Source organism: Muscardinus avellanarius, assembly GCF_963383645.1.
Source record: "Muscardinus avellanarius genome assembly, chromosome: 3".
NCBI classification, from domain to species: domain Eukaryota; kingdom Metazoa; phylum Chordata; class Mammalia; order Rodentia; family Gliridae; genus Muscardinus; species Muscardinus avellanarius.
Window position 1 is genome coordinate 19,185,528 of NC_137788.1, and position 60,948 is coordinate 19,246,475.

Consider the following 60,948-nt stretch of genomic DNA (forward strand, 5'->3'; position numbering starts at 1 on the left):
CAGACACCCCAGGGCTCGAGCATGCTCTGGGAGGGCGCCCTGTGATGCAGCTCTCCGGGTCCTGCTGCTGATTGAGACAAGCCCCTCCCCCACAAGTCTCCTTCCCCTTCCTGACCCCGAGAGCCCAGAGCCCCAGAGCATGAGAGGCCATCAGTGCCCCCAGGGCCGGTGGCAGGAGGGGCTGTAATTACAGGTTTCATCACAGTTATGGAAATTGGGGCGATTGTGCAGATCCTCTCCAGGACCTGCCACCTGGTGCCCCCAGAAGCCCTCCTTCCCGGCCCACAGCAGCCACCTGCGGAGACCTACTGCGTGTGCTAAGCACTCTGCGTGAAGTAGCTCATCGAATTCTCACAAATCTGTCATTTCCCCCATTTTACAGTTGAGGAGGCAGAAGCTCAGAGAGAGGCCAAATGAGCACCCTAAAACGAGGGGCCCTGACGGTGCCCGATCTGCGCAGCTCCGGAGCCCAGGACCGCAACCTCCCTCCCAATTCGCATCCCGAACAGTACCCAAATCTGGCTGTCTTCATACAGCTAGGAAACTGGGACCTGGAAGCCAGCCCTGAGCTTGGCCCTGGCCCTGACACTGTGTGATCCCAGCGGGCAGTGACCTCTCTGAGCAGGGGCTTCTTCCTGGATTTATTGTGAGAACTAGGTGAGAAAATATGTGTATGTGTCGGGCACAGTGATGGATGCTTACAATCCCAGTACTTGAGAGATTGAGACAAGAGAATCGCAGGTTCAAAGCCAGCCTGTGACTTAGACCCTCAGCAACTTAGCAAGACCCTGTTTCAAGATAAAAAATAGAAAAGGCTTATAGTTTGGAGGTAGAATGCCTTTGGGTTCAATCCCCAGAACAAAGAGGAAGAAAGAAGAAAGAAAGAAAGAAGAAAGAAAGAAAGAAAGAAAGAATGGAAGGAAGGAAAAAAGAAAGAAAAGGAGAGGAGAGAAAAGAAAGAAAGAGGGAGGAAGGAAAGAGGAAGGGAGGTAAGAGAGTTTTCAAGTGCCTGGGCCAGACCAGGGCTCAGTCCAAGTGAGACACCTTCTCTGATGAAGAACCGGAGATGGCTGCTCACGGCTCAGATATCGGGGCACTGGGAAGCAGCTTGGTATTGGACCTGCCACATGTAACACTTGATCATACATTTCGCAATTTCATCCAGATCCTGAATCAAGAAATTGTCAGCTGAGTCGGGGGTTTCCATTTAGCTTCTACTAAGCCAACATGCTGTTAGACCTATAGCAAGCAGCGGGTCTTTAATGGAAAGCAAATCGGACCTCCCATCTGCTATGTGAGCAAAGGCAGCTGGTGGACCTCTGTGGCCCTTACTCGCTCTCTGGCTGAATTGCCAGTCACTTGCCAGGGGGCTTGTAGGGACCTCCTGGCAGGCTGGAGCTCCCAAAGGGACAGCCGTTCTTGAAGCCCCACATTGCCCTGTCCTTGTTCCTTCTCTTACTAATAAAGTTCTGCTGGGCGTGGTGCCGCATGCCTGTAATCCCGATATCTGTGAGACTCAGACAGGATCACAGGTTCCCAGGCAGCCTCAGCAACTTGGTGAAACCCTCAGTAATTTAGCAAGACCATATTTCAAAGAATAAAGTAAAGGAGTGCTGGGGGTTTAGCTTGGAGGTAGAACGTTCCTGTGTTCTATCCCCAGTGCCAAAATATAAATAGTAAATACTGTTTTCTGGGAGGGGGAGATGTGCAGTCGGAGAGGTAGAGGGAGGACAGGGATGTTTACTGATCGGGAAGCACATCCCCAGGACAAAGCGCAGAGTTCTGCTATTTCCCCGTGACCCACTTCCCTCTGGCCCAGAGCAAGTATCGCTGATTTGTGGGTGACTATGCACTGGTCGCCTCCCTCAAACTTCCCTCTCCCAGAAAGGCAGGAAGGAACCACCACACCTGCCTTGGGCAATCCTGGGGCCCAGTCAGGGCTCCATTAACCCCAGCAGTAAACCCCGGGTTCCTGCTGTCGCCCCACCCCGGCCACGCTGGGGCTTCGCTGGGTCATTTATAAGCTTTTCCACTTTGGCTGTTATTATGCGCCTCTCATTAACGAGCAGGATGAGAACATGCAGGCTTTCCTTAATTGCGCTTCCTCCTTCCTGAGCATCCTTTCTGAGGACTTTATGGGTGCTTTATTACCTTGCAAAGTCTGACGTTAGACCAGGCAAGTGGGTTTCTTCACTGGAAAGGAGAAGAGAAGGGGTGAGGAGTGGAAGCGGTGCGCTCTTACTCTCCAGGGCCCGCGGCCCGTCCCCAGGGGCACCACGGCCAGCCTGGACTGAAGGGACTACACCCACATTTCCTTTGAGAATAAGACACCAAAAATTGGTCTCCAAAGACATCAATGTCTGTTTGGGTTTGCTTTGCCTCTTGCGGTGCCGGGGACGAAGCCCAGGGCCTGGCACACGCGGCCCCCACGCCACGGTCCTGTCTACGGCCTTCTGGGCCCTTCCTGGCTAGCTGCTTCCACACAAAGCCCTTTTCCCTCTGCCTCAAGCTGAGCTGGGTGGAGGGAGGGCTGGAGGGAAGGGATGCAGTCCTAGTCAACAAAAACTCCTTTCTTTTCATTCTGAGGCGTTTGACACACCGGCAAGCTTCATAAAACAGGTGGCAGGCACGGATCCCAGGTGCTGATTCAGCCCAGCCTCTTCCCTTTCATCTCGGGCCTTGACTGCTTAACAGCCACGTTTAACAGGAAAAGATGGAGGAGTTTATCTCCTTAATAGGCCGCCCTGCAGGGGCTGTGCTCAATCTTAATAACTTACCTGATTTGCCTAAGAGCTATTGATATGGTCATTAAAAGCAACAACAAAAAATGACTGCTAGTCTTTTTTTAAAAGCAAGTTAATAAAATACAGTATCTTGTTTGGGGTTCCATTTCTTGGGGGGAAAATCTATTTATGGACAGAAAAAATCATTTGGAATATTTTTAAATATTAGCATCGAATGGTACGGGGATGAGGTTTAAAGTGTTCATTATGCACCCCCTTGGGTCCTTTGAAAGAAATGTCTCCAGCAAACCCATATTATGTTTTTAAAATAAAACAAATAATACATTGATAACAGTAACTCCCAGGAGACAGCTGGCAAACCAGCTCAAGCTTGGTTTCTCAACTCTCAGGTTCAGACACAAAACTTGTATGTCAGTGGCTAATTCTTGCTTTTATACCTGCCTTTTCAGTTCAGACCCACCTCTCCACTCCACTCCCTAAGCCCCAGGACAGAGAGTTGAGGCTATAGAGATATCATCTAGCCGGGTCTGGTGGCACGCGCCTGTAATCCCAGCACTTGGGAGGCCAAGACAGGAGGATCACGGGTTCAAGGTAAGCCTCAGCAACTTAATGAGATTTTCAGCAACCTAGTGAGATCCTATTTTAAAATAAAAAAATTAAAAGGGGGGCTGGCTATAGCTCAGAGGTAGAAGGCCCCTGGGTGCAATTCCCAGTTCACCAAAAAAAAAAAAAAAAGAACTCATCATCATCGCTGGTGTTCGACTCCAGCACTTTGCAGCTCTTCTTCCAGGCCCGGCTCTCTTCCGTAACGAGAACTGTCACAGAAACACACAAGAGGAGTGGCTGTCCTTCCATAGCCAGAAAATGTTTGGTTTCCCCTGCCTCCTCTTTAGAGCTACCGTGCAATTCTCAGAGGAGGTTCATTATAAAAATTTGCCATTTAAACCTGGAGTGAGGGGGGGGGGGCTTCTGCTGCTAAATCTCTCCAGCTTCACCAGAACTGCAGATCGCCACCCGCCTCCCTACTGGCCTCCCTACTGGGGCGCCAGGAGGCCAGGCCTGGGAAGTCTTAGTCTGGCCTCCCCTCCAGGAGGGGAGGGAGTTGTGACAAGGTCAGGAGGTGGCTGCCTGTTTCTGGGAGTAAAACACGGGCATTGATCTTGGAGCCCCAGACAGCAGAGTCTCCAGGCTGGGGAGGAGCAGCCCTGGCCCGGGGCGGGTGGGCGGGAGCGCTCTGATGCTGGCCAGGGCTCCCAGCAGGTTCCAGGGCCTTCGACCTGCCTCCGACCACTCGTGCCCCTGTGCCTGCTGCCACTGTGGTGAGAGGCCTGAGCTCCAGAGGGAGGCGAAGTCCACCCCAAGAAGGCCTGCATGCTGGGTGACAGAGGGACCCGTCCTCAGCTCGCTGCTGACAGAGGGATTTAGGAGTCTCTCGGGTCTCTTTGTTAAAGCTGTCAGGCCTGGATCTCCAAGAGGGAAAGTCAGACCAGGGCAGGGCCGTGTGCAGGCTGCTGAGAGCTGCTCAAGAGGCTCCCAGAGCCAGGGCACAGGCCGCAGTGTCCAGAAAGGCAGGGGCGGCTGCTGGCCTATCGGCAAGGGTCACAGTGGTGCCGAGATGGAGGTGCCCAGCCAGTATTCAGATGGATGCCAGGGCCACGCGGGCTTCTATTAAAGGACTAGATTTTGTTCAGAGCATGCACCGAGAAGTCAGGCATCCGGGTCTCAGCTCTGCCACCAAGACCTGGGAGGGGACGGGATGCCCACTCTCTAGGGTGGCAAAGGCGCCGGGGAGAAGGCTGTTTGCAGTGCAAAGCAAGAGCTTGCTAGACAGAGGGCGGTCAAGAAACAAAAGCTGAAGACAGTAACTGGAGCTGTATCTGGTAGTGCGGTGCACACCTGTGATCCCAGTACTTGGGAGTTTAAGAAAGGAGGATTGCAGGTTTGAGGCCAGCCTCAGCAACTTAGTGAGATGTTTAAAAACATCAACAATAGTAGTGGTAGTAGCAGCAGCAGCAGCAGCAGCAGTAATAATAATATTTAATGTCCCTGGGTTCAAACCCAACTACCAGGAAAATAAAACAAAACCCAGTAGCCAGCAGTCCAGGGCTGCTTTGGGGTGATGGAATTGTTTTGCATCTGCAGTCTAGGTCAAAACACACAGAACTGTACACCGCAAGAATGGATTGTGCTTCACGTACATTATTTAAAAAAAAAAATAAAGTTCATCTCCTGGCGATGTATGGTGCACGTTTGCAATGCCAGTAACTTGGGAGGCTAAGACAGGAGGATTGCAGGTTGGAGGCCAGTCTCAGCGACTTAGCAAAACTCTGTCTCCAAATTAACATAAAATAGAATAGAATAAGGCCAGGGGTATTGCTCAGAGTTAGAAAGCCTCTGGATATTCAATTCCCAGTGAAACGTTCACACACACACACACACACGTACGGGGGTTATCTCAAAACTTCTTCCTGGTCTGGCCACTGCCTGACTTCCCGCACCTCTGCGGTGGGCTCACTGGAAACTCATGATGTAGCTGACACGGTTGTGCCTCAAGGCGGGCTAAGGAGGGAGGGGTCTGTATCACAGCGTAGGGTCCTAGTGCCAACCTGCTTCCTGTGACTTCAGGTTTACCCAGGGAGTGCCAAGATGACCGCACAGGACCTTGTGTGGTTACAGGGCAGCCAGCCCCAGAGCTGCTGCCAGCCACAGGCGGCTCTGAGACTTGAAATGTGCTGTTGCAACTGAGGAACTGAATTTTAATTTTTTAATTTTAATGAACTTACATTTAAATTTAGAAACCAAGTCAGTGTGAAATTTTTTTTATTAAAAAGTTTTATCGAGCCGGGTGTGGTGGCGCATGCTTGTAATCCCAGCATTCGGGAGGCTGAGACCGGAGGATCGCGGTTCGTGGACGGCCTCAGCTACTTAGTGAGGCCCTCTGCAACTCAGTGAGACCCGGTTTCAAAATAAAGAATAAAAAAATAGGGCAGGAGGTGTAGCTTGGAGGTCGAATGCTTCTGGGTTCCATCCACAGACCCGCAAAAAAAAAAAAAAAAAAAAAAAAAAAAAAAAAAAGTTTTACTGATTTGGTGGTACTATAGTTTACTTTCATTTTATTGTTAACATTTTCCTTGAGATATAAGTTAAAATACCATAAAATTCCCCATTTTTTAAATTTATTTTGGTATTGGGAATTGAATCCAGATACAATCTACTTCTGAGTTACACCCTCAGCCTTTTTCATTTTTTTATATTTTTGATCAGGATCCAAGTTGCTGAGGGGCTCACTAAGGTACTGTGTGCTGGCCTAGAACCCGCGATCTTCCTGTCTCAGCTTCCCAAGTGCTGGGATTACAGGCATGTGCTATCACACCCAGCTAAAATTTACCATTTTAAAGTGTACAAGTCAGTGGTTTTAGTACATTCGCAAGGCTGTGAAACCTCCACTACTACTAATTCCAAAACATACAAGGAAGAAATCTCCTACTGCTAACAGTCATCATGCATTCCCTCCTACTCCAAGCCCCTGGCAATCACTGGTCTACTTGCAAATCTATGGATCTGCCCATTTTGCATTATTTTGTGAAAATGGATTAATTTAATATGTGGTCTTTTATGCCTGGCTCCTCTCATAAGGTTTTTTTTTTGTGTGTGTATGGTGGTACTGGGGTTCCTGGAGATCCTTCTACCTCTGGGCTACACTCCCAGACCTATTTTATATTTGTATTTGGAAATAGGGTCTCTTAAGTCAGCGCGGCTGGCTTCGAACCTGCGCGATCCTCCTGTCTCCGCCTCCCAAGCGCGGGGATTACAAGCCTGCGCCATCATCACACCCGGCCCTCTCATTAGTTTTTAAGGTTGCACTTTACTCCCTTTTATGGCTGAATACTATTCCATGGCACAGATTTATCACCCTTTGTTTACCTACTCATCAGCTGATGGACACGTGGGTTGTTCCCACGTTTTGCCTTCTATCCTTTAAAAATGTAGCATGCCAATGAGCTATGTTGTTTTGTGTAAAATACATAGCAGATTTCAGACTTGTACAAAAAAGATTATAAATACCTCATTAATTATTTATAATCATTACACCTTGTAATATATTATATATTGAATTAGATGAAATACATCTTTTTTATGGAGACTTTTTTTCTTTATTGAGAAACACATCTTTTTTTTTAAGAGCCTAAAAACAATGCAGGAGAGGCGTGGCTGTGGAGGAGGGAGGGCAGGGAGGCCTCCCCTAGGCCCTCTTTGTCCAGCCTGCCCTGCCCAGTGGCGGAGCCGCAGCGAGGGGCAGGGTGGGGTCTGGGAGGCGCAGTCAATTTTAGAGTCGGCCTGCCTTGGCACCTAGGGGAGCTTTAGGAAGTACACAAGTCCAGGCAAGCGCTGGTGGATGGCTGGGAGGGGACCCGGGACTGGAATTATTGGACAAAAGGAGTTACTGGAGCGGCCAGTGCCACTGATGCCTTCCCCTGGCACCTGGCCTGGGCCACCCATTGCTCCAGTACCCACAAGCTCCCGGGCTCCGCTCCCAGCTGAGCACCAGGGCTACTCCCGGAGCTGGCGGCAGGCTGGAGCCCACCGGTGGGGAGGGGGGCAGCGATTGCATCTCTACACCATCACCAAGCATGCAGGGACTTGGGCAGCTCACTCTGCTGGTGAGAACGTCAGTGCTCTGCCGCTAGCTTCTTGCCGTGCGTCCTTGGGCAAGTTGCTTCTGTTCTCTGGGCCTTGATTTCCATATTTGTTGGGTGAAGGAACTGGATGAGATAATCTATGTTTTCAGCTTCAGCATTTCATCCCTAGTAGCTGCAAAACTTCTGTGCACCTTGTCTCCCTAGCTTTCAAGCTGAGTAATAAGTAGCTCCCTTGCAAGGTCACATAAGGTTCAAATAAGATGAGTGCTGAGGCTTGGTGCTGCCTGTGTACCGAGCGCTGTCCTGTGTGCTCTGCACAGATGAGCATATTAACCCTCCCAACAAACCCTGGGCACTACTGAACTGGGGCACTACTGCCCAAGTTCATGTCCTGAGGATGGAGGACAGAGTCTGAGCCCAGGTAGGTGGTCCAGCTCCTCAGCCGCCACGCGAACCTATCCCCAGCATGGAGAGGAGACAGGACGAGCTACCAGGAGTGGAAGAAGAGAAAAAGATGCCTGCCATCGTCTCCACGCCTCTGGTGGAGACACCACGCTCTCCATTAAACAGGTGGGGAAGCCGAGCCAGGAGCAGGAAGTGGCCAGGTCAGGCCACCGCCTAAATGGTGACAGCGTGGAACCCAGGAAGCCTGGCTGGCTCACAGCTCCCCTGAGCGCTTGGGCCAGCGGGGATCTGGACTTGCACATGCAAATCTGCTCGCAGATAAGCAGCCCTAACCCAGCTGATCTCAGAGTATACCATGGCAGATTAAAATCTATCAAGAGGGTACTTCTAAAATGCCTTTGCTGCAGTCCCTCAACTTCATCTGAGTATATTTCTCAGTTGTTAGCATTTGTGTTTAACAGAATTGGTTGTACAAGGTATTTTAAAACTCACTCATGGCTGGGCGTGGTGGCGCACACTTGTAATCCCCGCGTTTGGGAGGCAGAGACGGGAGGATCGCGCAGGTTTGAAGCCAGCCGCGCTGACTTACGAGACCCTGTTTCCAAATAAAATATAAAACAGGTCTGGGAGTGCAGCCTGGAGGTAGAAGGGTTTCCGGAAACCCCAGTACCACCAAAACAAAATAAAACAAAACAGAAACAAAAACCACTCATGGCTTCTGAGACCCAGTTCACGTGTCTCCTCAAGGTGAGCTATGAGCAGAGCGTGCAGTGGGCACGAGAGACATGCAGAGATGAAGGAACTACCCCTTTGCTGTCTTTGGGGATTCTCTACTTCTCAGCAGCAAATTCCCTTGCTCAGGAATAATTGCTTGGCCAAATCTGGCGGCACACGCCTGTAATTCCAGTGATTCGGAGGCCTGAGGCAGGAGGATACCAAGTTTGAGGCCATCTAAGCAACTCTGTGAACCCTAGTTTTGAAATGAATGTTAAAAGGACTGAAGATGTAGCTCAGTGGTAGAGTACTTGCCTAGCATGCATGAGGCCCTGAATTCAATCCCCAGTAATACACACACACCTCAAAAATAATAATTGCCTAAATATGGACAAAAATCATAAAACCCACTGATTGTGATGGTGCAGAAAATAGTCATTTTCACTCCCTGCTGGGGGGAAAGGAACTTGGTACAATCTTTCCAGAAAGAAGGCCTTTGGCAATGCTATCAAAAGTATACAGCACCAGCGAGACCGGGATCAGAGCCTGCCATGAGGAAGGCCGGTTCTGGGGCCTCCGAGGCCAGGATCGGAGCCAGCTGAGGGGTTAGGTTGGTGCGGGGGCCAGTGAGGCCAGGATCAGGGCCTCCCATGAGGCAAGGCCAGTGCTGGAGCCAGGGAGGTCGGGATCAGAGTCCTCCGGGTGGCCAGGCCACTACTGGGGCCGTCAAGAGTGGGATCAGAACTTGCAATGCGGCATGCACAGAGAAATATCACAGAAAATAAAAACCAGATGCTTCCTCTAATTAGCAAGAACTAGGAGGAAAGGGGTAACAGGAGGAGGTCGAGTTGTAGAAAGGGCTCTATAGAGAAGCAATTAAGGTGACCAATCAGAGGAGATGGGAATGGGGAGGATGGAATCTCTTTAAAACTCATGAGAAGCCAGGTGTGGTGGTGCACGCTTGTAATCCCTGCGCTTGGGAGGCAGAGACAGGAGGATCGCTCAGGTTCGAAGCCAGCCACGCGCGCTGGCTTAGGAGACCCTGTTTCCAAATAAAAATGTAAAAATAGGTCTGGGAGTGTAGCCCAGAGGTAGAAGGGCTTCCAGGAACCCCAGTACCACAAAAAAGAAAACAAAACAAAACAAAAAACTCATGAGGTACGTAAACAAATGTATCAAAGATAACCACCAATCATGCATGGGATCCAGGGAGGGGGAGGGAATGGGATGGGGGCTGGATGAGGGCTAATTGGATGATGTGTGCTTGTATATCCTCTCAAGTCTTGTATTCCAATGTGATGTATGATTATAATGCACCAATAAAAATATAAAATAATAAAATAAATAAATAAATAAAATTAAAATTTAAAAAAGTATACAGCAAATCCGACCCTTAAAGCCCTGCAATTCTACTTCTTCAAGCAGACCCAAGGAAATAATTATGGCTGGCCATAACGTTTAGTCATAATAATATTCATGTAGCATTATTTATAATAAAGAAATACTATATATGCATGGTCTACCAATGGGGGATTGGTAAATTGAGGCATAGGTCTTCCATACAAAGGTCACTATAGAATAGTTAATGCTGGAAAGAGGATATTGTTGCCTATTGGAGGGAAAAGGTGGGTTACAAACACTAAATAGTATTCGTAGTGTTTTGAAGGAAAGACTATATTTGGACATCACATCCAGCAAAATAACTTAAAAGGGCTTGTTCTGGGTGTGGTGGCACATGCTTGTAATCACAGTACTTGGGAGGCTGAAACAGGAGGATTACAGGTTCGCAGCCAGTCTCAGCTACTTAGTGAGGCCCTCCACAACTTAGTGAGAGCCTGTTTCAAAAATAAAAATAATAAAAGTATTTTGAAACGAGGTCTCACTGAGTTGCTGAGGTTGGCCTTGAACCTGTGATCCACTTGTCTCAGCCTCTCAAGTACTAAGTTTGCAGGTGTGCACCACTATGCCTGGCTTACCTGCTTTCCTACAAACAGATAAACAAGGAAGAACCATGGTCAATGTCTTTGGATGGAAAATTATGACTATTTAATTTTTTCATTCGGTTTATCTACATTTTCATTTAATTTTCCTCTTAATCAACATGCAATTAGAAGAAAAAGTTATTTTATTTAAAATGCTACAAATTTGAATTTTACAAATCACAAAACAAAACCCTAATGTTGGGTCTTCATAGGCATAATGGAGAGAATCTCAACCTCAGCCAGCCCCTCAGGCCACCGCCCAAAGGGCAGGCTCCAGCTGGCAGGGCCCCGTCTCACCATCAGCTACTGAGTGCCAAGGCCTGGACCTCACCACAGCTCAAGGGAGGCACCCAGGTCCCAAGGGCCCCACTCATCACCCCAGCCTCTGTTTCAGAATGAACTCAGCAAGGAGAAGCAGGTGGTAAAGATTCCTGATGTTGTTGTTGTTGTGGGTTTGTTTGTTTTGTGATGCTAGGGACTGAACCCAGGGACATTCTACCTCTGAGTTACACTCCCAGCCCTATTTAAAATTTTTTTTTTGGAACAGTATCTCAGAAAGTTGCTGAAAGCTTTGCTAAAGTTGCTGAGGCTGGCCTTGAATCTGAGATCCTCCTGTCTCAGCTTCCCAAGTACTGGGATTACAAACATGTGCCACCATACCTGGCTGGAGAAGATTCTTTAAAAAACAAAAGAAAGGTTCCCCTAACCCCAAAGCAGCTAGGGCTCCCCAAATCACTGCACACCAGGGAGTGCACATGGTATTTTGCTATTCTGCTCTGTTGATTTACAGGGCTGACTGGTTGCTATGATAATGGTTGGTGATGAAACTGTCCACTGCAGCTACTATTCAGTCAACTATGTCCTGACGGAAGGGGAAGTGGGGCCAGGAGCAGACCAAAGACCTGTTGGAATGTGAAGATGAGGAAGAAAATTAGGAGGAGTTAAAATAATAAAAGTCACAAAATAATAAACTGCAATCATGAGCAAAGTGAGAACTTTCACATACCGAGAGGTGTCTGTGCCTGAGCTCACTCAATCCTCCCTAAAGCCCCCAGAAGCCGGCACTGTTAGGCCAGTTTCACAGGCGGAGAACGCCCAGGCTGACCGAGGGCCAATGACTTGCCCAAGGCTGGGCAGCTGACAAACGGACAAACGGTGCGGCTAGGATTAGAAACCAAGAGCCCTCTTGCTAAGCACCCTCTTCCTGAAGCCATGGAGCGACCCAGACAGCCTTTACACTCCTCAGAAAACACACACACACACACACACACACACACACACCTTTTCAATTTCAGGGAAATTGCTGTTTACAAGTCTCTTGACCAGAAAGATGTCCTATTTCTTCTGGATTTATATGAAGCCTCTTTTGAGGCAGCCAGGCATAACAACTCTGAGATCAGGCAGTCCTGGGTTTGCATTCTATTTCCAACAATGTATGTTTCTGTGATCTTGGGTCTCAGTGCAGTTGACATGGGGTTTCTTGAGAAGAAACACAGCGTTTCCTTACTGAATTCTTGTCTGCGGCAAGTGAAGAATGACACCCGCAGACGGCAGGAAGGGGAGCAAATTTATTGGAAGCAGCAGGGAATAGGGAAAAGTGGCAGAACACCCCTAAGGGCTGTCAGGTCTCCGGTGCCCAGCAGCTGCCTTCAGGACAATACTTGAGGGTATCCCAAGCCAAATGCCTTCAGTTGCAAGCTGCTTTCTCCCAAAGTCCATGCGATCTGCCAGAAAAGAAGTGCAGGTCACCCCTAGGGGCCCTGGTCGGCCTTGATGTCCAGTGGAGGCCTTCAGGTCACTACCTGAGTGTATCCCGGGCCAAGTGCCTTCAATTGCACCCCACCTTCTCTCAAAGCCAAAGCCAACGCAACGAGACAGATAGAGAGACAGAGAGACAGAGAGACAGAGAGACAGAGAGAGAGAGAGAGAGAGAGAGAGAAAGAAGCTGGGGGGGGGGGGTTGTTCCCAGAGTGGGTAACCCTCCTGGTGACTGCTCTAGGGGTTTATATATATCTGCATGTCCTCTGTTACTTGGAGTCTGGGAGGCAGTTCTTAAGATTTGCATAGGATATTTGCATGTCCTTTGAGGGTCTCCTTTCAGTAGAGGTGTCAGACGTGCTTCAGGGATGTCTCCTGGGTTTGTTGATTAGTAAACAGATGGTTTTTGTGAAGCTTTGGTCATTCTTATCTCTGAACCTTGGAAGGGCTAGTCTCTTTTTAGGAGCCTTGGAAGTTAATTAGTATTCCTTGCCCCTCAGGAAATTAAGTTTTTCTACCGAGGCCTCTTCCCTACCTGCCTACTTCTTTTCTACCTCCTCACAGTCACCTTGGTATCCTCAAGGGATTGGTTCCAGATTTCCCCCCCAGCAAGTAACAAAATCTGCAGATGCAGATTTAAATCTCTAGGTTACTTAAAATATCTAGTACAATGCAAATGCTATGTGAGTAGCTATTACACTATATTGCTTCAGAAATAAAAGAAGAAAAGTCTGTATGTGTTCAGTAAAGACAAAATAGCTCACCAAATATTTTCCATGAACATTTTTGAGCCATTTGGTTGAACCTGCAGATGAAGCTCTCACAGATGCGAGGGGACAACTATCTTCTCAACGTGAGGTGGAGATTGATACTGATGCGCCATGCGTGTCCTCAATCGCATGGTAAAGTTCAGAAAACAGACACTATTACTCTGCTTCATTAGAGTGTACGGCAGCTAAACCACTCACATCTGTTATGCATATTTGTTTTCAGTTCTTATACATATAAAATATGTGTGTAAAGAACTTAGCATAGAGTTTGACTCACAGAAGGTACTTAACACACAACTGATGTTTTTCCTTGCTATTTTTATGAATCTGGCTTTAACTCAATCTTACGAATGCTTAAAGAACGCTCACCGTGTGGTGGCCGGAAGCCACGGCGTAGTAGGAAAGCAGAGACATCTCCGTGAACAGAGCGCTCTTCACAGAAGGCAAGCTACGTTCAGGGAAGGCTGCCAGCGTGGGAAAAGCGCTCTGAGCGAGTAACAGACAAAGGAGTGGATTCTGGCCAAGGATATCTGGGTGGGAAGAGTTTAATTCTTAGGTTAAATCCATCCCACAGAGAAATGCACAGATCTTAAAAGTACAATTGAGTTTTGGAAATATACTCACCCATGTCAGCACCTCCAGAATCAAGGTCCAGAACATTTCCATCCCGGCTGAGCCCCCGCACCCTTCCAGTCGACCCCGCTGCCCAAAGGAAGCCACTGCTGTGATTTTCCCCGTAGGCTAGTTTTCCTTCCCTTGACCTTCACACACAAGGACTCACTCATAATGCCCTTTGTGTCGCTTCTTCCTCTCACATGGCCGCTGGACACTAAGTTGGGCCTGAAAACATTACTAGGACTGACTTAAGTAACAGCAGAGGAGGAAAGAGCACAGATTCCCTGACACAAAGGGAGCTGCCCAGAAGGCAGGGAGAAGGGAAACATGGCGGGGACTGCGCAGTGGGGTGCACCATGGGGGACGGGAAGGAAGAAGGTGCAGGGCGGGGAGCTGCGGCTTTGCTGGCAGGGTCCAGTGCCTGGGCAAGGCCTGGGGCTTTACCCAGGGCAGCCTGAGGAGATGTGGACGTGGATGGACAGTGGTCACAGCAAGCACCGTAACGGGGCTCAGGGAGAGTCAGGAAGCCAAGAGGTCACTGAACTGCTCCTGGTTAACCGTCCCTCACTCGCAACGCTGCCAGACCAAAGTCTGTTCCTGTGTTTTCTCACTCAGAAAGTATTTATCTAGAACTGGGCTCTAGATTGTGGTTACTGTCCATTACGTTCCATCTTTAGCTGTGTAGTCCTTTGGGAAAAAAATAAAAGTTGGGTAAACCTGTCTGCTGTTTTCTTCACATCACCTCCACCCCTAAATTCTGAGAGATCATTTTTTTTCTTTTTTTCTTTTTTTTTTTTCTGGTAGCATCCTTATCCTCGAATCCTCCCTCCCAGAGGATGTCTTTCCTGGGGACCTAAGTGAGAAGATATCAGGTTGGATCACTTTGTGTGTGAGATTAGGGAGTTAATAGTCCTGAGTAGTAGAAAGGACCCCTGGAGGGCTGGGGACAGGCACTTCCCAAAGAAACCACAGGTCACATGGGCCACAGGCCGAGGCTCTATAGATTGTTACAGGCTCTATAGATTGTTACAAGTGGGAACAGGTGGAAACAGATTGTTAGAAGTGGGAACCGGTGGGAAGGCTCTATAGATTGTTACAGGTGGGAAGGGGGAAGATGAAATCGTGGTCATCTCAGTTTGAAAAATTCTGGGTTAATAAAATAAACAAAGCAGGGTTCCTGGCTGTAGAAAATTTCAGAGGCTTGTCAATTTCTGAAAGGGTCAGGTATGAAGTTTCCCAAATGTTCTGCCCTGAGAACCTTTTCAGCCTGGAATGTCTTGGACTGGTTTTAGTTTTTCACTCCTCGGCATGCAAATATGGAGTTCCCTGAGCTGGTCTGAGAGAAGTGAGAAGCAGCTCAGGGGAGAGGAAGCAAATCTCCCAGAAAGGCTGGGTCGGAGCAGGGAGGGACCTTCTTCAGCTGTGAAGGAGCAGCTTCCTCGGGGAGGTGCAGGGAGAGCAGGATTCGAGCTTGAGGGACCCTGGGAGAAAAGGATGGAAAAGCCTTTGGTTGCTGACCATGGGGCATGGCAGTTACTGGGGCGGCAAGGTCCTCCAGCCCATCTGAAGACAGAGGCCTGAGGGGCACTGAGCGCTATCCCTGCAGAACAGCTCAGACAGGCCGCCTCACTGCACTTAGGCCCCTCCAGCTGTCAAAGAACTACAAGGTGGTCGGGCAGGCCTCCCAGGAAGCAGTGCGTGTCCAGGGAAGGCAGCATCTCCTGGGTCTGGAGAGAACATTGCCAGCAGGCCTCAGCCAGAGCAGCCTGCGAAGTCCTGACTGCAGCGGAGGTTCTGGGCAGCCAGGCACCTGGGTCCAGATCCAAGCTCTGGCAGCCTATCTGGAGCCAGCCTTTACTTCTCTGAGACTCAGTTTTCCTGCCTGAAAAATGAAAATATTTACACCATTCCCATTTCCCCCTGGAAGGAGGCCAGTAATTTCCTAATAGAATGAATACAAACCGTTCGGTAGCTTTGGGCACAGAGGTTAGGAAAAGGTACTTGTGTTTGTTAATCAGCGTGACTAAATTTCTCTAAAGCCCACCGTATCCTTCATAGCATTAAAATGGTTAAATGACTTTTCTTACTGTAGGGGGTAAAAACAGGTAGAACGAGTTGAAACCAACTGTTTTTATTTTCTGTAAATCCCACCCACACCATCCCCCTCTGGGTTCAAACAGGGCACAAGAATAACTCAGTGCCGCCCCCCCCCACTAGGTTCTTAGGGGTGCGGAATGCCTCCTCCATTCCCATCATTGTCTCCTGCTAGGTGTGACTCAGATTGCTTGGGGAGGGGATGTCAGAGGTCACTAGGTCCCCATTTCCCAGGTGAGACCTGTTTTACAGAAGAGCAGAACACCCCCAGGCCCCAGAGAAAACGCCCCTCACATCATAAACTCATCCGTTCTGGTGCAGTGAAGGGGACGCTTGCCGGAGGCACCAAAGGCACACCCCAGTCTGATGCTGGGGGCTGGTGAAGGGGACTCTGGCCCAGGGCGCCAGAGGGCACACCCCAGTCTGATGCTGGGGGCTGGCTGGCTTTCTCAGCTGCTCCCTTTGTGAGGCAGGCTTTGCTGCCCAGTCTCCTCCTTCCCTGGAGCCTTGCTGTGGCTCCAGGAAGCTTTGGGGATCTTGTGAGCAGTTCACCTTGGTTGGGCAGCTTCTGCTTAGAAGTCGCTGGCTGCAATGGCTTTGAAGATGGGGTCAGGACCCTGGGGTTCATGAAATGTGACCTTGGAAGATTAAGGGATATGGAACGATTTTCCCTTTTTTCTTTTTTAGGACCTTCAAAGTTACAGATTTCAGGCTACAGCCAAGTACCTGAGTGACTTTAGAATGCAAACCACTCATTTTGCATTTGAAGAAACTAGCTCAGAGAACGGAAGTGTCTTGCCCAGGATCTACACGGTCCATGAACAGCAGGACTGGCCTTCAGACTGATCTGGTCCATGCTCCATCCCTGCACGGATGCAATGTTCACTACCTGCCAGGCACTGAGCTAAGGGCTTTGCATAAAGGTAGTCCCTACAGCCATCCTAGAAGAGAAACACAATTCCCATGGATAGATAAGGAAATAGAACGGCAAGGTATGGAGCTCAGGGTGATAGCTAAGGAAAAACAGCCAGGTTTCAAACTTAACTCTCTCGAAGTTCGGTCTGAAGCTTGTGATCATTAACACCGACTGAAGGCATAGTGTTTAAGTTATGGGCCTTAACTTTTGGCACCCCCAAACTACCTCACAGGCTTCAAGGAATCCCCAAGGACTGGAGAGGGAAGAGGGCACCAAGGCTCTCAAGCTGGCCTCATCAAATGGGGTCCACCTGAGCTGTCATTTTAGCCCGAGTAGCCAAATGAAATACTGTGACCTGATGTTGGGTCATCAGGCAATTCAAAGGCCACTGGTAGTTTTAAAACGTGGCCAGCTAGAGTCCTGCGCCACGGAGTCAAATGCTTAGCTGACAGTCTTGCCTATCAAGACTCTTATATTCCTAGAGATGTCTTCAGGGCCCACTGGTGGGCAGTGCTGGGGGTGTCTGCCGTAGACCTCGGAACAGACAAATGACTGAGCTCATTGTGAAAAGGGCTCATCTGCGTAGAACCGTCCAGGCGTGACTCAGATTTCTAAGGAAGCCGGGCACAGAGCAACAGTGCTCATACCCTCCGGGGCAGGAGGGCATGGTGACTAACCCCCAACATCAGGCACCTCTGCCCTGGGCGGCGGGAGCAAAGGAAGAGACAACTCACAGAATGGTGCATGTATTGCCTCATTTGCAAAACCCTTAAGAGGTAGGAGTTCTGCCTGCCGTGTAGACCAAGGCTATATAGATGGGGCTCAGAGAGGACAAAGGACTTGTCCAAGGTCACATGGTAGTGCATGATAAGAGCTGGGATCTGCTCTACTGGGGATTGAACCCAAGAGCGGTCTATCTCTGAACTATATCCCCAACTCTATTTTATATTTTATTTTGAAATATGACCTCACTAAATTGCTGAGGCTGGCCTCAAACCTGTGATCCTCCTATCTCACCCTCCCAAGTACTGGGATTACAGGCATGCGCCACCACACTAGAGTTCAAGCTCTCAACTAGCTGCACTCTACTATCTGTGTGTCTGTGTTGAGGGGACGGGGTCTGTAACAGACTTCTGTTTCCTCTGGAGGGTGAAATTAGAGAACTCTTCCAACACAAGAGATTTTGTGAAACTTGATTATGAAACCAACTTTGCCAAAGTCTACTGGAAGATGAAGGAGAGGTTTTCCAGAGGAGAGGGCTTCCTTGTGGGAGGGGCACTCCTCGCTCACCTCTCTACCCAGCCTGCGGTGCAGATACTGGCCTGGAGCAAGTCCTCACCAGGTTAACCGGGTGACGGCTCACTGAGGCAACACGGGTGATGGCTCAGCTTTTGAGCCCAACGACCAGGCCTCAGACCCCAGCATGCTAGTCACTACAGAGCTGCACAACCTGATCAAGTTCCGTAACCTGTTTCCACGTCTATAAAAGATATGGTGGTAGTTCAAGAACTGAGGGAGAGCTGGGCGTGGTGGCGCACGCTTGTAATCCCTGCGCCTGGGAGGCTGAGACAGGAGGATCGCACAGGTTCAAAGCCAGCCTCAGCTACTTAGTGAGGCTCTCAGAAGCTTAGTGAGCCCCTGTTTCCAAATAAATAATAAAATAGGGCTGAGGGTATAGCCCAGAGGTAGAAAGCCCCTGGGTTCCACCCTCCAGTACCAAAAAAAAAAAAAAAAAAAAAAGAATAATAAATAGGGCTGGGGGTGTAGCTTGAAGGTAGAATGCCCCTGGCTTCCACCCCTAGTGCTGAAGAAAAAAAAAATTTTGAGGGAAACAAGTCAAATGCACAGAGCTCAATATATAGTCACAGGCTTGAAAAATGAGAGCTTTATGGCCTTGGGGTTAGAACCCAGGGCCTCACGTGTATGAAGCATACCCTCTACCACTGGGCTTCACCCGTGGCCCTAGCACAATTTTTATTGATTAAATAAATCTCCATATTCACTGGATGAAATAAATGAATAGTGCATGAATACAGTCAGTTGTATCTTACTGGAATACTAGAAGGGTGGCAGTGAGACTAATGGTGGCTCTGAGTGGTCATCTTCCTAAAGGATGAGCCAGCCTCTCCAAGGACACAAAAAGGACCAGAGACTACAGTTTCAAAGTCCTTTCCCCTGTTTCCTTCTGCTGAGTCACCTGGGCCCAAAGAGAAAGCCTGAAAGATGGTTCTTGCAGAGAGGTGGGTTCAGAAAACCCCTCACCTGAAGGTCCAGGTTGAACACTCAGCCTCTAACACATAGCCTCTGTCTTTCTACGGGTTGCCTGAGCTAGAAGGGTTGCAGTAAAACTTTCCCTCTCCATACCCTCCCCAGCAAGGTCAGATCTAAACAAACATCAGCCTTTGAAGGAACACTCCTAAGAAACCGGGTTGGTAAGGTCCTATGGGTCAGCCGTCTATCTGAACCTGAGCCAGAGCCCGAGCCAGGAAGGCAGCCTGAGCCTGGCCGCTTGCCCTTTCTGGTCAGCTCTGGGGCTCCAGGATCATCTCTGTTGGAATCAGACCTTGACCATTTCCCTTTGTAATCCTTCCACAAACCTCAAAGCCCTACTTGACCCCTACAGAGAGGATGAAACATTTCCAGTGTTGTTTGGCATGGTGGTGGTTGGAATCAGTAGGTTTTTCTATTTGTAAGTGGGCAGTGCCTTGTTTACCAGCCCTTTGAAGGGCCAGGCTGATGTTGAGCCCTGATAGCACCAGGCTGCTGGGCCTGAGATGTAAGTCCCTGGAAAGAGTAGACCTATAGGGTTTCCTTGGGGCCAAGTGGGCCACATTCTATGCCTCCTGGCAGCCTTCTCTCCCAGGACTGGGGCTGAATTCTTCCCAGCACCCCTCTCTCTCTGGCTGTCCCTGTCCACCTAGTTCTGGACATCACATCACTGCCTCCTGCCCAGCTCAGGGATAAGCCTTCTCTGGTTTACTATTTCTTAAAAACTATAAAGTCTCTTTTTTCTTTTTCTATTAACAGAAGAACGGAGCCAAGCTTGGTGGCACATGCTTGTAATCTCAGCATTTGGGAGGCTGAGACACTGTGGTTTGTAGACAGCCTCAGCTACTTAGTGAGGCCCTTTGCAACTCAATGAGACCCTGTGTAAAAATAAAGAATAAAAAATAGGATTGGGGGTGTAGCTTAGAGCTTGCTCCTGGGTTCCATCCCCAGTACTTAAAAAAACCAGATGTTGAGATAAGCCAAAAGAATAAAATATAAACCACAACTGTTGCCATTATTTGGACGCATCTCTGAGTGTCCTTCCTGTCCTCTCATATAAATGGGCTTCACAAATAGGAAGTACTAGCTGGCTAACGGTAGAATTAAACTTATGGAATCAGACCCGGACCAAGACCCAGCTCAGAGACACCTGGGGAAAAACCTTGGGTCAGCTGTGCCTTGAGGGCCTGCTTTCCTCCTTTGGAAAACAAGGGCGACAGTGTTTACCTACCTCAGGAGGCCCTCCTGAGGGTTACATGCGGACTTCCAAGGGCTAACAACTGCTCTCGGAGCAAGTGCGGTAAATGGCTTCCTGGGGCCTGGGGCCACTTGTAGGCCACCCCTCTGAATGACGGCTGGGCCTGCAGCTGCGTTAGGCGTCTTCATGAACACACTCGATTCTCCGCTGAGGGTGTCTACATTAATTCGAATTTCTCAGGATTATAACTGCTCTGATGCACACCCTTGTAGATAACTCTTTGCACACAGAGATTGTTTGCTTAGACTAAATTCCTATGAGTAAAAATGCGAGATCAAAGGATGAGCTAGAACTGAAAGTTGAAGCTGAAACTGGTTTTCTTTCCGGGAAGGAGAAAGCGTTCTTCCCCTTGCCAGCATTAGGGTCAGCGTTTTCTTTCCGGGAAGGAGAAAGCCTTCTTCCCCTTGCCAGCGTTAGGGTTAGTGTTTTCTCTCATCCGAATCACCTTTGACAAGTGGGAAAAAAATAACTGCAGGTTTGGTGGGATCCAGAGACTTTTCCTTGTTAGTAAGTGAAGATTTCAGAGTGACCTCAGACCTATAATGAGTCCCCACGTTCAAGGAACATCTAGGAAGGAATGTAGGTGGTGTTATTGGCAGATCTGTGATAAAAATCAAAAGTACAGAATGTAAAAGGCCTAGAGACTGCCCACTCCTTGTCCTGACTCCATGAGCGCACTTCCGAGTCTATCCGAGCCTTCAGAGGAGGCCATGTCCTCTCTGCCTCCACCTACGTCAGTGACGGAGCAGAGAAGGAAATGACCATGAAGCACCTGCACAGCCCTCGGTGTGTGCCCAGGACGGTCCTCCACAGCGGTTACTGGGATGACACTTTGTCCAATTGGAGGCTCCAATCCAAAGCTCCTCACTTAACTAGGAGTACCTATTGGATAAGACCCTTAACACATTCTTTTTTTTTTTTTTTGGTGCGGGTGGGGGATTGAACCCAGGGGCATTCTACCTCCAAGCGACACCCCACAAGGATGGGCCACCATTAACCCGTTCTTGCTCATCCTTCCAGGGTGGCTATTGGGTCAGAGATGAAGCAAGGCAAACATCAACATACAGAAGGAAGAAAAGCTCTCCATACAGAAGGGGTGATTTTTAAGGAGGCTGAGTGCTGAATGCAGTGAACTCAGCTGTGTATTGAGGCTGGAAATGGGAAGTGACTGAGAGGTCCTCTTGCCAAACCAGGGCTCACTTAAAACACTAGCTACCTTTGCTTGGGCACCTACTTTTTGCCACTGGACTAGCAAGATCTCATTTAATTCAATTCTCAGGGCCAGTGGAGGATGGGGAAACTACTTTCAGAAGTGAAATTGCAAGTCCAGAGTGAAGTCATAATAAAAAGGGTGTAAGGATTCCAACACTAGAGGTCTGCCCTGAAAAGTGGAAGCAGAGGGCGACAGCCTATTTGCCTGGAATATTAGTATTTTGTGCAAATTTTTCATTTGTTCCACATTTATTGAGTAGTTATGGAGACCTGGATAGGTGTTCTGTGAGGTTGCTGTTCTTTGTAGAGCTTCTGCCCTACCTTACACATACTATCAATCATCCATCCTACCAGGTTTTTTTCTTCCCTTCCCTTCCTCCTTATTTCTGTCAATCCATCTGGACCCATGGGGCTGAAAGGGCTGTGCCCATGGCTTTGAGATGAGGCAGCCTTCAGTTTGATCCTCCATTGCTGCGTGGACAGACCGGTGAGCTGTTTCCTCTCCTGTAAAGTGGGAATAACTACGGCGACTGCGTCACAGAGCTTTTAAGAAAACTATACGATATGATGGTAACACACTAGAACAGTGCCTGGTGCACCCAAAGGACACTGTGACCTTGATCGGTCCTCACAGCGGTGAGGGTTTTCACTGAGGAGGTGACATTTCTTGGCCGAGGTCCCAGGCAGTCGACTCCAGAGCCACATCCTCTAGGTAAGCTGTAAGATGGAGCCCATCTGTGTGGTTCATGTGACCAAGGTTTATGGGTAGGAATGGGACAAAACCTCTAAAGCGAGAGTGCCCCAGAGTTAAGTGCTCAATCATGGCTGTGATTCTAATTTGCTAAATCAAGATTAGATCTAATTCCTCAGCTCACTGTTTAGCACCTGCAAGTCAGCCAGCCTCCGATCTCCACTCCTGAGCTTCCTACGGAGCCCTAAGTATGGCTATTTGGTCAATGGGCACTTCTTTTGATATAATGACATTTAAAGTGGGGCTCTGTATAGACGATCTAATCACAAAAGCGATGCAAGTTCAACGCCCAACATGGGGCAGAGGCAGAATTAAAATCTTGCCATCTCAATGTCTCATTTTAAATTTTGGATAATCAAGAAATCTTCAGGGGTTAGCAAAAAAAAAAAAAAAAAAAAAAAAAAAAAAAAAAAAAAGCTACAAGAAGGGGGCGATGTGGAGTAACAGCACCACAGGTACATAGTATAGTACAGTCTCCAGACAGGCACAGCAGCCTGGCTTGGTGCTTGCTTCTCTCAGCACCCCAACCTTATTCCCCTCCAGCACACCAAGGGGAGTGCCACGCTCTTCTGGAGCGGCTGACTCATGGGCAGTCATAGCCCTGAAAAGAAGGGAGAGCGATGAATGACTGTGCCATCCTTCCAGGGGACAGATCATGAAGTCTGGAGAAGGGACGGAAGTAGGAAAAAAGAATCTAGGCTGTTTTGATAGGTAAATTCATTTACTTACTGTGATTCACTAATCTGGTTTTATGAAGAGAGACTGGGGCTCTGAGAGGAGGAGATTTACTCAGCAGAACTGCACGGCTAGAGGTCAAGCCGACCCGGAGCCCAGCACCCTTCCTAACAGTCCAGTTCTGTAAGAGTGACGTCAGAAAGGTGTACGCTCAAATTTTTTTTTTTTTTTTTTTGCAGCACAGCAATTGAATCCATGGATACTCTACCACTGAACTATACCCCCAGCTCTTTTGAAATTTTTATTTATTTTTGAAACAGGGTCTTGGTAAGTTGCAGCTGGCCTCAAACTGGTGATCCTTCTTTGGTGTAGCTGGGATTACAGGCATATGCCACTGGGCTGTCTCCACGTACTAGCTTTTGACTTTCAGCAAACAATTTAACCAGAGTCTGAGTTTCACTTGTAAAATAAGGTTGCCATTGCTGGGCGTGGTGGCGCACGCTTGTAATCCCCGCGCTTGGGAGGTGGAAACAGGAGGATGGCGCTGGTTCGGAGCCAGCCTCGCTAGCTTAAGAGACCCTGTTTCCACATAAAAAAGTTAAAAAATAGGTCTGGGAGTGTAGCCCGTGGGAGTGTATCCCGGAGGTAGAAGGGCTTCTAGGAACCCCAGTACCACCAATAAATAAATAAATAAATAAATAAATAAATAAATAAATAAAATAAGGTTGCCATTTTCCTCAACAGGCTTAACTGAGGATTGAGTGAGGAAGTGGCCTTTCTGGCAACTGAGTGCTGGGTGCCAGGTACTGCACAACACACTTCACAAGCGTTTATTTCATTTAACACCCACACAGCATCATGGGGGAGTGGGACACTATTTTTATCTCTGTTTTACAGATGAGGAACCTGAGGCTCAGAGCTTAAGTCACTTGCCCAACATCATGGAACAAGTAAGTGGCTGCGCTGGGCTGTAAAGGGAGCTCAGCCAGCCTTAGAAGCCATACTCTCCTAACAAGTAACTCTTGGCACAGCACTTGCAAACACAAACAGTAAACAGCAGCCATCACTATTTACTGTTATTATTGTGAATATAATTATTAAGTTACATGTGATTGGCTGGTCTCTGTTTTTGATCTCCTTGACAGAGAAACCAAGAACTGGGTCATGTAAGAAGGGGAAAGAGCCCCACCCAGCCCTGGGCCATGCTCACCCTACCCAGAGGTAGGAAGAGGTGGCAGCAAGGTTGGTGGTATCTCCGTAAGTCCGGCCTGTGTAAGCTGTGGGGCCCGAGGCCTGGAACAGCCTTGCCTCCTGACTAGGAAGGGTAATTCCTGTTGGAGGGGCTGGTGGCCTTGCTAACTGGCTCCTGCTGCTGTTCCTGCCTACCATTCCAGCCTCCTAGTCCCTTCATCCAACCAGGGCACCCTCTGGAGCCTTCCTGGGTATGGCGACATGGAAGCCCTCTGCCCCGTGACTCAGGCCCTGATGATCTCTGACGATGGGCTTGGGCCTAAAGATAGGAGGAGAGATCTCATTTTAAAAATCCCGTGAGCAGGTGTGGTGACACACACCTGTTAATCCCAGCTACTTGGGAGGCTGAGGCAGGGTGTACGGCAAGTTGAAAGCCAGCTAGCCTCGGCAGCTTGCAAGACCCTGCCTCAGAAATTAAAAGGACTGGGGGTATAGCCCGGTCGTAAGGTGCTCCTGGGCTAATCCCCAGTAACAGGCACGCACGCACGCACGCAGCAGAAGCAGCTGCGTGAGCAGACAGGCCAGCTGGAATCCTAGCCTCCTCCCCCTCCCGCCCAGCCAGCCTGAGTCACCCCACAGCCCTTCACCTGTGCACTGCAACACAGCTGACAGAAAGTCCGTAGCCCCCTGCAGGGTGGGTAGAGGCACACAGAGAAGCATGCCACGCTTGGGACTGCAGCAGGCTTTGCACTTAAAGTTGGCACCAACTGGCGTTACTGTCAACGGAACCTTCACGAATTGGCCGTGCACTGGGCTCTGCGTGGGTTAAATCCCAACTCTAGCTCCGCCCTGCTTCACCGTGCAGCCCCAGCACTTTACACAATCGCCCCACACCTCAGTCTGCTCATCTCTAAAGCGGGAGTAAGGAAATGCCTGCCTCCCGGGGCTGTCACAGGGCTTGAAGGAGATAATGCGTGCGGTGGCTGAGCAGGACTCCTGGTAGGCGCACACGGAGCACCAACTGGGAGCCCAACGCCGTCCTGTAGACCCGCCGGTGAGCATGCCAGACAGGGTCTTTGCTCTTAAGGTGATGACATTCCGGAGAAAGAGGAGACAGATAATTAGAAAAACACCAGAAAGCCCCGAGGGCTTTGCAGAGAGCACAAATGAAGCGGTGTGATATCAACTAACTGAACGTCCACTTTAACCCGGTGCCGGTGCCGGAGAGGGCTGCTCTGAGGCGGTGACTTCATTAATTATCAGCAATTACTATCATTACTACTGTTAGGACCCCCCCCCACTCTATACAGCCCCCAGTGAGAAGCCAAACTCTTGACAGTTCTCAAACCCAGGCCCCATCTCCACAGGCCCGACCTCACCCCAAGACGGCTTTTCTGGATTATGGCGGCGCAGCTGGAACCTTGCTTGCCGTTCCCTGAGAGAGCCAAGGTGCGGTTCCCAGGAAAGCCAAGCCAGGGGGAGGGGCAGAAGGAGAAAATCGGGTAAAAAGGGGCCCCGAATCTTTGGCTTACATTTAATTTCAAATTAATCCGGGCGGAATCTCTTTCAAAAGCTCTGGCATTTTCCTCTTTGTGTTTGTGGATATTCTGGGTTTACTGACCTTGTTCTTCAGAGAGGACAGCTCACAGCAATAATTCCACAATTACTTTGTCTAACAGGCATCCAATTTCTCCTGAGTTCCCAGTGCAAAATAAAGTATTTAGAGTTTCAGAAAAGATCAGCCAGGTAAAGCTGCAGGGTTGGCCAACTTCGATTTACCCATCCCTTCGATGCTGGCCACAGGTGTGCGGTTTGCCCATATCCTATCCAGATGTGTATCACACCCTTCCTCCCCTCCTCCCCCAGCCCCTGCCACCACCACACACCCCCCGGGAAACTCCTGATGTGTTAGCTTCTGTTTCCCCACAACTCAGAGCAGGGCCTCACATACATACAACAGGTGCTCAGTACACATAAATGGAGGCCACTGGCTTCAGCTCAGGGACACCCAGACCTGGAGCTCGGATCTGGGCTCTGTGCCAGCGATGCCCTCTGCAAGTCACTCTACCTCCCCAGCGGGCTCCTCCCTCCTGTGTAGGGTGCACATGTGGGGAGGAAGGGGGAGGCGACACTCAGTCCACCACTGTGGGTTAGTGTGACGATTAAAAAAAAACCCACTTGAATAATCCTAAAACATATTTACAAATGTTCACTTAAGGGGAAGGTCCTGAAGAAGAAAAAAGGAACTTACACAGAGACCCACCTGAGGGGGGTCTGCTCTCTTCTCTGAGACTTCCCAGTAGTAGGAAAGGAGGAAAAAAGGAATGTGGTGGTGGTGGTGGTGGTGGTGGGGGGAATTCCTGGGATCCAGGATACTAACTAGAAACCGGGATTGAGATCTTCTTTAAGTATCTGTTGGTCCCTGTAGTTTTCCTCTAGTTATCTTGCTTCTTCCCAGCATTCTTTTCTCCTCCCTCCTCTCCGCCTCCCGCCCCCTCACCAAGGAAGGAATTGGCCAGCTTCACCCAGCCAGCCCCCCAAGGCTCCGCCCCTACTCAGCGGGCCAAGAGTTAACAGCTGCACCTGTTGAGGTATACCTGCAGTCGCAGGCACCTGTACCTGCAGCCAATCAGCGCCAGTGCCGCTGGGAACCTACCTGTCAGCAAAATCCCAGCACCCAAACCTCAACATAAATCAAACACTTCCCTGGGCAGGGAATGCCTATGTGGGGCACGAATTAGAGACAAGCAGTCAGCAGAGCCTCAGTGCCGGTCGCCGGAGCCCGGGAGCAGCAACATGTCCAATGAACTTGAGTGAGTACCATCAGCGGATGCCCGGCGTGCTCCGAGCAGGGAGTCTGGATGGGCTTTCCAGGAGGGGAAGAGCAGGAGGCCGGCGTCAGGGTTCACACGGCAATTTGTAAGGGAAAATGAATGGGCTGACGAACCTTCTTTGGCGTGTAGAGGCAAGCCCCGGTCTCAAGGCAGAGCTGAGTGTTTCCCTGGGAAAATAGTTTTTCTCTCTGCTGAGCAGTTTCGAGCCAGGTAGGGAAACACGGGACTGAAACTGAAGGTTTTTGGCACCACTTTTTGATGCTTTGAAGGAGCCTTGGAAATCAGAGACAAACCCAGCCTCGTGGAGGTTTTCTCTCGTCTTGCCAAAAAGAACTTCTTTGAGGTGGTTCTAAGAGCTGTCTTAGGCAGAGAGTTGGGTTTCTCTAAAGGGATTTGTTTGTTGAGTTGGAACAATCCCAAGCGGGAGGGTTACAGTGTGGTGGTTAAACATGTACATTCTCTATCGTGGCCTCACATAGGTTCAAATCCAGGCCGTCCTTCAAAAGCTGTGGGTTCCTGGACAAGTCATTCAATTTATCTGGGCTTCATTTTCCTCAACTAGAAAATGGGTACAAAAATGCTTTGGAGGATTCTTGAGAGAGGCTGTAAAATGCTTGGCTGAAGGTCTGAAGATATGTTCAATAAAATGTGATTTCATTCAGAGGCAGCTCTAAGGCTGGGAAAGTCGAGGAGTGGCTTTCGGTGAGGTCACCTCTGTTGCCTGGCAGGATGCAGGTGTGGTCCAGCCCACATCTGGGATTCAGGCTCTTGTCTGGCACTATGGATCCCTGGCCTGTGGTCCGGACCTTACAGAAAGAGGGATGAGGCTAGGATCCAGGATGCCGTAGCTTGGGTTCAGGATCCTGGCAAGAAAAGCCAGGTGTCTTAAACACCAGCTCTCCTCTTCCTGCCACCATCAGAGGTGAATGGGTAGAGGCAGGAGTTGAATAATCTCTTTTCAAACTACTCCTCAGAAGATTGTTTTAAGAACTTAAAGACCTGCAGGCAAAGCAGCTGGCTGCTCTGGCCTACAGATAGGATTCCACAATACTAGCCAGTTCTTGGGTTCTTCTGGGCTGGCCAGCTATGTTTGCAGGTTGACAAATGGACCACAAACTACAGTAAGAACAGGAGCACTGTGCTGACACCTAGGTTCAAGTCCCAGCTCTGTCTGTGAGACTTTGTTCATTTCACCTGAGCCTCAGGTTCCTCATCTGTCAATTGTGGCCAACAGCAGTATTGGTGTTCCTTAGGGGATTCAATAACTTTAGGGATTGCTTTAAGGCTTTATAGGAAGCAAGCTAATAAACACCATTGTTACTTCATATAAAAACAAGCCACTGAGCATTTCTGAACCCTCCTGCTTTCTACTTTTCCATATCTTGAGAAAAAATTGGGACATGCCCCCATCCTTAGAGCCTCACTGAAACCGCAGAGGCTGCCAACAGAATCAATTCAGGTTGCTCCTTAGGGGGTATGCATCCTGAAGCCAGGTTACTTGGGCAGAAAGGTTTTCTGCTTTTCTCCTCTTTAATGATTTGCGTTTGAAGTCAGATCCGATGACAGTTGAGGCTTCTCTACTTGGGGCTGGAGGTGAGGGGATGCCAGTGCCTGCTGAGTAATTGCAGGCAGCCTCTGAGGCTTCCATTTGAGATTACAATGACAGGGCCTGGGGGCTCGGCTGCCCAGTGGAAAAGGGGGGATATCTAGTGCTTGGCTTCCAAGTCCCGAGCTGCCGCCGCATCTTTTCCCCAAAGAGCTGGTCCAAGCTACATCTTTGAGCCCTTCCAGAATGTCCAACTCTTGCCAGCCGTGGGTGTAGCGCGAAGAAAAGTCAGACTTGCATTTCTCAGTGCCGTCACTTACCCGCCACAGGACCCTCGTTGGCATGTCCTCCCTGGCTCTCAGTTTCCTCATCTGTGAAATGAGGATGTAAACACCTACCTGGCAGGGGGAACAGTGAGCTCCCGGCCCTCAGCGGGCCTGGCTACGAGGCCTGGCTGGGGTGGAAGGCGGCACTTCGAAGGCCGGGAGTTGGGCATGGAGGTCGGGCGGTGGAGTGAGAAGCCAGCTGGAGGCAGCTGGTGGGTGGCGAGCGCCCAGGCCTTTCATGTGGTCAGGCCCAGCGCCGGGTGCCTCTGCCAGCCCCAGGCCTCTGGCAGCCGCAGCCCTGGGCGCCTCCAGCCCACAGCCTTGCCATGCCCAGCGGCTGGAACCGCAAGGAATGCTGGGGCTGTGGCCTGAAGATCTCGCGGGAAAACAGCCGGCGGCTGCGTGGTGCCAACTGCGCCTGCGCACTGCCCGAGTCCGCCTGCCCGAGTGGGCGCGGGGCTGGCGCTGGCTTGGCATCCTGTCCAAGTTCTAAGGCCGGGTGGTGGCCTCCTGGCCCCTATGTGCCCGGCGCACCAGCATTGTCCAGCCCGAGGGCCTACTATGTGCCTGGCACAGTAGCACCATCCAGCCGCGCCTGAGTCAGGCTCTGTTTACAGCGCAGGAAAGCAGGGGGTTGGCGACTTTAAGGGACTCGACACATAGTAGGTCCACCGAAGGGAGGCGGTGCACCAGGATCCTCCGCAGTGCCTCCCTCAACCCGCAGCCTGGGCCCCCACTCTCTGCTGCTGGGAATCTCATCTTCACCCCACCCCCAATCCCTGGAGAGAGGCGACTGAGGGCGGGAGGGGGGCGGAACGGGCCCAGCCTGCGGCCCGCCGCCATCCATCTGATCTCGGAGCACCGGCTCCAGACTGCCTGGAGCGCTGAAAGAGTTAACCAGGAACGCCTCCCCGCTGCGGTTTTGTGGTCGAAACCATGATTGCCAGGAGCAAATTTTTGTCGTGCACAAGGTGTGTTATTAAAAGTCGGAGTTACGCTGCTGGTGAATGAAAAGTTAAAAGCCCTCATTAAGCTCGGGCTGTAAGACTGTGCAGAGAAACAGCCCTAACGGCAGGCGGCCGCGAAGGGAGCTCCAGGCTCCTGCGGCCCTGCAATCCCTGCAACGGAGGGGCAGGCTCAGCCCAGGAGCCGGCGGTCCAGAGGTCCCCCGCTGAGGAATGGGAGGAGGGAGGGGGGACAGTGGGGCCGACAGTGTGGACCTTCCGAGCTTTCCGTTGGGTTAAAGCAGCAATAGCAAGCATGTGTTGAGCGCTGATGTCATATCAGGTACTGTGTCAAATGCATGGTAAGGCATTGCCTGCTTTATCCCCCAGAAACCCAGGGAGAGATGGGAGGGTAAATGCAATTTTGCAAAAGAGGGAGCTAAAGAACTGGGATCTTAAGTGGGTCTTGACAGGAGCCGGGGCAGTGCGCCAGCCTGCTTCCTGCATGCCTAGACTCTGAAAAGGCCCAGGAGATGTGCTGAACTATTCGTTTTCTCAGAGTAGAAGAATATGGATGAATTCTCTGCTTCCTGTTTTTCTGTAGGTTCCACATGTTATATGCTTATCTTTCACACCTGTAATGCTTTTGAAATGGAGAAGGGGAAGAGAAGGAATCACTATTTTAAGAGAGAATTCTAGGTTCACCTAGGACAGTGTTCTCCAAGTATAGCCCCTCGATCATCATCTGAGAACCTGGAAATGCAATTCTCAGCCCCACCCTAGACCTACTAAATCAGAAACTCTGGGGGTGGGGCCCAGCAGTATGTGTTTTAACAGGCCCTCCAGCTGATTCTGGGGCACGGTCAAGTTTAAGAACCATTGGCCTAGAAGACTAGGGAAGGACTGCCAGGCAGGAGGTCCACTCCTGACCTGCGGTGTAGTTGCTGAGCCGGCAGGCCCTGCGTTTAAAGCCCAGCTCTGCCGCCTCAGGACTCCGGACTCCGTGACTCCCTCCAGCCTTTCAGTCCAAGTGTCAGTTTCTGCGTGAGCAAGGTGGCGATAAGAGCACCCACCTCACAGGACATGTGCGGGAAGGGAAAGGCCAGGGCCTGACTGTGCTAAATCATTTAGTTTCTTTCCCTCTCCTGCCTTCCCTCCCTTTTCCGGAACTCAGCTTTCTCATTTGTAAAATGCAGCAAGTAATCCAGCATGGCTGACCCCCTTCCCCCCAATTCCTTTGGCCTCCTATAAAAGGTTAGAGCAACTGACCTAGTAAAAGTCTTGGAGAGAAATTATCTTGCTGATGTCCTGTGCCGTTTTACTGGGCCCTCCCTGGAGGTGCGCAAGAATTGGGAATTTTTGAGGGCAGAGATAGTGTGATATTCACTTTTGTGTCTCTGGTGCTCGGCATATGGCCTGTTATAGAGTACCATTCCGTGAATGTTTGCTGAATGAATCGTTGAGTGAATGAGTGAAGGTATGTGGCATTCTGGGTTGGAGAGGTAGATTTCACTTTTTTTTCCACATCTCGAATGAACAATAGAAACAAACAAAAAAGAAAGAAAGAAAGCAAAGCAAGTGAGAAACCAAGAGGAGGCCAAAGCACGAAAGAAAATTTCCCATACAGAGAATAATTTTTCAAAGAGCAGAAAGTAAGTTTCTGGTATAATTAGTAAATGGCACATAATTAATTTACATGCAGCTAGCAGTGTTAGCTGGAACCCGACGGCCCTCAACTTGCCCACCTGGATCCAGATGAGGAAGTGTGTGGTGCTCACCCTTCTTATCTTGGAATCTCCAAGCATCGGGTCTGTTAGGAAGAGGCCCATTTATAGGAGGGAGAGAGTGAGGCTGTGGACCCTGCAGTTTGCGGGCCACCCCACAGAGTAAGTACTCAGTAGTCATGGTGACGGTTCACGTCACTTCATGCTGGTACTGATCACCTTTACTGCGGTACCTCCCTGCATCCTCCAACGGTGACACTTCACAGAGTTGTAAGATGCAGTAGGACTTCTTCAGCTAGCACCCGGCACTTGGTAATCCCTTAACGGAAGGTAGCTAGCTGCTAGCATCATAATTCTGAGGTTAGGACTCTCATCTTCCCATGTTCTACAGAGAACAAAACTGGGGCACAGAGATGTCGGGAGGCTTGCCTCGAGTCACACAGCAGAGATACTGCTGGACCCCAGGTCTGTGCAGCTCTGGGGCCCACCCAGCCCTGTAACCATGAGTTCAGATGCTCTCGTTCTGCAGAGCCGTGCCCTGTGCACCACTGTTCCTCCAACGGGGCCCGAGGGAGCCCCCAGACCATGTGCCAAGGTGCATTTCCCAACCTGCACATGCAGAAAACCAGATGGGCCACTGGCGGGCGCAAGAAGCCTGGGGCACCCCTGTCATGCCCAGGGAACACCTTGTATGGAGCTGGCTGAAAAATGATTCCTCCCTGACAGGGTGGCAGGGCCTCCCTGTGGGTGACTAGTGAGCGTGATTGATCGTGTGAGGGGGCTGGGTGGCTCACAGCAGGGCTTGGCAGGTCACCGCCTGGGTGTAGCTGGGTGTCCACACCCAGATCGGGTGGACCCTGGAACTCTTCTGCCTCCGGCTGGAGGGAAGTGGGACCCAGCTCGGGGGATCGCTGCTGCCGGGCACCTGGGCAGGCTGGGCTTGAGGCTGCCTTCTTTGGTGGTGGGTTTGCTTTCACTTCTGTAACACTTAACAAGAATCCTTGCTTCCCCTTCTCTGAATTATCAAGATGACTAGGAGAGTGGGGAGGGAGTGAACTGAGCACGGGACAGGGCGCTAGGAGACCTGAGTCCCAATCCTGGTATAGGCTGTGTGCCTTCTGTCGCCAGGGTTCTAGCAAGGAAATGATACCAAAGGGCCCCAACTAGCGGCTGAGGCAGTGTCTGTGTAGTCTTATTGAGAGTGCTGAGTGGCCAGTCAGAAAACAGTGGGCACTGCGAGAGGGACCAGTCAGAATGAAGCCCCGCTCCACCACTCCCAGCCTCCTCTGTCCTGGTGATACGTGTTGGAGTCAAGAGGCTGAAAGGCTGATGGGGCACAGAGCAGCTGGTGACATGCCACTTCTGTGCTTAGGGCCAGAGTAAACTTCTGGGGAAAGGTCCCACCCACCCTGGGACACCCCCCCACACACTGGTGACAGGAGGCCTGGGGACTGAGGCCCAGCAGCTAGGGCCCAAGGCCCCTCTCTCTTGATCTTCTCTCCAGCTCTCCCAGATGGAGGAGAAGGCAGACAGGGGCAGAGGCTCCGAGGAGGTGGCTTGGTGCAGGTTTTTGTCCTGCTGTCAAATGGGGACAGTCACATCCTCTCCTGCAGGGGCGTTGCAGGATCTCAGGTATGACAGGTATATGAGAAGCCCAGTGAAAAATACAGTAATACGCTATGCAAACGCGCAGGATTATCCCATCTCGGACTGAGTTTCCTCCTCCAAGGGCTGGGCTTTTTTGAGGCAGGGTGGCATATGCAAAGCGCCTGACTCACGCCGGGCACACAGTAGGCGGACAGGCTCTGGGAGCTGTCCCAGGCTTGTGCCTTTGATCTTGCCTTTGTTCTCATCTGGAAGGTCCGAGGTCCTCCCCGCCCCTCTGCATCCTCCCTCCTCAACAAACATCCATCATCTGCGGGGTTGGGCAGCCCAGCAGCCCTCGGGCTGCTTTTCCCCATCTGATATTAGCTCTTTGTTTTTGTGGTCACGTTCGCACTAAAGTACATCCTCCCTGACAGCGGGACGGCGTCGTTGTCATGTTTCCTGGGACAGAATCTAGCACGCAGTAGTTGCTTGGTTAATATTTATGAAAATGATGGATGGAGGCCATGCAGGCTTCTTGGTCCTTTTCTCCCTTCTCTCCCACATCTCTCGGTGGAGAAGTGTCTCGTGGAGGAGTTCCCAGGCCACATCCCAGGTCACCTAATGTCTCTGCTGTCTATTTCCAGGCCTGTAAAGTTGGAATAATAACACACTATGCATGTATGGGAGGCTCCATGAGATAATGGATGTGAAAGTCCAGACAAGGGCTTATTACGTTATCTCTTTTGTTTCTGACACGGAACCTGGTTCGAAGACAAGAAGGGTGGGGGTGAGGGATCCTTTAAGAACCTCAGGCGGAGTCTCCCCTTAACTCTTCCTCTGGGGTTCTGGGATGATGATGATGGTGATGGTGGCTATTATTTACTGAGAGGTTATTATTCTCTGGCAGGCTGTAGGCTAAGCACATTTCTCATGTTAATTCACTTAATTTTCCTAACAACCAAAGAGATTAACTCTGCCCTACAGTAGCCACCCCTCCATTACATTGCTGTGTTCTAATTTTCTCCACAGCACTTATCACTTGCTAAAATTAACTCACTTACCCACTTGTTTATGGGCTGCTTCTGTGGGAGCAGAGGCTTATCTGTCTCTGGTCTTGGCTGATTTCCTCTTGCTTAGAAGAGTCCCTGAGTGGCACACAGAAGACACTCGATAGACCCGTTCAGCAGATGAGGAAGTCTGCTCAGAAGAGCTACTTGCCTTGAGAACACAGATACCCAACCGTGGACTGTGGCCCCGGGACCACTTCCTCCCACGGTGCACCCGGCTCTGCTGTGCTGTACCCTAGGACAGAGCTGAGGTGGGGAAGGTTGCCCAAGACCAAGCCCTCTCCCCTCTTTCTCTTCCCCACCCCACTTTCATCTTCTGCTAGTTCAGGAGTTCTGTCTTGGACAGGGACACCACCAGAGGAGAATCCATGTGGCCCTAAGGGATGGTGACCTCATAGGAAGGGAGTGGCCTGGTTTCTTTGTTTTGGCCCTGGCAATCAGGAATTGGGTTGATTCCTTCTTGGAACTCTTTTCTCATTCGTCCTGTATCAGCTCCTGGGAATTGTCTGTCTCACCCACTAGGTCCTCAACCCAATCTTTAAGGCCCAAAGCACCTTGATTTCAGAACTTGACACACAGCGCAGCCCTAAACTCAGCCGTAGACGAGGCTTTCTGGAAACTCAATGCTTAGTCTTCGACATGAGGCTGACTGGTGTCAGGAGCAGGCATGGGGGCTGGGATTGGGACTCCCAGCTCCTGGCCAGAAACTACCGGACATCGGCTTCCCTTCCTGCCTAGTCCCTCCTGCCTGTGTGGCTGGGAAACTCCTTTCTGTCTTACAGCAGAGATTTGGTTCAGCGTATTCCAGAGAAGAGAAATTTCCAGAATAGAAAAGGCATTGAGGAAGGAGACTAGCACAGGGGTTAAGAGCCACCTCTTGGAGTCTCACAAGGTCAAGTTCAAGTGGAGCTTCCATCCCTTGCTGGCTGAATGACCTTGAGCAGGTGACTCTGCCGGTGAGTCTCAATTTCCCCTTGAGTAAAAGGGGAAGGAATTCCCACTTCTCAGAGCTATTTTGTGTGAGACACGAGAGGTTGCAGAAGCAGTTGGCACGGTGTCTGTTTGTGGTGAATGCTCAGGGTATCCGCTGTTCATCAAGGAAGCGGACTTTGAGATCCTTACAGGATGTGCTGGAGACCAGGAAAGCCTCCCGGGGGGAACAGAACGTTCTTCTTTTGTTTTAGGTCTGCTTTTGATATCATCCCCTAAATTTTCTTTTTTTTTAAAAAATGCTGAGACGGCCTGGTATGGTGGCACATGCCTGTAATCCCAGCTACTCAGGGGCTGGGGTAGGAGGATTGCAAGTTCATGGGCAACTTAGCGAGACCCTGTTCTCCAAATAAGTTTTTAAAAGGGGTAGCTCAGTGGTACAGCACTTGCCTAGCATGGGGAAGACTGTAGGTTCTATTCCCAATGCCACAATAAACAAACAAACAAACAAACAAACAAATAAATAGAAATCAAAAGGGTAAGACAATCACTGATAGCTCTTTACTACGTCTTCACACTGGGCCTCTTCTTACTCCCAGCCTAGACCGCCCAGCCTCTTGCCCACTGCTTCTCCCGGACACCATAGGACCTTTGCGTGTCTTTACCGTGTAGTGTCTTGTGAGGAGCAGAGACCCAGATCTGCCACTGCTTCTGCGTGGCCATGTCTTATGACACTCTGACGTCCCTGAGAGTCTAGCGCCAGGTGTATATCAAGCCCTTACACACCAGGCACAGTTCTATGCCTTTTTTTTTTTTTTTTCTTTTGGTGGTACTGGGGATGGAACCCTTCTACCTCCAGGCTACACTTCCAGATCTATTTTTTTTTTTTTAATTTGGAAACAGGGTCTCTTAAGCCAGCGAGGCCGGCTTCGAACCTGCGCGATCCTCCTGTCTCCGCCTCCCAAGCGCAGGATTACAAGCGTGCGCCACCACGCCCGGCCGTTCTATGCCTTTTTAAGTGTCGGTGCCCTTAACCCTTATACTCCGACCTGGTGGGGACTTTTGTTAGACTTGTGTACAAATGAGAAAAAGTGCTGAGCACAGGTGGTCCTTGCAGCCGGTTGGGGCTGAGCAGGAGGGGATGGCCCATCAAATGTGGCCCTGCTTCTCCCATGCCTTCTGAGCCTGGGACTTCCCTTTAGCCGGGACTGGGCGGGCACTTGCTCAGTAAGTTCCTGTAACCCCAGGCCCGGGAGGCAGCCAGGAGGGGCCTCTTCTCACTTCCCTGTCTGAAGCTCCTTGATTTATAGCTGCAGAAACTTGGGGTGTGCCTCTCCTCCATGGCCCTAGAGCAGGAAGGTTTCTGTCATTTCTCTTTTCTGTGAGACAGCTCCTTCCATCTCCTTCTCCATGCCCAGCACCCCACACCCCGGGGCATAGTGGGAAGGGAGCCAGCGCCCTGGATAAAGCCCCCAGAAGAGCTGCCCGCGGCCCCACTGGCTGCCTAGGTTGGGCCTGGGCTTCCGCTTCTACTCTTCAGTTGGAGCCCTGGGGTAACAGGTAGCTTTTTTCTTTTTCTTTTTGGTTCTAGAAATTGAACTAAGAGCCATTATACCTCTGGGCTACACCCCCAGCCCTATTTTATTTTTCATTTGGAAACAGGGTCTTGCTAAGTTTGCTGAGCGTCTCGCTAAGCTGCTGAGGCTGGTCTTGAACCTGCAATCCTCCCATCTCAGCCTCCCCAGGCCCTCCACAATCCTGTTTCAAAATAAAGAATAAGAAATTGGGCTGGGGTTATAGCTCAGAGGTAGAATGCCCCTAAGTTCCATCCCCCAAAAAAACAAACCGCAAAAAAAACCCCACACACACAAAAAAATAAAACAAAAACAAAAACAAACAAACAAACAAACAAACAAACCCGAAAAACCGCAAATTCTGAGCTAGCTCAGACCTAGGGACTTAGATATCCCAAGAGTGGGCCCTGCCTAAAACATCCATGCTCAGCAAAGCCTAGCTGCTCTCTTTATCATGACTATTCTGTATTATAATCCTGCTCCCCCACTGCTAAGTAAAATAGTCCCAATATTGAGTGTCCCCAGCTCAAAGGCTCACCTCCTCTGCGAAGCCTCTCCCGACCCTTTCCCTCCGAGCCCGCAGCGTGGTCTCAGGCTACAGCGTCTTGCATTTGTCCAAGCTTCTCAGCTCCAGGCCCGGGTTTCGCTGTATCCACATGTCCAGCAGCATGCAAATCCAGGTTGTGGCATCTGAGCAGCCACTCAGGGACCCCACAATAAATGTCCTGAAATGCTGTTTCCCAAGGCCGGGTCCTGGCCGTGCGCTCCTGCCCTGGCACGCCTGTCACTCGCCGTGGTGTCCCCATTGCTAGAAATCATCTGCAGTGTCCGCGTCTGTCACGGTCTCGAGGACCCCTTCCTCAGGACATGCTGGGGACCTGGAAGTTTCGGTCTTCATTGTCAGTTCCCATCCCGCGACACTAACCCCCCTTGAATAATCTCTACTATGGAAGTGTTTGTCTTTTGGTTTTTTTCTTAAATCCTTGAGAAGATGGCTTCACGGGCCTCATGTCACATGGACCGAGGCCCCGGCCTGCAGCCTCTGCGTGGTGACATTTGGTACTGACCTGGCTCCAGGACCGTGTCCGTTCCTCTGCCCCACTGCGCGAAGCCCTTGCAAAGCAAGTTCCCGTGGCTGGTGAGCGCGTCCGTTTGGGGACCTTCCTCGGGGACAGCCTGCCTCTGACCCTCGTTACTTGCCTGCAGTTTTAGGTCCGTGCGGCTGCTAAAGAACGACCCGGTCAACTTTCAGAAGTTCCCTTACACCAACGAGGACGAGGCCTGGAAGACGTATCTAGAGAACCCCTTGACGGCAGCCACCAAGGCCATGATGAGGGTCAACGGGGACGATGACAGCGTCGCAGCCCTGAGCTTCCTCTACGATTACTACATGGTGCGTGGCTGTCCCGGGCGTGCCCCCTCCCGTGGGACACGTGTCTTTGCCTTCGGGCCTAAGGCCTCCACAGCCCGCAGGGTCAGCCCAGACCGCTCTCTGGGCCTTCCTGCGTGCTGTTTCCTCTTCCAGGCTCCTTCCCCTTTCTCCTCACTAACCTCTGCTCTCAGCTGGGTCTCAGCTTCAATGTGGCCTCATCCCTTTGTGGAACAGGGGGAGAGCAGGCCTCCTGGAGCCTCCATTTGGTCCCCTCTCTGGGTCCCCTTGGCAGCCTTCACCATCGACACTGCTGTGTGCTCCTTTGCTCCTCCATTGCCCCCGCGACACAGCGCCTGGGCGCAGGAGCATGCCGTGATCATCACCGGGTCCCCAGCACCCATACAGCCAGCCACCCAGTCGGGTGAGCGGGTGAGCTCCTGAGTCGTTGCTCGCCGCCAGATATGTCCATCACAGCAAAGCCCAGCCCGCCAGCCCTCTGCCCTGTCCCGTGGCTCACACCGGCCTCGCCACTTGCCAGGTCCAGCCCCGACTCCTGGAAGCTACCTTCAGCGCTTTAACTCACCCCTTCCTTCAGCGCCTTCCCAAGGCCTGCCATCTCTCCATGCCAGCCTGCCGCATCCCCTTGCCCCCTCTGAGAGTCTCACTGTCCTTCTGTCTCTGCCACCATACTGTCTTATGTTACTCTAGAATTACACCCAAAGCCTTGGCCTTGACTCTGAGACTGCTGGTCCCTGAGAACAAGGATTAGGGCTTCCCGTCTCTCATAAATGGGGCTCGGTCCAGTTAGCAGTCACAGATATGGGACGCAAAAGACATTCCCACCCACCCTCATCCCAGCGCCAGTGCCAGACATTGCTAATGGATTACAGCCTGCATTCTCACTGAGGGCACAGGAGGCCGAAGCCACATCAGCTGGTATTCCTGACAGTCCTCCCCGCTGATCTTGATTGACACAAGACAGGGAGAGTACTTGGTGTCCTTTGGGTGGGGACTGAGCCTGGAGATTCCCAGAGATCTGGGGATGAGGGACATGAACAGCCTTTGTTACGGTAACTGGCTCTGACCTTGAGAGTTTGAAGCCACCTGTACATAGCCGGGCACAGTGGTGCACACCTGTAATCCCAGTATTTTGGAGGCCGACACAGGAGGATTACATGTTTAAGGCCAGTGCATGTATGGTAACTTAGCAAGTCCATGTTTCAAAATAAAAACTTAAAAGAGAGGATTGGAAGTGTAGCTCAGAAGTAGAACACCTCTACCCAGTATGTATAGACAAACAAACAAACAAATCAAGCAAGCAAGCAAGCAAGCAAGCAATAAACAAGCTACCTTGTACATAGGCCCTCAAACTCACTAGTTCAAGGAATATTTAACTACCACAAGAAGGAAAGCAAATTCCTATATGAATACAGAGGCCAAGACAGGGTGGGAGCATGTGGTTTGAGGAAGGAGAAGGCCCCAAACTCTCTCTGTGGCTTCAGAGTTCTCCTCTGGAGTGGGTGGTCCCCTCACCCTGCCTCCTCCCCAGCAGGGCTACCTCAGCCTGGCGCCATGGCGGGAGCCAGAATTCCCCAGCGGGGTTCCCACCGCAGCCTGGAGTTGACAGGTAGAGCTGGATCTTAAAGTAGACAGAATCCGGCAGACTCTGTCCAGGGCCTGCGGCAGGGCTGAGCTCTGCAGGTGCCCTCTGCGTCGGTTTTAGTGCGGTGGGTGTCATGGCGAGATGGTTCTGGGATTGGAGCAGCCCCGTGGGTGCTGAGGCCGGGGTCTGATGACGTAGCCAGGACTCCAGCCTGGGAGTTGGAGACGTCGTCCTGCCACAAAGCTGGCGGTGTGGCTCAGGGTGAGGGAGTGGGGAGGGCGGCCACTTAGGCTCCTTGCTGAGCACCGGCCTCTTCCCTCCTGCCCTCCCGAGGGTGCCGTCCACAGCTCAGGCTTTGGAGTCACAGGCTCTCCCAGCCGTAGGCACAAGGGAGTTCATGCTAAAATATTCTGATATGATAACCGTGAAAGGTCTTGGTCGTGAAGTCCTGTTCTCCCAGTGCTGGGTGCCGTTCTAAACACTCATGGCGACCCCCCAGCTCGCCATTACTGTTTTACCCTGTGCTACAGACCGTGATGGGAGCGCGGGAGGGTTAAGCACCTAACCCCAGGCCACACAGCCAGTGTGTGTAGACCTAGGAATCAAACCAAGAAATCTGGGCTCAGAGTCCACGTCTGAGCACCAAGACAATGGCGTCCGCTGGCCCTTAGTCCCTCATCCCCTCATCACAATAATCGTGTGATATTCCTAAGTATGGTTTCTGAAGGGTCAGAGAGCGGGAGCATTTCGTACAATGTGTGGTATCGACCAAGTACTCTTTTTGCAGGCACTACTTTCACAATCCCCTTGAAGTTGGTGCTGTGATCCCTCACTTATAAAAGGGTGAATCTCAGAGAGGTGTTGTCATTTATCCAAAGTCACACAGCATTTTAAAGCAGCAAACCTAGGACATAGCTGAGTCGGACTCCCAATTTTGTGCTCCTGAGCTGCTAGGTCCGGGGTGCCCCTTCTTATGCCCTAACTTGGGGCTCAGACTGAATGGTGGCTGGAGTTCCTGCATCCTGAGGGACTGGGGCTGGGGAGTTCCTCCCAGGGTCCAGGTCAAGGCCACTGAAGGGAGGTTGAGCTTGCAACAGCCAGACCTGAGCCAAGAACCACAGGCGATTCTTTCTGTCCTGTCCTCTCAGGGCCCCAAGGAAAAGCGGATACTGTCCTCGAGCACCGGAGGCCGGAATGACCAAGGAAAGAGGTGAGCATGGTGCCGCAGCCCTCCCCGCCGCTGCCGGCTTGTCCTCTGTGCCCAGGCTCATGGGACCACCGAGGCCTGGGACAGTGTTTTAATTTCTCTTAAAAGCAGAAGGAAAAAAATAATATCATCCAACTTGAATTCCATCTTTATGCCAATGTGATGGTATAAGGTATTTCAAAATATTTGTGAAGGAGCTCATGCAGGCAGAAGAGGCAGGGTGCAGGCGTGAATACACACACACATACACACACACACACACACACACATACACACACACACACACACACACACACACACACTCCTGCAAGCCCTGTGGGCTGGTGCTTATAGGAAACAAACTTCAAAGCAACAATTGTGGAAAAGCCCTGGAGGCAGCTTTTCTGCTCCAAAACCTCCTCCCCAAAGCCTCCTGGGGCATGGAGCTGCCCCTGCCCCTGCCCCTGCCCCTGCAGGAGGGGGCAGCTGAGTTCCTGTACTTCTTCCTCCTGCTCTTTAGCCAGCCCAACTGCCCGGGGCCACCAGCGTTCTTTCCTCGTAGAAAGCAGCCCAGGCCTCCCTCTGCTTTCTCCTTCCACTTCTCTCTGCCGAGGCGGCAGGCCTTGCAGCTGTCCCCACCGCCAGCTCGGCTGCTCCCCATCGCTGCCCGCACCGTGGGTCTGGGTTTGTGGTGGCCTTTCTCAAAACGACTTTTATCCTCAGTGTGGTAATGCATACCTGTAATCCCATAGGTGGGAGGCTGAGACAGGAGGATTGCAGGTTTGAGACCAGCCCTAGCAATTCATCAAGGCCTTTAGCAATCTAATGAGGCCCTCAGCACCTTAGTGAGACCCTGCTTAAAAATAAATAAATATGCCGAGTGTGGTGACGCACGCTTGTAATCCCCACGCTTGGGAGGCTGAGACAGGAGGATCGCACAGGTTCAAAGCCAGCCTCAGCTACTTAGTGAGGCTCTCAGCTACTTAGCGAGATCCTGTTTCCAAATAAAATATAAAATAGGTCTGGAAGTATAGCCCGGAGGTAGAAAATCTCCTGGGTTTCACCTCCAGTGCCACCCAAAAAAGAAAAAATAAAAATAAATAAATAAATAAATAAATAAATAAATACAAAGGGCTGGTGCTATAGCTTGGAGGTAGAACACCCCTGGGTTCAATCCCCAGTACAAAACAAACACCCTACTTTTATGAGCATTAGTGATTCCAGAAGCAACGCCTATTTCTTGTGAAATATTCAAACTTTACAGAGATATATACAGTAAAACTAAATTTTCCTAGCAGTCATTTGCCCCGTCCCCTTCCCAGTTTGAGGTACACCCTTCCATACCTCTTTCTAAATACGCATCAATATACCCACAGATACACAGCCCCCCTCCCACATCCCACAGGGTGACTCAGTACGGCTGTTCTGAAGCAGGGATATTTTGACACAGGCATATTTGACTCTGCTAAGAAATACATGATTAAACATTCAGTTTCTTAAATTAACAAGTCCTGTAACAGATAAAGCGGACATTTTCCCCATCAACCGCACGCCTGCACCAGGTTCCCTTGTTGATACCCTCCCTGCCTTAGTGAGAGAGGGCCGGGGTGTCGGGCCCTGAGTCCAGCCAGGGACCCTCCCTGCAGAGAAGACGTGCTCACTCTGCCCCCTTCCCTCCCCAGGTTCTACCACAGCATGGAATATGAGACAGACCTCACTCCCCTGGAAAGCCCCACACACCTCATGAAATTCCTGACGGAGAACGTGTCGTCCGGGTCCCCAGAGTACCCGGATCTACTCAAGAAAAATAGCCTGATGAGCTTGGAGGCGGCCGTGCCCGCCCCTGCCAAGGCGGCGCCCCCGGCCCCCGGCCCCGGCAAGCTGGAGGCTGGCTCTGTGGACAGCTACCTGCTGCCCACCAGCGACATGTATGACCACGGCTCCCTCAGCTCCTTGTTTGAGGGCATCCACGGGGTGCCACCAACACAGCGCTGGCAGCCAGACAGCACCTTCAAAGACGACCCGCAGGAGGTGAGGGCCCTCCCCTCGCCCTGGATATGTGCATGCATACACACGAGGGAGGAAGAGTGAGAAAGCCAGGACTTTGGAATCCATGGGAGAGAGTCTCGGAGCTGAGGCGGGGTGTCCCGTGCTGTCGTCCACGCTGTGCCCTGCGCGGCCTGTACTGCTGGCCGTGCAGCCCTGGGCTGGGGCCCCTGCAGCCTGGACGTGGCCACGCTCACTCTCGGCACTGTGTTTCTCTGCAGTCGCTGCTCTTCCCAGATATCCTGAAACCATCCCCGGAACCCCCATGTCCGGAGGACTATCCTGGTCTCAAGAGGTAATGTGGTCCCTCTGGATCCTTGGCTACTTGGGCACCGGGCAGGGACTGCAGGGACTTTATCCCGACAAAGCAGCATAATCAGTGAATGAAAAGAGGGAGCAAAGGCAGAGAGACAGAGAGAGAAAGTGATCCCCTTGTGTCCCTCCTGGGCTCAGTGCTCAGCACCCTTAAAAAACTGTGTTCTGCTGCCCTTGGTCTCCTGTAGATCTCTGGACCCTCTGGTTTTCCTTGGGCCCTCACTATTCACAAGGATTATGTCTCAACAAAGCCACTAGGTAGAACCCTAAAAAATGTGCAAACTGAGGCCCAGGGAGCAAAACAACTTAGAAGGCTTCGAGCAAGTCCGAGACAGAGCCCTGAGCTGCCTGTCCCGTGGCCCGATGATGCTCCCGGGCCCAGCCTCACTGTCCCCTCCTCCCGCAGCGACTTTGAGTACACCCTGGGCTCCCCCAAAGCCATGCACATCAAGTCTGGCGAGTCGCCCATGGCCTACCTCAACAAGGGCCAGTTCTACCCTGTCACCCTGCGGACCCCCGAGGGCGGCCCGCGCCTCGCCCTGTCCTCCAACAAAGTCAAGGTGCGTTGTGGGGTGCGGCCTGGGGGTGAGGTGCCTGCGGGTCGGTGCCAGGGACCTGGGGGAGGGTAACTGCCCATGGCTGGGGGTCCAGGCCGGGGTGACGTGGTGCTGTGCCCACAGAGCGTGGTGATGGTGGTGTTCGACAACGAGAAGGTCCCGGTGGAGCAGCTGCGCTTCTGGAAGCACTGGCACTCGCGGCAGCCCACTGCCAAGCAGCGGGTCATCGACGTGGGTGAGAGCCGCCCCCCGCCCCCAGCCCCTGACCTCCGTCCCCAGGTCAGACCCGCTGCTCAGATGGGTGACCGCCGGCCTGACCGCAAACAGCACCTCTTTTCCTTGTTGCTTTTGGATAAACCGGGCCCTGAGAGGCTGGTCTGTTTGTCCCCAAGGGGGCATGGCCAGTGGACACACAGCTGGAAAGATGGCCCCGCTGTGCACGTGATGACACAGGACAGCTGCGGCCCAGCGCGGTTCCTCTTTGGGGAGGGAGCCTCAGGCTCTGCCTGCGGGGGCAAGAGGCTTCCTGTGTGTGGCCAGCCCCAAAGAGATTGGAAACACAGCACCCCTTCAGGCTGAGGGTTCTGTCTCCATCCCTGTCTCCTGCCGCGTGGCTGAGGTCACTTCCCCTTCCTGAGCCTCAGTTTACTTACTGTTAAATGGGCTGAGGTCACTCCTGGAGGCCCCTGGTGCTGGATAGCGGGGTGATCAGGAGCGTGGGTCTCTAGTCCTGGATCTGCATTTTACTGCCTGCGTGACCTTGGGCACACAACCCAACTTCTCTGAGCTTCATTTTTTTTCGTGTATAAACTGACTATTCATGGCAAAGCTGTGACTTACTGAGCTGGCCCTAATGCAAGTGTTTAATAGATGCTGGCTGCCAGTATTATAACTTCTACTATGGCTGTTCCTACCACTCGTACTGCTATTACTGTGCCTGTCCGGCCGCCTGCTCTGGGAGGTCCCCTGAATCTCAGTCCCCTTGCAAGCTATTAACCTCCACTCAGAAATGACAGGATGCCCCCACCTGTAACTCAGGGGGCGACATTCCGCTTTGCTCTTGGGTTGGGGCGTGGTTCCCAGGGGACAGGAGGGTGCGCCCTGCCAGGAGTGAGGCTCAGTCCCTAGGCGCAGTCCCGAGGCACGTCCACTTCCAGCCCTCCGACCCTCCCCGGCGCCTGTCGTTTCAGCTGACTGCAAGGAAAACTTCAACACCGTGCAGCACATCGAGGAGGTGGCCTACAACGCCCTGTCCTTCATGTGGCATGTCCACGAAGAGGCCAAGGTCAGTGCGGGACCAGGCCCCCAGGAAGGGGCATCAGCGTGGATGCACAGGCCGAGGGGTGCCGGGGCCAGGCTGCACGGCCATTCCTCCACTGGCCTGCGGCTCTGTCCCTTTGAGCCTTGGCTGTAAAAGTCTGAGCAAGGGTGATTGTAGCACTGATTGACGTAGCGAGAGTCAGGCGAGAAGGCCAGCTGTGTGAAACAGGCCTGTTGTTATTAATCCAGTCTCCCCGTTTAGCAGGCGGGAAGGCGGAGCGTGTGCAGAGCCCCTCAGCAAGCCGTGGGTGGCCTGCAGGCTGTCCCGACATGCTCAGGAGCTAGAGGAGGGGTCGCGGCCCAGTCAGCACAGTTCTCTGAGCCCATGAGGCAGGAATCCTGGGACTTGGCCCCCGAGGGGCGGGACGAAGCCTCTGCTGCTCTTTCTCACCGGGCACTCACTTGCGCCTTGGCATCCTCAGCCCTCCGGAAACGTCAAAGGCATTTATGGGGTGCTGAGCCGCCCTGCCTGTGGCCTCCAGGGACAGCGGGATGCCGGGCTGCAGGGAGAGGGTGGTAAAGGATGTGGAAGCCACCAAGGGAGGCCCACAGGCAGGATTCCTGTTCACACAGCAGGGGCTGGAGGAGGAGCCGGCCTCCGGTGTGGTGCAGGGGGCGGGAAAGTTTCGTGGGAAGGGAGAAGTGGGTTTCGGTGGGGATTTTCTCACTGCCTCAGAGGCCCCAGGCTGGGGGCTTTCTCAGGTGTGAGCTGGGTGGGGGCTGAGCTGGCGGAGGGGGAGGTATGTCCGGCATGCGCCTGCAGGCCTGGCCGGCACCCCACCCAAACCCCACTGTTCAGGTCAGGGTCATTTCCAAGGGGAATGCCCCAAAGATCAAGGGCCAGCCTGGAGTGGGGGCAGCCCTGTGCTCGTGGACCGACCCAGGCCACCGCAGGCAGGCACAGGCTTCGCGCGCAGGGTCCCAGCCGTCCCTCCCACCAGGGCCCTCGCCTCTCAAGCGGTCACTTCATGCCAAACAAGCCAATCCTGTGTCCTCACAGCCACACAGGGATTGGCTTACTTACCCCCATTTCATACTTCAGGAGACCAAGGCTCCGGCCAGTTACAGAATTCATCTAAAGCCACAAAGCCCTTGAGTGGCAGAGCCCGGCGTCTCACCCCACGTCTGGGAGGCTCATTCTCCCTGACTCCCCGAGGGACACGGGGAAGGTCCCTGCTCAGGGCCTCCAGGGCTGTGATGGCGGTGGCTGGGCTGACTGTCGCTGTGAGGGGCAGGGCCCGGTGAGCGTCCGGTGACAGCTGGGGGGCAGTTAGGGGTGGCAGGGGCTCTCACTCTCCCCTGGGCCAGCAGGAAATTATCGTCTCTAACTCAGCCGTGGAAAATGAGGCTCTGGATTTCCAAGCCCTGAAGGACCCTACGACCCTCCCAGGGTGGGCTGCCCAGGCCCGCGGGAGAGTGGAGTCCTGGACTTGAGTCTGGTACAGACCCCGCCTTCACCGCTGGTGCCTGTGTGGCTTTGGGAAAGTGACTCAGTTTCCCCATCTGCAAGCGAGGTGCTGACGTCTGCCTCCCAGGGCCCTGCAAGGCTTGCAGGTGCTCAGGCGCAGAGGCTCAGGCGCAGGCCTGACCCAGCTCCCCTCCGTGTCCCCAGGTTTTCATCGGTGTCAACTGTCTGAGCACAGACTTCTCCTCGCAGAAGGGGGTGAAGGGTGTCCCCCTGAACCTGCAGATTGACACCTACGACTGCGGCTCGGGCTCTGAGCGCCTGGTGCACCGTGCTGTCTGCCAGATCAAGATCTTCTGCGACAAGGTGGGTGCGGCAGGTGCCCCAGGGCGCTGGCAGGGAGAAGGCGGCCGCCATGTGCCTCCTGGCTTCCCCACGTGTCTGTCCTCTTCTCTGGTGTCTCTCCGTGTGAGCTTGTCACCTCCGCTGTCCGCGTCCCGGCGCCTCTCGTCTCTTTCTGATCTCTGTAAGCCTCAGGCCACCTCTGTCTTTTCCTCAAGGACTTTTTGTTTCTACTGCTCACCACTCTCTGGCCCTCCGTTTCTTTCTCCTCCCCTGCCTGCCCTGCACCAGCTCTCCCTCCCCTCAGCTGTTTCTCCCTCTCTTGCTCCCTCGCTCCCCCCCCCCCTTGCTGATCCTGGCCGGGTGATCCTGGCCGGTGATCCTGGCTGGGTGATCCTGGCTGGCTGGTCCTGGCCGGCTGGTCCTGGCCAGGTAATCCTGGCCGGCTGGTCCTGGCCGGGCAGGGCCAGGAAGGGATGGGCGCACCAAGTGCTGCTACCTTCCCATTTTCTGATCTCACCGTGGGAGGCAAGCCAGCCAGCCAGCTAGCAGCCGTGGACGCTGGCCCCGACTTAAGATGCGAAGCCCCAGCTGTGAAAGCAGCCACCCCCATGACCCATGGTGACCCTCCTGTCCCTGCAGGGAGCTGAGAGAAAGATGCGGGATGATGAGCGAAAGCAGTTCCGGAGGAAGGCCAAGTGCCCAGACTCCAGCAACGCAGGTCAGTGGGGGCGGGCGAGGCGGGGCCAGGGGCCCGAGCGGGGCCCAGGGGCTCAGTGGCATCTCTCTCCCATCAGGCCTCAAGGGCTGCCTGCTGTCGGGCTTCAGGGGCAATGAGACCACCTACCTGCGGCCTGAGGCCGACCTGGAGACGCCGCCCGTGCTGTTCATCCCCAATGTGCACTTCTGCGGCCTGCAGCGCCCTGGAGGGGTGAGGACGCTGGCCTGGCGGGGAAGGGGGTGCTGAGAGAGGGTCCTGGATCCTGGGTGGGACCTGCCTTAGCAGGTAAGATTCATCAAGCTAGCGAAACCCTGTTTTCAAATAAAAATAAAATAGGGCTGGGGGTGGAGCTCAGAGGTAGAATGCCCCTGAGTTCAATTCCCAGTAACAAAACAAAACAACAAAAAAATCAAAATCAAGCCAGGTGTGGTGGCACACACCTGTAATCCCAGTACTTGGGAGGCTGAGACAGGAGGCTCATAGGTTTGAGGCCAGCCTCAGTAACTTAGTGAGACTCTTAGCAACCTAGTGAGAGCCAGCTTCAAAAATAAAATAAAATAAAATAAAAAGGGCTAGAGGTATAGCCTGGAGGTAGAATGTCCTTGAGTTCAATCCCGAGTACCACAAAAAGGAAAAAAAATTCCAGAGGATTAAAAAATGAGTGTATGGTTCTGTAACATCAGCAGCCCATTCTATTGAAGAGCAGAATGTTAGTGAGAAGATGAACTCTGTATCCCTCAAATGTCCGTGCTTGGCACCTGTGGAGGAGGCTCCTGATGCCTGAGCCCCTGATCTGACTGCAGCCGCCTGGGAGCTGGTGGGTGGTTACCTGTCATGGCAGCTCTGTGGTTGCTCCGGAGGCCCAGGGCACTGTGCTGAGTGTCCCTGCAGTATCTCCCTGGCCCACACTGCAACCCGACAAGGTCAATAATGCTGTACCCTGGAGCCATGGCCCCAAGTGGAGGCACAGAGAGGTTAAGAAACCTCCCCAAATTACACAGCTAGGCAGTGGCGGAGCGGACGACCTGGACCCCTCGGCCTGGCTTCAGGCCCCGTCCCTTGACCTCTAGCTAGCTCCTCCCTCTGTCAAGCCCGGGAGCCATTACCAAGCCCCGGAGCAAGCAGGGCCCGGCACTGTCCACCTTCCCTCTCCCCTGCTTAACCACTCTTTGAGGGAGACTCTGCTCAGCCTCGTCCCAGATAGAATCACAGAATAAGTCAAGGACGGAGTCACGGCCCCAGAGCCTGTCTCCAAGTCCTTCTGTGCCAGGCAGTCTGACCACTCTGTCCTTTGAGGGCCCAGCCTCACCATTTCGGTGGGAATGTTTGCAGCAACAGGGCCTTGGTGCACAAGATGGGTTTGATGTATTAGAGCAAGGAGGTAGATTATGAAGATGAAGAGGGCTGCCACTCTCCACGTGGCCCGCGCACACCTGAAGCTCTTCCTGCATCGCCATCCTCTCCGCTCTGCCCTGGATGCCATCCGCCGCCTCCACGGCCCAGGAAGACCACTTTCATGGTTCCCCCAGCCACCCTCCCGCACAGGGAGACTCTCGGCCACTCCAGAGTAGCACACCGGTGGCCAGGTTGACGGCTGACCTTGGGGGAGCAGGAGGGACCAGGCCCTGCACACAGAAGCCTAGGAAAGAGCGGCCAGGGAAGCCGCAGTGGGGAGGGAGCCTGAGTCTGCTCCTGAGCCGGCCTCCTGCTGGCCTGGCCTCTCACCTCGGGCCTCCCAGGTGTGCCACCTGCACAGAGGGGCTGTCCCTGTGGGTGCACAGTGGCAGATTCACCTCTTCCCCGGCTCCTGCCCCGCTCACTTCCTGCCTCCCGGTCCCAGTCCTCTGTGGTCAGGCTGGGTGGGCCTGGTCTGCAGCTTGGGCAGGGTGGTCCCAGCCCACTAAGGGGACTGGTCTAAACAGAAGGCTAGAAAGGCACAGAAGCACCACCCCCTCCCCAAGTCTTCCTCCCAGAAAGCCCCCAGCCGGCCAGGACCCCTCTCATTGCCCACACGTGATGGAAAACGTCTCTCTCTCTCTCTGTTGCAGGCTGTGCCCGTGGCAGGACACAGCAGCTCCAACAGGTATGGGAGAAGCCGCCGGGGTCTCCCCTCGCCCCCCAGCCCGCACTGCCCCCAGCTTGTCTTTCTCTCTGCTGCTACCTTGGAGCTGGGGCCTGGGGCCAGAGGATAGAGCTGAGACTCTGCTCCTGCCCCAAGCTTGGTTCACGCTCCTCCTCACTGAAACTGCTCCGGTTTTTATAGGTTTATTTTATGTGAAAAGTTGGTGAATCTCTGGCGAGGACACCTGCTTGTAAAAGGGAGAGTAATGCATCTGTGGTTGCTGAGGGGCGCTGTGCTGCAGCCCAGTCCTCCCCCGCCTGTGCACCCCACTCTGGGTCCCCTCTGCTACCCACAGCCTTTGTGCCCATGGCGGCTGGTCCCTTGGCCTCTCTGAGCCTCAGCCTAGAGCCCCGTCAGACGTCCTGAGGGAGTGCCGAGCACACGAGACCTGTGTGAAGACCATAGATCAGTATCAGTTTCTTCTCCATTATAAACATGATGGATTTTGCATACCACGCTTTCACCCCAAATTATGTCCCTTACCACCTCACAACAGTCCTGGTGACATAAACAGCAGGGGCTGTTGTTCTGCTTTGTGGATGGGGAAATTTAGGCTCAGAGAGGTGAAGTGACTTGCCCGTGGCCATACAGCTATTACATGGCAGAGACAGGACTGGAACCCCCATCTTGCTCCAGGACCCACAGTCCCCCCCCACTTCACACCCCAGCCAGCTCCCTCCAAAGGATCACCGTAGATGATGCACGCAGTCCACTCTTCCTGAGGCCCTTCTTCTGTGTCCCAGGCCATGGTAAAGCAGCGTGCCTTGTCTCTAGCAGCCTTGAGGCAGCTGCCTACAGGACTCTTATTTCTGCTTTCTCATCAGCCCATTTTATAGATGGGGTCACCTGAGGCTAAGGCGCTCGCCCCAGCACCTGCAGCCAGCGCAGGGCAGCAGACCCCCTACTTCACTGCAGTCCCGTCCCACTGCTTTGTGCCCACCCTCCTGTCGCCTCCCCTGCTCCTCGGGGCCCCCGGAGGCCCAGCATGTCCTCACCAGCCCCCATCCCCACAGGCTGCCGCTGAAGCGCACCTGCTCACCCTTTGCTGAAGAGCTTGAGCCTCTGCCCTCCAAACAGGCCAAGAAAGACGACCTCCAGAGAGGTAGGCTTCCGCCCTCCACCTGCCCCAGAGCCCACCTGCCTCCCCGGGGAGGCAGAGGGGCTGCTTCACGCCTTGGGGCTGGGTTTGGTCCGAGGCTTGGGTTGGGGTGAGGGGGCACCTGTGCTGGTGGAGAACACCCAGGGCTGGAGGTATCTCCAGCTGACTGTTGGGATGTGGGTACTGATCTAGGCCCACCATGCCCCATACTTTCTTTAATGGGGATGAGAACAGCGCGTGGTTTTCTAGTTTTGACTCTAAATCGGCGACTTCTGGTGTTGGGAGGGGGCAAGCCCAAGCCTCTGGGGCCTGTGGATAACCATCAGGAAGAAACTAGCGGCAGCTAAGATCAAAACCTCCCAGTAACCGTGATGTGAGCCTAGCAATGCGGTTTCCAAATACTGTCAGCACTTCCCACAACTCTGAAATAGGGATTGGGCGCCCATCTTACAGATGGAGAAAGCGAAGCTCCGTGCTGTTAAAATCACGCCCTGAAGGTCACCAGCTGGCACAGGGCAGAGCGGGGTTCAAACCCCAAGTCAAGGCAGTCCAAGAGTAGGGACGGGGCTGAGTGTTTCAGGGGCTCAGTGCTCCCCTAAAGAATTAAAATGCTCCTTTTAAAGACTTCCCTGCCCCCTGAGACATTCTGGGCTTCTTGTCTTTCTTGCACCCTAATCGCTGCCTGTTGGTTTTCAGTTCTGTTGTATGTGCGGAGGGAAACCGAGGAGGTGTTCGATGCGCTAATGCTGAAGAGCCCGGACCTGAAGGGGCTGCGGATCGCGGTAGGCACCTGTGCACTGCCCCCGGCCCCGCGGCCCCGTGGCCCCCACCGCCTTCCCAGGCCCACCTTGTTTCCCACAGGAAGGCTCTGGGAAGGAAGAGCCAGGAACCTGAGCTTTCTGGTGGCCAACCCGCCCCACCGGCTGGGGGCTGGGGGCCGGGGGCCGGGGTGGGGGGCCCTGCTGGTGGGGGTGCGCCTCGAGATGTTATCTCCCAGCCAGAACCATGGCTCCACCCTGGGAGTCGCACACACTATAAATCCTCCTTAATCTGATGGCTGCTGTCTGACAGGCCAGGGCTTTTGTTGTTTTTGCAAACCTGTTTCTGTTTTAATGGGAATGAAACCCAAAAAGGCCAGGCCCAGAGACACTCTTTTTTTTCTCTCCCAGGGGGCCCCATTCCTCCTGCTTGTGGTTGGCTGGGGCGGCGAGGGCGGTGCCCAGCGGGGAGAGCTCACCCAGCCCCCAAAACAGATGCAGTGAAACAGCTCAGCCCGGACACAGAGCAGCTAGGCCCCACCCCCAGGGACACAGAGCAGCTAGGCCCCACCCCCAGGGACACAGAGCTCCTGTGGGGGAGGAGAAGTGGACCCCAGATGGCCATAGCTCCCTTTTACTGAAGACCCCGAGTGCCAGGCACTGGCGGGCCCCTGGGTCCTTCCTCATGTCCCAGCAGGAAACAGCCCCAGGGCTCAGGTGACCTGCCATGGTTATTTGGCTGGAGCACCCGCGCTGTGACTCCAACCCAAGCCCCCTCCACTCTATGCTGTCCCATCTCTAGCCTGCTGGCACCGGCCCCAGGAAGCTGCGCTCACACAGGCCATTAATGTCACTTGAATTAGACTCAGACTCTCTGGGTTGCACAGTGCCTGAAAGGGTCAGCGCTCCAACAGGAGACTGAGCTCTCCTCCCAGCAGCTCTTGAGTGGGGACTACTCTTGACTTGGATACTTCCAGGGACAGAGAGCTCATTGCCATTTGGGGGTAGCTCGTGTTATCTTTGTATAGTTTGTTCAACTTAGGTTTAGACGCTAAGCTCTTCCTTAGATTGACTTGAGATCTCAAATGGTGATGCACGCCCACGGAGATGCACTGTCTAAGGACTTTTCTGATTTAGAGGGATCTCTGTCAAGAGTAAGTGAGGAGCTGGCGAAGGATCTTAAGTTCAAGGCCCGCCAGAGCAACCTAGCAAGACTCTATCTCAAAAAGAAAAAAAATTAGAAGAGCTGGGGCTGTAGCTCAATGGTAGTATGTGTGAGGCCCTGGGTTCAAACAAAATAGGAACTGAAACCAATCCTCTTCCTAAAATGCCCAAGAGGATGGACGGCCTCCACCTAGACTCCCTGGGCCGAGCCTTGTTGCTGCTCCCAGGCAGCCAGTTCCACGCAGCACCAGCCCACTGCGGGGCTCCTGCCATGGGACGGCCGCCGGGCTGAGTCCTTGACATAGCCACCTCTGGGTATGTCTTTAGTACACCATCTGACACCATCCCGTTAGTGTACCGTCTGACAGACAGGGAAACTGGGGCTCAGAGAGGTAGGGAGACCTGTTTGACGTTTTGCAGCTCCAGGCAGTGGAGCTGGGACCAGATCGGACCCATCTGTACCATAGGGAACCTTAGGAGCTCTGGGGAGACACGAGCCACCTGGCAGTGTGAGCTTGGGGAGGTGGCTTGAAAGGCCGCAGTGTCCTCATCTGTAGAATGACCCCAGCATTTTAGGATGCAGTAGCCATGGCACCTGGCATATGCTCTTGGGGCTCGGCATGCACACCCAGAAACTGGGTTGAATTGTTCCTGCCCAGAAACGGGAGCCAGCACAAGGAGCAGCCACCACCCTCCTTCCAGTGTAATGGCCGTGGCCGTTTTCCGAGGTTTTAGAACACTTCACAAGTGTTCTACATGGATCAAGTCATTTAATTCTTCCAGTGACCCTATGAAGTAGGAGCTCTTACTGTCTCAAGGAGTTAGTGCGTCATGGCACTCCAGGCACTGGACAATCCAGGCATCTGACACAAGGCAAGAGTTAAGAGATAGGACACACTCCTGAGGATATTTTACAGGCGCTGAAAACGCCATTTGCCAAGTGTTTGTTATGACACGGGAAGGCTTATAATATAATGATAAGTTTAAAGTCGTATAGAACTGTCTATATGCAATACAAAAATATCTAATACACATGACAGGCGTATACCCAGATGTTAACAGTGTTCATTTCTAGGGAAAAAAAAGATTACAGATGATTTTAATTTTCTTTGTATTTTTTCACATTGTAGATATATTATTTTTATGATCAGGAAGTAAAAGGTGATGGTCTAAAAGACTGGAACAAAACCAACTTGGGCAGCAGGAGTAACCCCCTCTTTGCCTTCCAGATCTCTGAGAAGTACGGGTTCCCCGAAGAAAACATTTACAAAGTCTACAAGAAGTGCAAGCGGGGGTAAGTGCCCAGTCCAGAGCTCCCGTGTGCTGGCTGCTCAGTGCTGGAGCTTTGTACTTGGCCTCCCTGGAGAGGCTAAGGGGATATGGAGTTAGGGTGGGGAGCCCGCCAGCCAGGCCACAGCCACTGGCCCGCCCTCCACCTGCAGAGACCAGACCTGGATCACTGTAGGGAAGGATGGGAGCAGAGAGGTAGAAGGGTCTTTGTATGTGACCTCCTGGCGGAGAGGAAACAAGCAGAGTTGGGCATCAAAAGACTCAAGTTCAAGTCCCAAGGCCGCGGGATAACCAGGTTATTTGGTCATAGAGATTATGGCTATCGTGACCACGTACGGTGTGTCAGATCCTGGGCTGAGCACATCTCATTTTAACCCTCATGCAGAGGGAGGTGCCTGTCCCTGCTTTTTATAGGTAGGGAAACTGAGGCTCGGGGTGACGAGCCATGTTCAGGGGTGGGAGCAGTGGAACGAATCCACAGAGGCAGGAAGGCTGGCAAAGCCATTGCTGGTGGAGTGTGTGTGTGGGGGGGGGGGGGGAGGAGTGCCTGCCTGCAATGGGCCTGGGAAGGAAGTTGTGCCTGAGCCTGGTGTTGAGGGTGCCCAGCCAGGGATGCTCTGCAGGCCTCCTCGACCTTAGCCTGGACTAGGTAGGAGGGAGTATAGGGCCCCGTGGTCCTCTGGATGCCCCTTGGTTGACTGTCCTCAAGGCTTTGGTCCCTGGTCAAAGCCAATGAGTGGGGACCTCTGCATCCCTCCTGCCCAGGCCACTTCTCCAGCCCAGCATGGGGCAGCGAGGACTGTCACTGTTCTGCCTGGCCCAGAGGACCCAGGACCAGGGACCTGCCTGAAAAATATCCCCAGGCCCTCTACCCAACCTCAGACCTGACCGTCATGCCCTGGACAGCCTTCTAGCTGTCAGGATTCCAGCGGCCCCTGGAGCATGCTCAGTAGCCACACGCACAGCAGCGACTGTGTGTGGTTCTTCTTTTCAGAAGGCTTGGCAAGGCAAGGTGGTTTCCTGCCCAAGCCATGGCCTCGTTTAACAAGGCTCAGAGGCCTGGCCTCCCTTCCTCCTCTGTGGTTCCCAGATAGCCTTCCAGAGAAGGCTGAGGCCAGCCAGGGAAGGTCTCCATCCCCACCACCCCTGGGAAGGAACCTATTTTGTTTGGGTTGTATGAGTATCTGGGGTGTGCATGCGTGTGTACGTGCGTGCATGTGTGTGTGTGCGCGCGCATACACCTGTTTCCAAGTTTCAGCTTCAAACTGAGGCTCACACACTCTCGGGAACAGAATCTCCTTCATGGCTCTTCTTTGCCCAGACAAGCCCAGCCCATTCCCCTCCAGCGCCAGGGGTCCAGCCGCGTCTGCGCAGGCCTCCCCTACTGATGCCATGCAGGCCAGGCCGAGGGGCTGGGAGGTGCCTTTGTGCATGATGGGGGAGGCAGATGCTGCTTACAAGGATGTCCTCCCAGTCCTCTGGCCGAGTCACCAGAGGCGTCCCTCGATGCCCCAGACAGCTGTGTAAATCACGATTATAACAACTTCCTACGTGCCAGGCACTGGGGTAAATAACAGCTAGTATCATATCGATCCTCTGAGCTAGGGGGGATCATCTCTGTTTCTACAGAGAAGGAAACTGAGGCCCAGAATAGTTACAAGGTCACAAGTTAGCAACTGGCAGAAGGTCCCCCACTTGCCTAGACTCTAAGTTCAGCGTGCACCCCCAGTTTATCTCTGACTGCTAAGCAATGTGCAAATAAGGGCTGTGGCCAGGCCGGCCAGTTACTGCCCAGTGCACAGTCCAGGGGCCACTGAGTGGCTCCACAGAGGTGTCCTGCTCCCCTGAGGCCACAGGAGCTTCAGCCCCAGGATGATCTGCAATTCCTGGGTGAGAATATTCCCCCCGAAAAAAACTTTGGGAGAAGGGAGGGCAGGCACATCTCCTGCAGGTTCCTCCTCTGAGAAGAGGATATTCTAAACTGGCATGGTTTACTTTGACAAACCCTCCTTAAGTCCTCTGGACAAAGATAGATATGATCAGCTTTACGAGCACCACTGCGTGCTTGAAAGATTAACAAATACATTGTTTTTGCTGGCGGCTGGCCAGGGGTTTAATGCGACCCGGGGCAGAAGACAGTGAGAAGCCGGGAAGTAAGCAGAGGTCCCACACTCTGTGGCAGCAGCTCTGACAGCCTCAGCGCCGCCTGTGCTGGCCACTGGGCTCCCTCTGCGCACGCGTGAGCAGAGTGCTGGAGGCCCTGCTGATGGGAGGGAGTCAGCCTTCAAGTTGCTGCACGCAAGGTGCTTATGCGGCGCCCGCCGCCTGGAAGCGCCCAGAAAATGCTATGGCAGGAAATGACACACCCTGACACCCACCACTTAGTCCAGCCTCCAGCCCCTGAGAAAGATCCCACTGTGAAATCAGGGCTTGAAGCAGGGCTCTGGAAAGGGGGTCCTGTAAATAGACACTGGCAGCTGGCTCCCAGGCCTCTGGGACCCCACGCCCGGACCTTCGTACTGAAAACAGCAGTTGCAGGCGGAGACAGCTGGACGCAGCCTGGCCTTTGGGCTCTCCGCTGTCCCCCTTGTCCTCTGCCGCTCCTGCCCTCTGGGAATGATCTCACGCTCTCTGAGCTCTCCCCCAACCCTGGGTCTACATTGATATGCCACTTTCTAACCTGTATTTGTACAGCATTTGGGATTTTTTTCTTTTAAATGAGACAGTGGAAGGAAACAGAGGTCTAGATTCAACACCTGCCATCTATTAACTATGTGAGCTCAGACAGGCGGTTTTGTATCTTTGAGCTTCGGTTTCCCCATCTGTGAACTGGAGCAGTAGAAATTTACCCTCCCAATCTGTATGAGATACTACACTCCTGGAGGACAGCATAGAGGTCTGCCTCGTCTCCACGCGACCCTTGTTTTAGGAGCAAGATCCTGCACGTGAAGGGGCCCTAGCAAATGCTGGGGAGTAAGTGGGCAGATGAAGGACAGATTAGGAGGTGGATAGTGGGTAGATGGGCACATGGGCGAGGGGATGGGGGGGAGGGTAGTGGATGGATGGTGAGTGGATGGGTGGGTAGATGGATGAGAGGGCAGGTGGATTAGTGGATGGATGGATGGATGGATGGATGGATGATGGATGGGTTGATGGGTAGAAAGATGGATGAATGAATGGGTAGATGGATGGGTAAGTGGGTGGGTAAATGGATGGATATGTGAGTGGTTAGATAGATGAGTGATGGGTAGATGGGTGAGGGGATAGGTGTTTGGGTGAGTGGATGGATGGATGGATAGATGGATGGTGGGTTGGTAGGTAGGTGTTTGGGTGAGTGGATGGATGGATGGATGGATGGATGGATGGATGGGTGGATTGGTGGGTAGAAAGATGGATGAATAAATGGGTAGATAGATGGGTAAGTGGGTGGGTAAATGGATGGATATGTGAGTGATTAGATGGATGAGTAATGGGTAGATGGGTGAAGGGGTAGGTGTTTAGGTGAGTAGTTGGGTGGGTGGATGGATGGATGGATGGATGGATGGATGAGGGGGTAGGTGTTTGGGTGAGTAGTTGGGTGGATGGATGGATGAATGGATGGATGGATAGATGGGTGCGTGGGTAGGTGGATGGGTGAATCGGTGGATTGGTGTTTGGAAGGGTGAATGACAGATAGGTGCACCCAGCTCCTTTACATGCTCAGAAGCTCAGCAATGAATGGGGCAAAGGAAAGCTGAGTGGATCAGCTCAGGCCACCTCTGGGTGGGTCTTTCATCAGGAAGGCAGCTCGTAGAGGGGAGCCCTTTGCCATAAACTGTGGCATTGAGCCCCGCAGGGGGCCACAGCCACGAATTCTTCTGTCCCTCTCAGTGGGCTAGGTCCTTGCCCAGAGAGTGTATGGGGAGAGAGCACCAAGCCCTTAAGTCTATTATACAGTCGCCCTGGCACTTTAACTTCCAAGACTGAAGTTGCAAGGGCGGTGGCACCTGTGACCCCTGCCTCCAGCTCAGTCAGGCCACCCCAGTGGCACACTACAGGCTCCCCCTCTGAACCCCAACTCCTATGCCTCCTGGACTCAACCTCACGTTGTGTCTGAGTCCTCAGTCTAGTGATAAAGGGAGACAGTCCCCCTAAATCCTCATGTCAGTTACTCAAAGGTGTCTGTGCTCATGTGCAGCAGGAGAGGCAGGCTAGGGTGGAGGCTGTGACTCGGTCACTCTCCTGTAAAGGGGGGCTGGGGCTGCCCACCTTGCAGGACCTGAGGGAGGCCTATGAGGTTCCAGTAACAGTTGCTCTCACCCTTGTCTCTCAGAGAGCCAGGAAACTAGGGACCGCTCAGTCCAACCACGCCTCCCCCTCTCTTGCAGAATCTTGGTCAACATGGACAACAACATCATCCAGCATTACAGCAACCATGTGGCCTTCCTGCTGGACATGGGGGAGACGGACGGCAAGATCCAGATCATCCTCAAGGAGCTGTGAGGCCGGGCTCCAGACCCTCGGACCTTAGGAAGTGGCCCTGTGCCACTTGCAACCTCTCCAGAGCCTCAGTGCTGTTACTTGAGTGCCTTCCCCAAGAGAAGAGGCCCCGAATACAGGCCACAGGCTTCAGGGGGCGCCAGGGCCAGGAAGGGATCTCGGGGGTCTCCAGACACACTTGAACTCAGCCCCCGAGCTTCCTGCCAGTGCCTGCAGACAGCACCTGGTCAACACAGACCCGACCGCCCGTCCCGCCTTTCAGAGGGCCAAGGCTGCCTGCCCTCTCTCACTCACTCCCACAGGGCCTCGCCTGCTGCCTTGATGATGGCCTGGTTCCCGCTCTGGAGGGTTCATCAGCTTCAGACCAAGGATTTCTTCAATCGGTTAACTTGAAAACTCTCGACTTTCCGTGCAAATGACTTTTTAAAGGACACTAATTGTGGAAACAGACTCCTCACTGACTTCATCAGTGCCAGATGTAAATAATAGAACTGACCGGAACAAAGTGACCGCCGTCTGAGACTACCACCTGCCACTCGCTGCTGTACACATTTCTTATTTACAGTTTTCATTTATGTTATATATATATATAAATATATATTGTATATATAGGCAACATTTTATATTTTTCATGGATACATTTTTATCATTTCAAAAAATGTGTATTTCACATTTCTTGGACTTTTTTTAGCTGTTATTCAATTATGCATTTTGTATACTCATAGCATTTAGTAATAAAAGTGTACCTGTGTATCTTCACATGCTGAATTTACTCCATTTGTGGGAGTGGCTGTGGGGGTGAAGCCTCCTCTTGAATTGCCTTGGACTTCCCAGAGGGGAAGTGTGGGTGCCGGTGAGCAGAGGCTCCAACTCTGGAAAGCTGTGGAATCCTGATGTGATCTCACAGGCCGACTGATGTGACCTTAGGATCATTGAGATAAAGGCCAGGGCCCAGAACAGCCACGATGCAGACCTCACAGCTGGGGCCCATAGGCAGAGCACAGGGCCGAGGTCTTGAGCCAGCTCTGTCCCTGCCCTCCAGGCCATTGCTTTCCCTAGAGCCAGCTCCTGCCAGCTCACAAAGCCACGCTGCACATCCCTTCCCACCAGGGCAGCCAGTGACACCATGCTGGTGCACTGAAATCAGCCATAGTGGGAGTATTTAGGCCAAAGATACTGACGAAAGAAATTGATAAATATTGATAAACCAGGCTTTTATTTTCTCTCAAGAAAAAATCACAAATCAGGGCTTCCTTCTTTCTCTTCCTCGTCCTCACTGTCACATCCAGTCCTGTTTCTTTGGCTAGAAGGTGCAGGCCATGGCCCATGCTGGCTGCAGGTACAATCTCTAACATCTCAGGCTCACGGGTGGGTCTCCAGGGCCAATAGCACAAGGGAGGAGACAGAGCCCCTGAGCACCTCCCTGGCTCCAATCTCAGAAGATCTGTTTTCTACAGGCCAGGGTTTCTTATAAATTCATTTGAACAAAACTTTTTGAAAAAAAAAATTGAAAACCAAGATGCTCATAAAGAACCTCCCAGCACAAAGACAGTCTGTGATGTCAATTCCCGAGGCATCACCTAGGATCAGGACTGGGATAGGGTCTGGTTGATGCAGGAGAAAAAAAAAAAAGTAGAAATTGATAGGTCTGGTCCTTCCCCCTGCCCTCGTGGGACCCTGCAGCTGGGACAGGATGCTGAATCCCGGAAGTCAGAAGCGGAGATGGGGCAGAATCTAGATGCTGCAAGAGGACCGGCATTCTCCTGCCTTGCTAGCCCCAGCCCAAGACCCCTGCTACATAAATATCCTCACTTCCACTCTGTGGCACAACTCTCTTGACTGATAGCGCCCCCCCCCCCCGCCACCAATATCGGTCTGCAGGCAGATCTTTAATGAAAGGGGCCTGTTATCACACTCCTTTGCTGGATTTTGCCTCCTTTGTGACCCCTGACTCAATTTCGTTATATCTGGTGCTGAAACCCAGGAGGGTTTATTTTTTTTTTTTACCCCTCCCTGAGCTCCTGTTCACCTTCCAGTGTTTCCGTTGGGCCCTGAAGGGAGCCCTCCTCTTTACTCCCAGGAACCTGGACTCTCCAACACTTGACTGGACTGACCGCTCTCGGGCAGGGTGAGTTCCCTTCCCTTCCTCTGGTCAGTGGGTCGTCACCTCTGGCTTCTTCCCTCCAGCTTCTCTGTTTGTCCGAACATGCGGCCGCATTAGAGTTGCTCCAGACAACCAGGTTGTCCTTTTCCGGCCCTGAGAAGGCTGTGGAGACGTCCCTCCCATCCTCTTGGCCCCATTCCCAGATGTTGATCAGGATAACAGAGGCACCTGTCTCCTGTTCTTCGTTCTTGCCCATGGACCAGACATGGAAAACCAAAATTCCAAAAATTGGAAAATGGGTCTTGGGGCCCCCAAAACAGAACTTTGGACTTTAATATCCTGACAGATCTCAGCAACTTTTGTAAGGATCTGGTAAATGGTCAGAAGTCCTTTATGTCCTGGCCTTCTTTTTCCTGCACTACTGTCCCTCCCTTTGTCTCCACTGTTCCACCACCTAAGTCCTACTGGCTCAGGACACTCCCAAACTCCAACCCCTCTCCCCTGCCAGCTGCCATTTTCTAATTCTGCTGAGTCACAGTC

The 60,948-nt window shown here is 52.5% G+C and overlaps 1 protein-coding gene across 1 annotated transcript; it reads left to right on the forward strand.

The window, feature by feature from the left end:
* Positions 1 to 29,635: 29,635 nt before the first annotated feature.
* Positions 29,636 to 58,307, forward strand: GRHL3 (grainyhead like transcription factor 3; the record flags this gene model as incomplete). Its single annotated transcript, XM_080693092.1, has 16 exons — positions 29,636 to 29,670; positions 37,732 to 37,918; positions 40,649 to 40,710; positions 42,369 to 42,717; positions 42,954 to 43,027; positions 43,454 to 43,607; positions 43,728 to 43,839; positions 44,795 to 44,889; positions 46,537 to 46,695; positions 47,314 to 47,392; positions 47,469 to 47,602; positions 49,441 to 49,475; positions 50,528 to 50,616; positions 51,310 to 51,395; positions 53,765 to 53,829; positions 58,193 to 58,307. 16 exons carry the CDS (start codon positions 29,636 to 29,638, stop codon positions 58,305 to 58,307), a joined length of 1,830 nt encoding a protein of 609 aa, XP_080549218.1.
* Between the last annotated feature and the right edge of the window lie 2,641 nt (positions 58,308 to 60,948).